Genomic DNA, 72,089 nt, shown 5'->3' with positions numbered 1-72,089 from the left:
GTTGAGCTCAGCGTGATAGTACCGCTGTTTATGGAGGTTGCCCCCAAATAATTTCCTTTTGCCATCACCTTCCTTGGCACACTTAAAGTGCTACCATCCTGAGTGTTAATGACGTTAATGATTTGCTGCACCTTAGCTTACCCCAGGTACTTTGTTAATCGATACCCAGCTGTTGGATTATCCCTTGCAGTTCCCAGTTTGAAACAGGTGTTTAAGATAGCCTGTCTCCAGTTTTCTCAGAAAGCATCCTGGGAAACATCTTGGTATGAAGGCAGCACAAAATATAAAACACTAACTATTCAATATTGCAGAAGGCTCCTAGGGTTACAGTTGTAAGGGAAGGAAATGACCACCTTCCAAGGTAGTGAAAGTGAGGCATTGCTAAAAAGTTCTTTTTGGATCCATCAGAAACTCAGGCTCAATGTATGTTTGTATATCCACGAAGCAAGCTTTTAAAAAATTTTTATATTTATTTATTAGAGGCAGTTATACAGTGAGAAAAAGAAACAGAATGAGAAAGACAGACATTATCTATCCACTGGTTCATGTCCCCAGTGTCTGCAATGGCCAGCACTAGCCCAGGTTGAAGATAGGAATCTGGAGCTTCTTCTGGGTCTCCCATAAGGGTGCCAGGACCCAAGCTCTGGGCCATCCTCTGCTGCTGTCCCAGGCACCAGCAGGGAGCTGGACGGGAAGGAGTGCAGCTTGAACTGGTTCGCCTATAGGATGTCTGCTCTGTGGATGGTAGCTTTACCTGCTATTGCACCATGTTGGCCCACCTCAATACAGTATGCTCATTGTCCCCTCTTACCTCTCATAGTAGATTTACATCACAAAGTAGTTATCTATTATTGTGGTGTATTTTATGTATTTGTTTAGTTTCCTCACCAAAGTGGTAACTCCCAGATCTCTGCTTTTTTCATCTGTATCCTCCATATCTTCCGTCATGTGGGAACTCTGTAGCATATTTTCTTTGTAAATTGTGATTAAAATATGCATAACATCAAATCCATGATTTGAACCATTTTTAAGTTACAGTTCAGTGGTAGTAAACACATTCAGTGTTGTGTAATCATCACCACCATTCATCGCTGGCACTCTTACATCAAATTCAAAGTCTTTGCATTCAACAGTAAGTCCCCATTCCTATCTACCACCAGCTCCTAGCAAACACCATTGTACTCAGGACAACTTCTGTGCATACACAAGGCTAGAAAATCATGCAATCTTTGTCTTTTTAAGTCTGGCTTATTTATTTTAGCTACTCTCATGAAAGATTATGTGCACTTTAGCATGTGTCAGAATTTCATTCATTTTTAAGGCTGAATGATCTTTTGCCTATATATCTATGCTTTTTTATTGATCCCTGAGTCATCAATGGACATCTGGGTATTTCTACATATGGGTTGACATGAAAATGTGAATATTGATGTTCAAGTATCTGTTGAGTCCCTGTTCTCAGTTCTTTTGGATATATAACCAGAAGTGGAATTTCTGAATGATTCAGTAAATCTGTTTTCAATTTGTAAATATTGTATGACCTTTTCACAGTTTATTTATTTGAAGGGGGGGTGGAGGCCGAGAGAGAGAGACAGAGACAGAGAGAGAGAGAGAACTTCCATGCTTCCATGCACTGGTTCACTTCCCAAATAACTTCCAGGAGCGAGGACCTCCATGTGAGCTTTCCATGCAGGTAGTAATTCATACATTATTACACATATCATAAATAGTATATATACATTATATAATAAACATATATTTATATAAAATCAAATATATATATTTAATAGAGATTATAGATAAACTTGTATTATATAATACATGTTTTATATGTAATATAAATATTGTATATATGCATATATAATAAATATATCCATGTCTATCATTTGCTTCCTCCAAGAGTGGGCATTAGAAGGAAGCTAGATCAGAAGTTGGACCAGGACTCAAGCCCAAGTACTCAAATATGGGAGGCAGGTGCCTCAAGCAGTAGTTTGAGCAGCTGTGCCACAACATATGCTTCTATATTTATTTTTTGCGGAACCATGATACTATTTTCCAGCTATTTCACATTCCCACCAGCAATGCATAAAGATTCTAATATCTCCAAATTGCACTTGTAATTTTGTCAGCATTCTTGTGATTTAACACTCATGACAATAAATGATTATTAATATATCTAGTATATGCATTATGCATGACAGGTTTTTTTTGCATACTTTATTCAGTTTTTAATTTGTGAAAGTCTTTAAGTACCATATCATGATCACAAAAGAAGAAATTGAAGTTTGGAGATATTTTATCACTTGTCCAATATTGCAGAGCTAATTTAGGAAAACCTAAACCATGTCTTAACCCTGATTCCTGTTGGTCACAGAATTAAGCAATCTGTTCTACAAGATTGTTACTTGCATGCTCTGTTCACTCTGAGTTATAGAGAAGGGCTGTTCACCATTGAGAAGACTCCTGGAAAGGAGAACTATTGTTCTCCCCTCTTTTCCAAAGTATTAAATAAAATAAATGGCCAAACAAGTAGCAGGGCGCATTTAGATTAAATATTAACTGGATACTTGGTGTGCATAAGACACTGCAAAGGACTGTCAAAGGATGCTTGGACATAATTCAAGTCTTGAAAAAGCTAATGCTTGAATTCCACCCAAGTGCATGTCTGAGGGTAGTTTATCCATCTTTCGAAAGCAAAGGACAGACTGCATGTCTTTATTCAGTTTTTCCCCCCACTTTTCTGATTTTACCCCAGAGTCTACCAAGCAGAACTGCACTGTTTGGAATTCTCATTTGTTGGGGTTTGCAGATGGATGTTACTTCCTCAGTCCCTTCACTCTTGATCTCTAAGGAATGCAGACACCATGCTGCATTCTGTAGCACACCCTGGGAATTGAGCAAGCCTGTGGAGGCAGGTCCTAGGTGACCCAACACAGCAATGGTAAAATCTCTATGCCATTGTTGAATTGCTTTTATTCTTTTTGAATAAGGAGTTTCTGTTTTGGCTTGAGATTAAAGTTTGAGGTGTCAGGGCCCAAACCTTGTGAGTTACCAGTGCTGTTCTGGTGGTAAGGCAAATTGTGGTAACACAGCACTGAAAAGAGAGGCACGCGGTGGGCAACTAAGTGACCTAGACATTTGTTTAGATATGCCACTGATATACTGGACAGTCTTTAGGGTGTCTCACTGACACCAGGCTGTCCCTACCCTTCGCTGCAGAACTGTGACTGTACTCCTTTGGTGGCTCTGGAAGCAAGACCGGGAGTGCTGCCTCAGTTGGCACATATGTCTAATATCCTGTAACTTCTTCACTCACAACACTGGAGAGCTGAAGACGGAACCTTTTTTGAAAAGTCATGTACATTTCCCAGCACGTCAAAGACTCTTTCAGGAGAATGCTGCAATTAAGGGAAAATTCTTCTAGGAAACATTTATGAAATGCTTGCTGAGACATGAAGGCAGTGTGCTATGTAAACAAAAGTGTAATCAAAAAAGTGAGTCATGTATACCTGAAAAAAAATTCAAAATCGAATTATTGAGAAAAAAAGGCACTGCCTCTCACTCATGCTGTCTTTCTTTTTCTTTGGGGTTGTGTTACCAGTGGCCCTAATTTCTTAGCAACATAAATGGCCAATGAACACGTGGGCTTAGTGGGCAGTCGCTGAAGCATGCTGTCAGTACCCCAGCTTTGCCACGAGGCCAGCAGTGTTGACCTGGACTGGTACTCACACTTCCTGCCCGACACAGGACAGTCTGCCGAATCACGCAGCACACAGTGTGGTTCTGGGAAAATTCTCAGTGATGATTTTGTCCAACCCTGTCTTTGTTTAGTTGAGGAAACTCAAGCTACCAGAGATGACTTTTTTTTTTTCTTTAAAAATTTCACGGTTGGACTTTAAAGAAAGCAATGAGCAAACACTGAGAAAGTCAGGAGTCAACGCATCCATTCCAGACCCAAGCAGCAATCATTTCAAAGTAGAGCTGCCCTGGAAATTCCTTGAAGTCCTGCGGAGCTTCCTCCCATGCCACCTCAACTCCAAAGCAGCTGTTGTTTTAGTGAATGTGCAGAGGCAGGTCAACAGAACCTGGCCGGACACTTTGCTGATCCTCATTGCCAGAACTCCCTTGTATCCCCAGGAAACTCCACACTCTTTGAGAAAACACCCTTCACAGATCTACCTTTTTCCATCTTTTTCTGTTGGCAGCCATGCTTAGTGTTGGATCAGCGAAAATCCACACACCTGAATCATTCTTGTTTGTTTCCTGCTTGATTACTCACTCCCAATTTTAATTGCCGGAATGTGAATGTCTGGAAGAAGCACTCAGGGGTGATCCCACAGTCTCCGGAACCCCTCCCCTGGCTGTGGGCAGTGCCCTGCAAGCGTCTGGCCAATTAGACTGCAGGGTTACTCACCCTGCCAGAACTTCCTAGAGAATGTTCAGCACATGCTCATGGAGCCGGGTTAATTTCACAATTTTTCACACCCTATTGTAATATATGGCCCAACTCAAGCAAAGTCCCTGTCCAAGCATGCTTGCATTTTTTAAAAATCAATTGCAAAATTTGGGATCAAAAAATCCAAAGTAGAAATCCACATCTTTTTTTGTTCTATAAGCTTTGATGCATTGATTTAATCTTTAATCACAAAAGGGCATGGTGAATGAGATGTATTGTGGGGTTATGAAAAATAGTATAATTTTTTACACATTAAGAACATCCTACAATGAAACTGTAGTATAAGCGTGAATCAGAAAAATTGTTTTGAAGAATTTCACCAGGTACAGTGGGGATTGCTGGTTTCTGTAATATTGAATTTTTGAGTCTCTCCTGTCAACTGGCTCAGCTCAGCAAGGAAGTAAAACGCCGCTTGTATGACTTTCTGGGTCACTGCTGCTTTGAGATTTTCTGTCTCCATGAAAAATCTAAACCCGACATCATTGGAAGTGGATTCACCAGGACTAGGGGATGATTTTGACACTAATGTTATTATTTGCAGCTCCAGATTTGAAGCTAAAACTCTGAGAAACCAAGAGCTGAGGAAGAAGGCAGGCTCCTCCCAGACACAGGTGGATGACGTCAACACTCGACTTTCTGCCTCTTCAGTGTTTTTCCCTCTGTGACTAAACTGCTCTTTGTTCTGTGTTCCAGAGTCAGAGGCATCCTTGCCACGCGGCACACGGGTTTATAACTGAGGTCAAAGGTTTCAACCAATACTGATTCCTTTAAACTGAAGTCCACCTATGTGCATTGCCAGAAGTTTAGAACTGTGCATTGCTGTCTGCAGCTCCCTCACCCCAGGAGCCTCCGGAGCAGGGATCCAGGAATTTCCAAGGGAATTCTCCTGGCTCTGCTGGTGGCGCCTGTTTCTAAATGCCTGGTGCTGCTTGTTGTCTCTGGGACACCCCAGGGATTTATTTACCCCTCTTTGTTCAAATGGAGATAGTGTTTGCACTGTCACAGGAAGTCCAGGAATAAGAAATCTGGGGTCAGGATTCCTCAGTTGGTGTAAATGGAAAGACCAGAAACCAAAGGTTTGTTACAAACATACTTCCTGTCGAAACAATCTGTTTTGCTGTTGTAACTGAAAAGTTCTTAATGAAGGAGAATGAGTTAAAAGCAAATGGTTATTTGTGTGCTGGTGTGCTCAAACACACACATGCAAAACAGTTCTGGAGATATGGAAGAAGGGAAGGACAGCAAATCTGGGATATTGGTACATGATCTGAGACACAAATCAGTTTTCAATGGCAGAAGAGAGGAACTCACACCCCTCCCTTCTGAAGAAAGGTAATGGGGAAGTTATATGAATTCTATCAGGGTGCCACTCAGCAATCTGCCACCTGGGGGAGTTTAGAAATATGATGTGCATGTGACAATACTGACTGAAAATTATTTCACCTTGGGCCGTCACCATGGTATAAGACTGTCTCTGCCTACAGTGTTGGCATTCCATATGGGTAGTTCCAGCTGCTCCATTTCCAATCCTGCTCCCTGCTAATGGCCTGGGAAAGCAGCAGAGAATGGCCCAAATGTCTGGGCCTTTGCACCCCGTGGGAGACCTGGAAGTAGCTCCTGTCTCCTGACGTTTGCCTGGTCCAGCTCTAGCCATTGCGACCATGTAGTGCGTGAGCCAGCAGATGGACGATCTCTCTGTCTCTGCATCTCTCTCAGTTGTAACTCTGCCTTTCAGATAAAAAATTACAGGATGTCCATTTTTGGAGCCCAGCCCAAATACTGTTAGGAAAGCAGTATCCTAATAGAGTCTGATTCCATAAGGATTTGCAGGATTCTTCAGATAAGCTGTTAACTTTTGAATTTCTTAGTCTAGGAAGGAGCCAACTAGCCTATGGAACAGGTGAAATTGAAACCCATCAGAGAAGGGATGCTAAGACACTCTGATTAGAAGACCTATGAAACTACAAACCACATAAGTGACAATCGCATGTCTCAATTCCTGGGAAGTTCATCATCTGCGGGGGGGGGGGGGGCGGAGTGGCGAAGCAGGTAAGAAAAATAGCAACCTCCGGAGTAGAAACTGAAGTACTGTTTTAAAGCTATGTCTAGGGTGTCAGAACCCTGAAAATGAGTGTCATCCATTCAGTGCGGGTGTTGGGTAATGGGCAGGCAAAGTCACTCTGCCTGGGGTTAAGAGATTCAGCTCAGTACAGCTGATGTATTGTGTCTAGTAGATAATGCTGGTCTTCCAAATGAATCACATTCGTTCTAGAACCAGGCAAAATGGTGTAACTGTTCTCCCAAGGGTTCTGTGAATCCATCTGCATCCTCGATGAACGGAAGAAAGCAGGCAATTGATTGCCGCTCAGACACAGGGCTGTGGTTATAGATATATGGTTCACTCACTGTCTTTGTGCTGAATTAATGTTCTTCCTTACCCACTTTTCTTCAACACTCCAGTTCCTTCAAATCTTCTAAAGGTGGCCCCGACTTCTCTTCATAAAATTCTGTTAACTAACCTCTATCATCCCACTTAAACTATTTTAACTTCATGAGACATTATTTCTGTTGCAATATCGATGCATACATGTTTATACAGAGTAACTTTTCGGGGCAGGTGCCATTGGTTAGGCAGTTAAGCTGCCCGTTAGGATCCATTCATTCCATATGGCTGTTTTATGTACCAGTTGCCTCACTTCCAATCCAGCTCCTTGCTAATTACTTAGGAGAACAGTGGAGGAAGGTTTTTGGGTCCCTGCACCCAAGTAGACGAAGACTCAGAAGTGCCTGGCTTCTGGCTTCTGTCTGACCTAGCCCTGGCCATTGGAGGAGTGCAACAGAAGATGGAAGATCTCTCTGTAACTCCTTTGCTGTATAACTTCCCTTTAAAAAAATAAATCTTTCAACAAATTTGGGGAAGGTATTACATAAAAATATATGTTATATGATATTTCCAGATTTCTCCCATATCTCAAGGAAACAGTTAAAGCTTCAGCAGTGTAAGCTTGAATGTAAATTTAGTAGGCAACATTACTTATGATAATAAAAGAAACACACTCATTTTCCATGATGATACTTGAATTGAGTGAGCTTAAAACTTGAAGATTGGGATCTCTCTGAGACTTTTTTGAGAGCTAAAGGCCCTGAAAACACTCCGATAGGGCAGGTTCTGTTCCAGAATTTCACTTTTTTTTTGGACAGTATTGAACCGTCCTAACCCATGACAACATGAAGATGGATACTGCAATGCTGATGTATCCATGATTCCTGCATTCTGGAGAGGCTGGTAGGAGTCAGGAGCCACAGGCATGACGTCTTTCAGGTGCAGGATGAGACTGTTCCAAGGAGCTTCTGTACGCACACACCATTCTTCAGTGAGTCTCACAGGGTGGGATCATAGATTATGTGGTAAGGGTCACATTCAAGGACTTTTCAGCTCAAGCTTGGACACAGTACAGCTTCATCTGAATTATGATGGAAGTATGGCAGCCAGTTTAGAGATTATTTTGGAATAACATTTTCCAGTTCAAAAACACATGTTTATACTCCAGTTGATAGGATCATGCAGAATTTTTGGTTGGGTTTGTTAGTGTGAGGGATTATACTACAAGTTTTTTTTAAAAAGAAACTTTCTTGAAATTGAATCCATTTTCTGTACAAATGATCCGATAAAAGCATAGAATTTGGTAGTTTTTGGGGATTATGAGTTGTGTAGTTACCGCCACAATTTAATTTTAGAAGGCTTTCATCATTTACAAAAGAAAGCTCTTTAACAAGTAACCATGACTGTCCAGTCTCCCTGCATTTCCCAGCTCTAAGCAACCCTTACTCTAGCTTTTGTTTCTACAGATTTTCCTGTTCTGGACACTTCCTGTGAAGTGGAATCACATAGCCTGTGTTGTCATGCAACTGGCTTCTTTTACTCAGCATAGTTTAAAGGTTTCTGTGTGCGTTAGCCTGTGGTTCCTCCCTCTTAACTGCCAGATAAATTTTCATTATATCTATTTTGCTTATTTATTTATCAGTTGATATGCATTTGGATTACTCCAAATTTGGGGCTGTTATGAATAATGTTGCAATCAACATTTTTTTACTAGTATTTCTGTGCGCATGCTTTCATTTGTCTTGATTAGGTACCTAAGAGTGAGATTGTTGGACCATCTGATAACACTGCAGGTTTAATCTTAAGAATTGAGAAAAAACAGGCCACAGTGAGAATTTTCCCTAAAAAGTTCAGGAGTGGCAGGAAAGGGAGCTGGTGACTGGGAGCCAAAGGGTCCATCCCCAGCCCAACTGCTTTTCTCTTGATCATCTGGATACCAACAGTGTTCACAAAACCTATTTCCTATACAGTCTTCAGAATCCCAAAGTGCGACGTTTGCCTTAGTCGTGCTGTGTCCCGAGTGTGGGAAGCTGATTGCTGTTGTCCAAAGGCTTGTTGCTCAGGACAGAAATAAAGAGAATGCAAAAGTCAGTGGGTGTATTTACAACAAGTGATAGAATTTGTCCCGTGTCATGTGGAGGAGGGCCCCAGAACTATAGCCTGTTACCCCAGCAGAGCTGGTCTCCTTCTGTAACTTCCTTCTCTGCCCCCCGCCCCATGATTTGTGACATACTGGCTAATCCTTCATCCTACACTGGCATGTAGGAAAGGTCTTATTTTGATTGACTCCTTAACTCCAACCATGATAATTGGTTATTTTCCATACCTTTATCTTATGTGCTATCCTGCCCATCTTTTCTTTTTGGTCTATTTAAATTGTGTGCTTACTTAAACTTGATTCTTTACATACTCCCCCCTCCCAAAAAAAGTGGGGGGATTTTCCAGAACTCACCCAATGTCCTCAGTTTTTTTCTTACCTGCCTCAGGGTCTTTATTTCTGCTCATTCATGAAATCCAAAAGCAGGTAAATTTCCTGTTGTAGCTAATTACTTTTAGCAGGACCCAGGAGTACTAAGGGGGATTCCACCATAAGGATTCCGTTGGGTACAGTCAAATCTGTACCTTGTAAATGTGTATTGCACGATATAATGGCTATTAGCCATGAATTTTTAAAAAGTAAACTAACTGAGCCTGGCACAGTGGCCTAGCAGCTGAAGTTCTCACTTTGCACCTGCCAGAATCCCATGTGGGTGCTGGTTCTAATCCTGCGGCCCTGCTTCCCATCTATCTCCCTGCTTGTGGCCTGGGAAAGTAGTTGAGAACAGCCCAAAGCCTTGGGACCCTGCACCTGCCTGGGAGACCCAGAAGAAGTTCCAGGCTCCTGGCTTTGGATCAGCTAAGCACTGGCCATTGCAGCTGCTTGGGAGGGTGAATCAGCTGGCAGAAGCTCTTGCTCTTTATCTCTCCTCCTCTCTGTGTATCTGCCTTTTCAATAAAAATAAATACATATTAAAAAGTTAAATTAATTAGGAGTAGGTATTGTGGTACAGTGGATTAAGCTGCCACTTGGGGTGCCTGCATCCCAGATCAGAATGCCTGTACTTGAGTCTTACCTCTTCTTCTGACCCAGCTTCCTGCTAATACACACTCTGGGAGGCCATGGATGATGCCTAGTACCTGAGTTCTTGCCACCCCTGTGGTAGACCCATATGTTCATGGTTTCAATGTCCGTGCACTTGGGAACATTTGCCTCACGGTAAGAAGACATAGCAGAGAGCTAAAGCCCTTGGCTTGGGGTGGTGGATATTTAGTCCCTACTAGAACCTGGAGACTTTCATCCTGTAACTCTGAGGAAGAGGAGGGTGCTGATGACGAGGTTCCTAACCGAGCTGGTAAACACCCTACATGGCACAGCGGGATGTCCACAGCGAGGCCATCCACCAGTACCCACCCTGCTGAGGTGCAGAAGGCCTGTCCTGGAGACACTATTCTGAAGCTGTAATGTCCAAAGGTGCACAGACTAGGACCAAAGGAATCAACTAGTCAGCTCGTACAATCCCAGTGCCTGGGTCGCACCCCAAAAGGCCTGGGTCGCACCCCAAAAGGCCTGGCTAAGGAAGCAGGAAGTGAAGCCAGAGATCTGTCTTGTTCAAAAGATTTTCAAGTGATTGGAAAACTATTGGGTTAAAGTAGACTGAGTCTCAGTTCTCAATGCAGAGGAAAAGCACCTGGTAACCATTAGCAGTACTCCCAGAACAGGTTAATGACTCCAAGGCCATTACCTCTTCTGTTTAACTTCTCCAATTACCTAGCTCTCAATTAATGGGTCATTAAGCACTTAAGGCTTGCATTAATTTCCCTCCTCTCCTCTTAACTTCTTTCATTCTGCATAAATCTAGTTTGCTAATGATTACATCTTGTTAAATATTGTACACTTTCTGTTTACAAACAGAACAAATGACCTAGAAAATGTCTGGCAGCTGTCTTTGTTCGTAGGTGTTTTTCTGGGAAATAGCTGAGCACACAGGAACAGTGGCCCAGTAGGTGGCACGGTCCATTTGTTTGCTACCAAATAACTTATGTGTGAAAGTGGAGCTCATTCACATGGCTTGAAGCTGCATGCTTTACGATCAACATAATCCTGCTACATTAGGGAACTATTTAAATGAATTTGTTTTAACCTTAATTTATTTTTTCCTATTTTCTGTTACTCTGTAATAAATGACAAAGAAGCCATACACCCTTCTTTCAAGAAACTTAAAGCGTTCTGTAACAGATAAAAAGTAACTTCAAGAAAAAAGTGTGACACATTCTAAAAGGTGATACAGAAATTGCTTTAGTTGGAGAACTGGGCAATTTGTACGGCAGACTCTTCAGTGATTCAGTAACCCATTGCTGGTGCCGACTTTCTGCAGGGGCCACTGTATTAGGCGCTGAGGATACCTGGACACAATCCCTCTACTGATGGAAATCCATTACCCGGAGGTTACTTCACAGATTATTTATTGTGTGCCTACTATGTGTCAGATACAGAGTCCGGAAATTATGAATCAGAGTAATTAAGCATTATGACAGGTGAAGAGCATGGTACAATTCATTTCTGGCTGTTCTTCCTTTCTGTCATCACACTGACTCTTTCTTCAGAACAGACTTTTCTCTGGCCTTATTATAAGGGCAGGATCATAGAGCACTTGCTCACCCTCAGCAGTAATTAATCATGATATGCAATTTAACAGCAGGCATTTCGCGACACGTAGTTCAGTGGACACAGTGTTAATGCTCAGTTCTTCCAGGAATCATCGAAGAATTCTAACTGCAGATTCACTAACAAAAATCCCCAATTTGCTAAGACATGGGGGTAATTTTTTGAACCTGACAGGTACTGACTCTTGTCTGTAATTCTGGTAGCCACGTCAACCATTAAACCTTCAGGAATATGATAACTACATGGTGTTCTTTGTGATATGAAGTGAATGGTCATGACTCTCTTTTGATCAATCTTGAAATTATTTTAAATTTGGCAATCCTTAAAGCATACAGGAAGTTCAGAAAATATAGCTGAGAGCTACTCACCATGATGGCTGAAGGATATGTTGTTTTATCTGTATCTCTTTGTCATTTTCAAACAACAAGTGAAATAAAACAATAGACCTACAGCTAAAGTTCTGTTTTGTAGCCACATGTTCCACTCGTCAGATATCCTTCCTCCCACAGGAAACCAGCATCCCGAAACCGGCGAATCCACGTTCTTCTCACAAAAGTGATGTGACTTGACTTGACCATTCCTTAGACAGTGATGACTGTCATCAGTTCTGGGATAAAGTTCAAAAAGCATCCCCCTCAGTCTTCTGTAATCTGTTATCCTGCTGCTTTCTGGTCGACTCTCTGGGTAAGTCTCCCAACGTTTCCCGGTGTTCAACTGTCCCTGCTGCCTTGGTTTAGAGTATCTTCATGCCTTCTAAGTTCTTCATCCCCCTGGCAAGCTACAGCCTTCCTCAGTAGGGGTGGGGAGCGTCTGTCCCACAGGCCATATGAGGCCTGCAAGATCATCTGTTCTGGCTCTGTCATGACAACCACAAGGTGGAACTCAACATTCAGAAAATCTACAGAGGGCTAGTTTTTACATTGATAATTTTGTATGGCCCACAAGGCTATCTCAAAAATCCAAATGGCCCTTTGCAGAAAAAAGCTTCCTATCCCTGGAGCCTTAATTCAATGTCAGTTCCTTCGGAAAGCCACTTCCAAACTGCAGGCGCCCTGCCTCTGTGCCTTGGCACTTAGGGCTTGTGCTTTATGGCAAGCACCTGCATTTGGTACAGTGGGTAACGCCATGATCTGCAGCACTGGCAGCCCATATAGGTGCCAGCTACTGCAAGTTCTATCCAGCTCCTTGCTAATGGCTTGGGAAAGTAGAAGACGGTCCAAATACTTGGGCCCCTGCCACAAGCTTGGAAGCAGCTCCTGGCTTCGGCCTGTTCCCAACTCCGGCTGTTGTGACCATCTGAGATCTCCTGGGTCTCCCACACGGGTGCAGGGTCCCAAGGCTTTGGGCCATCCTCCACTGCTTTCCCAGGTCACAAATAGGGAGCTGGATAAGAAGCGTGGCTGCTTGGATTAGAACTGGTGCTCACATGAGATCCTGCCTCATACAAGGCAAGGACTTTAGCTGCTAGGCTACTGTATCGGGCCCTGGAGACTTTATGTTTCACATATTTCTCAGATGCTTATTCCTGTGCTTTCAGCTTCTTATTTCTTCACTGCAAATCCATGTGACATTTTATCCAATTTCGATTGACATTTTCTAGAAGATGCTGAGAACCTTCAAGGGAACTGCTCTTCTCATCATCACCAGTGATGCCTGCCAGTCTTAGAATGGGGCCCTGCAGTAAGGACTGTCCTGAACTTAAAGAGACACTACAGCTCTGCTACACGGTGTCAGCATATTATTTTTATTAAAGGAAACCAACGTATTAATTTTATACTCTTCAATTTTTAACTTCTAAAACAATTCCTCCCTACAAAGATAACGATGACTTTTAAGTGAGACTGTACGTCATTTTTTTACGCTTTTGTCTCATTTCTCATCTGCTTACCCATACTCTCTAAATCATAGAACTACCTTTTAATATACACGTGAGAAATGTGTCCTGATCTGTGAGTTAAATCAGTGCACTCCCTATACAGTCACAGGGGTGGCCTGCTCTGTGATTGACTACTGCTGTGCCAACACAGGGATCGAGCTGGATGACAGTTATGGTTATTTCCTAAATATCAAAAAAGATATTTTAGGAAGTTCTATTTGAAAAACAAGTTGAGTAATAAGGATACTTCAATCAAAAACAAGGAAGACTGTGAGATTTAAGATTGGAGCTGGCTGGAAAAGAGCCCTTGTAAGAGTCAGGAACGGACCCAGAGAGAACTTTTGTAGGGCTGGGGAAGCAATTGCTAAGGGACTGGAGGGGAAGGGCCATGGGGGCATCTGTGGACAAAAAAAAAAAAAAAAAAAGGAGGCTGGAGGGTAAGGATGGGTCAGGAAGGCAGGCTGGAGTTCTGGAGAAGGGATGGAGCTGGGGATTTGGGGAAATGTGGTGAAGAACGGAGCTGACTGCCAGGCTGGGGGAGGGCTGTCTGGTGACTCATCTGGGATACGCTGTGTGTAGAGGAAAGGGCGCCAGGGCAGGGGTGGTGGGATCAAGCTTGGCATTGGAGACCCTGGAGGAGCAAGGGGAGGAGAAGAATGTAGGTGTGTGTGGGAAGACAGAATATCCGGTTGTCTGGAAAGGAGGCCCTGCTGAGCCAGGACAGTGTGTAAAACACAGTCAAATGGGAGCAAAAGCTATTTCTGCATGTCCCAGTTTAGAAGCGTCCTGCTGATCATATCTGGTATGTGTGGCATTTGAGAAAACACCAGCAATGGCATTTGTAATGGCCACAGCATTGTCATTTTATGATCTGAATTCCTTTGGCTATACTGTCAAGATGCTTATGTTGTAAACATGCTGTCTGGAATACCCTAATGTTACATCTTAACTGACAAGAATTTTCCTAAGAGAAATTCTGGAGGTCTAGGAAAGGAAAATGCCAAAAGAAAGACAATAAACAATGTGAATGCTTCAGATACCCATTTTTTCAAATTGTCCCTTTAATGTCTTCCATAAATTTATGATGCTGTCAGTTTCCCCACGTCTTAACATTGGATATTGTTTCAAAGGCAAATGGACAGGTTTAATGAACAGCATCTTAAACTAACAGGATGACTCTTACAAGTGCACAGGAATCCAGCAAGATTATCATTGAGCAAGTTCATGCTGCCTCCTGGTGGTACTCAGATAACCAACAAAAGAACTCTAAAGCCCATATAAAAAGCAATTACCTGAACAAGTTATCAATTTATGTAGTGTTTAAAATGCAGAAAGTGGCTAGTAGACACATAGAAAAAATAGATTTAACTTTAGGATACTGGAAGTTCTGGGAACTAGAAGGAAACTATCCCTGTCCATGGGGAGCATGGCAAAGCAGTGGTGTGTGTGTGTGTGTGTGTGTGTGCATGCGCACTGTTGCTGTATGCAAAGTACTTTGTTCCCTAAAGACAAAGGAGGAAAAGGAGTGGGGAAACCTGCAAAAGGCAAAGCCAGTCTCTGTCCTGAGGGAGTTGCTTCTAGGCTGTTTTTTAGAGCTGCAGCCTCTGTGCTGTTGACCTGTTCCTGGATCATCCTGTTTCTGTGTGAGACTGCAGAATGTCACCTGCATAGAAATTCATTTGCTCATCTTATGTTTTACTTCCATTTCAGGAAACTTATAGTGAGTAGGCTTGGTTTTCTGAAGCTTGATGTTGGAGAAACAGACGTCAGGTAACCACGTCAGCGAATATGTGTTTACAGATTATGATCAGTGTTATGATGAGGAAGCAGACTGACCCGGAAGCACTTTTGCTCTCATTGCCCTATTGCTTTCATTTCTCTTAATGACTGACTGGTAAACCGAATACTTCTCTAAGGTTTTGTGTTTGTGTGCGTGTGTTAAAATTAGGGATTATCTGAAGTGAAAAATGGCTTTCTGAGATGCCATCAGAATTCCTTAATCACTGGTAAATTTAACACAAAATAAAGCCTTCATAAAAATGACCAATGCTTTCGGCACTGTGGCATAGCACGCACAGTTGCCCCTTGGGATGCCTGCCCCCCATATCAGACTGTGGGATGGAGGGCTGCTTCCACTTCTGATCGAGCATCCTGCTCCTGTGGAATCTGGGAGACACAGGTGATGGCTCCAGCCACGCATGCTAAAGAATCTGGATGGAGCTCCAGGCTCCTGGCGTCAGCCTGGCCTGCCCCAGCGTTCGGGGGGATTCAGGACGTAAACCTGTGGATAGAAGATTTTCTTTCCCTTTCTTTTTTTCCCCCACTCTCTTTCCCTTTCTTTCTGTCACTGTGCCTTTCAAATAAAAAAAAAATCACTTAAAATGATCAAATACATTATTCCTTCATGTAGCTGTGCCTTACTTTAACATACTCAGAAAATTAATCATTAATTTCAATGTAACTTTTTAAAGCTTTTTTCCATTGAGGTAGAATATACATACAGTAAAGTGCACTTACTTTTGATGTACACATAAATTAACTTTTAGACACTAGAAGCAATTAGATATTTATTTTATAAAGTATTTCTAAAACCATTGAAATCTGCAGTCTAGAAGGAGTAAATCCTTGGACTTCACAACCTCTTCCCCACATTTTTGAATTTGTTATCAAGGTAGGTGAATAAATAAAATTGTCAGACAAATGAAAGAAATGTCTTTTTGAAGTGTTGCTCAATAAAACACAGAATCTCCAATTAAATTTGAATTTCAGAAGTGAATGTTTTATTTTGGGTATGCTTATATTCAAAAATTATTGTTTAGCTAAAATTTAGATTTAACTAACTCCCCATATTTTGTTAATTCAACTCTTGTTCAGCTCACAGAATATGAGAAATTCAGGGAAAGACAGGCCTATGAAGGGAGGCTTCACTGGTGCTGATATTTTCAGCTGCCACCTACTTTTTGGTGTTTAAAGGGGATTTATACTCTAGTGGAATGAAAAGCAATAATTAAGTGTAATGCACACATTTATTTCATAGATGAGAAAAAGCGCTGCAGGGAAAGGAAAGAGAAATGACCCACCATTTGCTTTGGTTTACTTACCTAGTTGGTAGGTAGATCTACAGTAGGAAATGGTAAACATGAACAGAGACTGAATATCAACTCTTAGAGACTTTTATGCCCACCTACCTCTCTGGGAAGTCACTGGGTATTTACAAATGTCCAGTGTTCCAGTCTGTACTGTTCACCCAAAGTGAGGAATTTGCTCTGATGAAGCGACATTTCAGCTGAGGCCAAACGAGTGAACTTGAGTCACATGACATCTATAGGCAAAGGGTCCATCTCCTTCCAGCAGATTTCAAGCAAACTGGAAACTTTTTTCCAAAGTGTTTGGGGAAACAGAAAAAGCAAAATCTGCAGGGATTTTGTGGGTCAGGCCTGATGGTTCAACTGGCTAATACTCTTCATTCAAGTGCTGGGACTCCATATGGGCACCCACTAGTGTCCCAGCTGTTCTGCTTCCCATCCGGCCCACTGTTTATGGCCTGGGAAAGCAGGAGAGGATGGCCCAAAGCCTTGGGCCCCTGCACCCATGTGAGGGACCTGGAAGAAGTTCCTGCTTCAGATTGGCTCAGCTCTGGCCATTGTGGCTATGGGGAAGTAAAGCAGTGGATAAAAGATCTTCTTCTGTGTCTTCTCTTTGTAAATCTGTCTTTCCAAAAAAGATAAATAAATATGTTTTTTAAAAAGGATCTTTGCCTTTTTATGCCCTGAAGGTTAGAATTAAAAAAGGCGTGGAGATTGGAATAGCAGCAAATCACTTTTATGTGGTAGAATGTACTATAACAGGTTCAGTGCCTTAGATAATTAGGGAAAATCTTTAATATTATATAAAATTCCCTTAAAATATGTTGGATTGGAAGAGTTTAAAGCCTTTATGCTTAGGTAATTTTTAGTTAATTTATCAGGAAGATGACACTTAGTTGAAAAAAACTGAAATAAGCCTGTTATATCATGCCATTAAACTTTTAGTCTTACTATTGCAATAGTAAGGCATATTTAGTTAATCATTTTTAATTTTTTAAAGATCTATTTATGTTATTGGAAAGGCAGATTTACAGAGAGAAGAGAAAACAAAGAAATCCAATGATTCACTCCCCAAATGGCAGTAAAGGCTGGAGCTGAGCTGAAATGAGGCAGGATCCTGGAGCTTCTTGTGGGTCTCCCACATGCATGCCAAGTCCCTAGAACTCATGCATTCCTCTGCTGACTTCCCAGGCCACAATGGGGAAGCCGGACGGGAAATGGAGCAGCTGGGCCACAAACTGGTTCTTGGGTCTTGGAGGAAATAATCACAATGGGAAGAGGACAGTGAGTATGGTGAGTAATTCGCCTCTAATCAGAAATCTAGGAAATATAGGCTGATATTTGACTTACTCAATTGTTAGTGCTTCATTCAACTGAGGACAATAAAAACATAAAAATTTACAAAATATTACATTAAAAATAAAATATAGTAATATAATTATATAACTAAGATATAATTTATACAAGTATATAAATATAAAATATAAAATTATCTTTTAAAAATAAGATTTATTTATTTTTATTGGAAAGTCAGACATACAGAGAGGAGGAGAGACAGAGAAGAAGATCTTCTGTCTGATGATTCACTCCCCAAGTGGCTGTAACGGCTGGTGCTGTGCTGATCCAAAGTCAGGAGCCTCTTCCTGGTCTCCCACGTGGGTGCAGGGTCCCAAGGCTTTTTGCTGTCCTGGACTGCTTCCCCAGGCCACAAGCAGGGAGCTGGATGGGAAACAGGCTGCTGGGATTAGAACTGGCGCCCATATGGGATTCTGGTGCATTCAAGGAAAGGACTTTAGCTGCTAGGCCACACACTGGGCCCAACTACTACTATTATCTTAACAATAAATATGTTCTTAGGGACTAACAACCAAAAATGCTTGTAGATTAGTGTGTGTATGTTGTGTGTGTGTGAGTGTGTATATGAGCATATGTGGTAGAAATGAAATGAAAATTTCACAAGGGATCATTTAAGCAGAAGCTATAGATATTAATTTTAATTGTTCAATTAAATATTAAGACTGATAGAGTAACAACAAAGAAAGAGTATCAGAATTAAAACTGTGTTCAATTAAATAAACATTAACAATGATAGGGTGAAAACCAAAAAATAGCATAAGAGGAAAAATTTCTCAAGTGGAAAAGAAGAGAGGGAATACAAGGAATACAAGGAGGGAAGAAAAAATTCAGTCATGACAGAAGAGCAACAACGAAGGACGGAAAAACCAACCTAAAAAACAAGATGGCGGAAATAAATCACAAAGTATGAGCAAAAATAATCAACACCAATGGACCAAAACTAAGTAAATATTTGTGAGACTGGGAACAGCATGATAGCCTAGTGGCTAAATCCTCGCCTTGCATGTGCTGGGATCCCATATGGACACCGGTTCAGGTCCTGGCTGTTTAATTTCCCGTTCAACTCCCTGCCTGAGGCCTGGGAAAGCAGTCGAGGACGGCCCTAAGCGTTGGGACCCTGCATTTGTGTGGGAGACCTAGAAGAAGCTCCTGGCTCCTACCTTCAGATCGTCGCAGCTCTGTCATTGCAGCCATGTGGGGAGTGAATCATTGGACGGAAGATCTTTCTCTCTGTCTCTCCTTATCTCTGTAAATCTTCTTTTCCAATACAAATAAATAAATCTTAAAAAGAAAGAAGAGTAGAGAAACACCATTGCATCACAGTTTGTTTACAAGATGTTCATGAGGTCACAGAAGGCTAATAGAAAAAGAAATGCCAAAGCACAGGAAACAAATGGAGTGGTTAAATCAGCATCTGGTAAAACTCTTTAATCCTTAAAATTTCTGGACATGAAGCTTATTACAAATTGATAACATGATAAAATCATCAGAAATAAATATTAAACCTTTATATATATTAGAAAAGAGACTCCAACTGCAGGAACACAAAAATTGGCAAGTTTACAAGATGTTGGAGAAATAATTTCTGAAACATGTAGGGCTGGTAACAACATCAATAATGAACACAGCTTATAGAAAAGGCCTAATGAAATATATTTGAAAAGTGAAGAGGTATGAATCCATGAAGCCAGTGTTATAAAACTTTAAGAAACCGTGTCATAAAACAGACTGCTATGCAATTAATAAAAGCTAGCTATAAGCAAATATCAAGGCTGACAGCACACCCACATATGCTTAGATGGCAAGACAAAATACATTTGACCCACAGATCACAAAACACTTCTCAAAAGAAATTCTAAACTGAATGATAAAAAATTCTGCCATAAAAACTTCAGGAATACACTTAAAACAATGCTTAAATGCAAAATAACAATATTTTCACGGTAAGAAAAGGCCAAAAAATAGAGATCATAAATGTCCCAACTCAAGAGGATGAAAAAATAATAAACTCGATGCAACAAAAATATGGACAGCATACAGGTAAGGAAAAAATATAGGAACTGGATAGCAACAGTTGAAAAAGTAGCTTAGATCAGTAAGACCTGTCAAGGGAAAAGATGCAAAACAGAATAAATGATGAAAGGTCACATATATGGATTTTAAAATCACCTGATTGTTAAAACGACACATTGAAAAAGCTGAGAACCTAGGAAAAAAGAATAAAATGAAAATTAAAACCCCAAATGAGAACACTCAAGCAGTGAGAAAAACTAGCTAACACCTACATCCGGTTGCCATGTGGGTGCAGCTTCTAGTTTTTCAATAGCCAGTTAATTCCTGTTATGTACATCACAATAGCCTGCGGTACACAGAATTACACAGAGGTTACTGAATTTTCAAAATGATTCTTTTCTCTTTTAAATTTTTAGTATAAAAAAAGGTACATGAGTGAGAACTGAAAAGAACACCCCCCCACTCTCCATGTAAGATTTAAACCGCAGGCGCCCTGCTCAATTATCCTACTATTTTATGGCTTATTTCTGCAGATAAGCACTTTTTCTTAGATAACCCTGATACACTTAGTGGGATGGAGAGATTATCTCCACAAACTCCTATCATTTAATGCAAGACACACTTTAAGAAGCTCCGATGAAGTGCAGTAACACATGTCGTTACCAACACCTGCTTAACGGTCGTCCAGCAGGTGTTCCTGCCATCCCCCATAGTTTCACTGGGCGGTTAGAACTTCCTTCCAGGATGGACATAAAGTGGCTCTCTGTGTGCCTCCATCTCCTGGTCAGCCAGAAAACTAGGGTGACCCTGTCCCAATGTATCTTACCCCAATGCCAGGCTACACAGTGTGCCCCGCCCTGCCCAGGGGCTCCCCATGCACTGTGTCTGGCGGGTAGCTCAAAGGCAGGGTTCCCTTTAAGCAGCCCCCCACCCCGGGAGCTCAAGCAGGTACTGCCTTTGCGTGCCCCACACTCCGGACCACCCCACACGTGTTCCGGAAGTGGAACAGCCAGGGGGCGGAGCCCTGAGCAAACGCTCCTCGCCGCAGGTCCCGTGCCCATCACGCGGCCTCCCGTGCCGCGCATGCGCCCTGGCATGTGGGGGGCTAGGACGGCCACGCGCAGACGGCCACGCCGCCATCTTGTTCAGGGCTTCGATAAGGCGGCTCTGGGTGGTCCAGGTGAGTCCGGCCCTAGGCCTTGTGGCTGTGCTCCAGGCCGTATTGCTTCTCGGGTGTCGTCCTTCCTACCTGTGCCTGGGGTAGCTCTGGCTGCGGTGAGCCCTGGTCCTCGGGGTCAGGTCAGTGCGCCCGGCTCCCCGCCTCCTCCGGGTGTCCCGGGTGTGCCTCCGTAATGGCGGCGGCCGGTGGTGCTGGACTGGGAGGCCACTAGGCCCTGGCCCCACGAGCCTGAAGCCCGGCAGTCTGTGGCGTGCGCTTCTGAAGTTTATTTCTGCTGTGTCACTTAATTGTGCCACTGCAGTTTCGCATGCTTAGTATCTGTGAATGTATGTATTGTCAAATGTACACTCGTTGGGATTAAGTGCGATAGGTTAGTAAATCTCCCTGTTTCTAGTTCCGCCATTCTGATTTGTTTGCTTAATATGTGCACCCTTCACTCCAACTTTATGGAGCCAGTTGTTCTCGAACAGATGAAGAAAGCCATTTTAGATTTTCGTGCGCTTGGCTCCCCATACCCAACTTCAATGGATTTCTAAATCATGTTCCTCAGAGCCAATACTAATAGGTTCCCTTTACTCCTTCTTTGTTGGTGATATCAAATAGTACAAGCGATGCTCTGTAACTTATTCTGCTATCCCACGATTAAATATTTTTTGAGTCATGTGACTTACCGTGTTTCTAATGTATAATTGAGGTTTAAGTTGCACATATTCATACTGTGTAATTTGGTGACGCTTGGCGACCGCAAAGTTACCTGTTATGCTTTGGGTCCTGTGATATCCCTTCATTCCCTATCATGTGACTCACGATCCATTTTCTGAAACTGTGCGTTCCTTTGCACTTCCTGGAGTTTTCTCAGCGTGGAGATTCTGTGTATATATGCCTGTTCTCTTTTACTCAGTATTATTTTAAGAATTATCCTTGTTGAGCCCGGTACTGTAGCCTAGTGGCTAAAGTCATTGCTGGGATCCCGTATGGGCGCCGGTTCCTGTTCTGGCAGATCCTCTTCCCATCCTGCTCCCTGCCTGTGGCCTGGGAAAGCAGTCAAGGATGGCCCAAAACGTAGGGGCCCTGTGCCTGTATGGGAGACCCAGAAGAGGCTCCCGGCTCCTGGCTTCGGTCAGCTCAGCGTCAGCCGTTGCAGCCACTTGAGGGGTGAACCAGTATATGGAATATCTTTCTCTCTATAATTCCTCTCTTTATATCTGCCTTTCCAATGAAAAATAGAAGTTGTTTTTTTTTTAATTATTTGTGTTGTGGTTACTGGTATTCCTTTTAATTGTTGTTCAGTGCTCTATAGCTGTTGCATGCTTTCATTGCTAATTGCATGGAGTAGTAGTCCATGGGTTTCCAGTTTTTGGCTTGCCTGTATGACTAAAGCTGTTAGGAACAGTATCATGCAAGCTTATGCAAGGATATGTATTTTCTCTTTGGAAAATACCTAGCAGGAATGGATTACTGGGTCATGTTAAAATTGTATTTGTGTATTTAACTTTTTAAAAAAAATTGTTATTCATTTGTAAAGCAGAGTGTGGGAGATCTTCTAATTCACTGGTGCATTCCTCAGATGTGCCCGAAAGCCCGTGGTTGGACACAGTCCAGAGCCAGGAATTCCCTCAGGGTCTCCCACATAGGTGGCAAAAACACAAATACTGGGCCCACCATCTGATGCTGTGTATTTTTTTGTTTGTTTGTTTTTAGAAAAGTACGGCGGTGTTTTCTCTGTGGGCAAACCATTTCGCAGTTCCTACCCAGTGTTTTCCATAATTCCACCAGTGCTTCTAACCTCCCTTTCTTGGTAGTTTTTCCAGTGTTTTCTGGATGTGAATGAATCAGTGTCTGTAATGACAATGGGGTTGGACATCCTTTATCTCCACCCACATCCCATCCATGTAGCTTTGCTAAATCTTTTGCCATTTTTATGTTGAAATATCTTGTTGAATTTCAGAAATTTTTAATCGATCTTAGAGATGGGTTTAGATTAGCAGTGTCTTAGCTAATACTTTTCGCTGCTCTGTGACCTCCTTTTTGCTTTTTAACAAAGTCATTGGAAGAGCAGAGGTTCTTTGTTGATATTTGATGTACTGATTTTTTTTTGTTTTGGCAGTGAAATTTTTTGAAAAGTCTGTCAAAAATAACTCAAATTTTTTCTTATCTACTAGAAGTTTAACATAGTTAAGTTCTTATATGTAATATAGTTCTTAGTTCTAAGATCCATTTTGAATTTATCGTGGGAAGTCATTTACTTTGTCTTTGGCTTTTTGTGTTAACCAGCTGTAACAGCATCAGTTGCTAAGTTTATGGGCTCCTTGATTGGAAAGTACTTGACATTTTGCTGATCATAATATATATGGATTCTCTAACCTGTTCCAAATGAGTTGTTTCCAGAAAAATACCATTACTTGAGTAGTGTGACTGAGAATGTAAAAAATTACATTGTCTTAAAATAAGGCGGTGTGAATCTTCTTCATTCTTTTTCAGTTTGTTCATTTATTTAGACTTTCCATTCATTGACATTTAAAAAAAATTTCTTTGAATGGCAGAGTGATAAGGAGAGCCATGTTCTGTCTGCTGGTCTTCAGTCTCATGACCTGGAAAATGAAAAGCTTGTAAGATTGGTTAAACTAATATATTGAAAATCTAAGAACTGAAAACATTGTATCTATGGAGCTGTTAGTGGAAGGAGTCATAATTTTACCTGCTTCAAAGTTTTTTAGCTAAATCTAATACTTGTGATTGTAACATACTGTGGTTTCAGATCTATATTGTTCAGTGTTGTGGCTGACAACTGCACATAGCTATTGAAGACTTGAAAATATGGCATTGATCAAGCCATAGGCAGAACTACAGATGTAGAAAGGACATTATTTGATGTCTTAAGAATGGAACTCAACAAACACAAATTCAGATAGTTCCAAGTCAGTGTTCCAGAGAAGACAAGAATGGCAAGAGCTAATGTAAGTGAACAATGTTTTATTGTAAAACAGTAAAAATTCTTCTATGAGGAAACTCATTGAGAACAGTGTCTATGTAACAGTGACAGCAGAACTGACAGAAGATTAAAACATGTATACACTTAGGAAGATTGTCCCCAAATCAGAATTTGATCATCTCTTGATGTGCGTCTTGAAACCTGGGCGCAGTGCAGTTATGTATTGCAAATGCCTACAGTCAAAGGAGGGGTATTTAGTTCTCTTGCCTTGGCAGTAACCTGAATGGCCTCTAAGTCCTGCTTCCTTTAGTGACCCCTGACTGCATTTCGAAAAACTCTCACGATGTTACTTTCATTTTGCTTTTTCCTTTTTTTTGTCCCACGGTGGTTTGCCTAAATTAAGAGTTACTGAGAGTTTAAAGTACCATAATTTGAAGACTTGATATTAATGTCAAATATTAATGATTTTATCATTGAGGAGATATATTTCTTTTTTTAAAATTTTACTTATTATTATTATTATCATTTTATGATGCAGTTCCATAGGCTCCTGGGATTTCCCTTGTTCCCTCCCCAATCGCCCCCACCCCAAGTTCCCCTATATCATTACTAAAGTATAGTTCTTCATACATAGTCCTATGTCCATCAGTGTGGGCATGGACAATGACAGAGTCCAGCATCCTGTTGTCAAGATATAGTAAACAGTTTGGTTGGGCGTCCGTCTCTCTCTGGAAGTAGAGATGCATATTGCATTGTATCCTCACATCTGGCTCTGATAATCGCCATTACACAGTCACGATACATCCCCGTAAATGAAAAACCACAAAACAAAATCAACAAGAAGAAAAATAGAAATTTACAATGCCATGAAGTTAAATAGCATGCTACTAGATATGATAGTCTCTATTACACAATTACCATACATCCCCTTTAATGAAAAACCACGAAACAAAATCATCAACAGGTAGGGAAAAAAAAAAGAAATTAGCAACACCATGAAGTTAAATAACGTGCTACTGAATGACTAGTGTGTTGCTGAAGAATTGCTAAAATGACAGAACCAAATTACCACCCATTCATATTAACCCTGAATGTAAATGGCTTAAATTTATCAAATGTCATAGATTAATAGACTGGATTAAAAAGCAAAACTCATATATTTGTTGCTTACAAGAGACACATTTCACCAACAAAGATCAGCGGAAAATATATTTCATGGATTTTGATATTTTTATTTTATCTCTTCAAAATACTTACTTGTGATTAAATTCTTCAGTGACTCATAGATCATACAGTAGCATCATTTTCTTCAAGAAGGTTCTTGATTTTCATTTCTTCAGAGAAGATATATTTCAATATATTGTGCTAACAAAGATTTCCCAAAGGAATCTCAGTTTTAAATTCTTTTTAAGAAAGATTTATTTATTTTTATTGGAAAGTCAGATCTACAGGAGAAGGAGAGACAGAGAGAAAGATCTTCCATCCACTGATACACTCCCCAAGTGGCTGCAACGGTGGCATTGTTGATCTGAAGCCAGGAGCCAGGAGCTTCTTCCAGGTCTCCCACATGGGTACAGCTTTCAAGGCTTTGGGCATTCTCTGCTTGTTTCCCAGGCCACAATTGGAGAGCTGGAAGGGAAGTGGAGTTGCTGGAATGCAAACTGGTGTCCATATGCGATCTTGGCTCATGCAAAGTGAGGACTTTAGCCACTAGGCTACCACACCAGGTCCTCATTTTAAAATTCTTAATGTTTTTGTTAGAGATACTAGCCATCAGGGAAGTACAGGAACCACAGTGAAGCTTTACTCAGGTTAATTAGGATGGCTGTCATCCGAAAATCCTAAAGCAAAAATGCTGGTGAGGATGTAGAGAAACAGTTATCCAAATTCACTGTTGGTGACAATGTGAAATAGTACAACCAGAAACAAGACAGTTTGGAGGTTCGTTAGAAATATGATAATAGATCTATCATATGACCAACCCATCCCTCTTCTGGAAATTCACCCAAAGGAAATGAAATCAGAATATGAGAGATTTATTTGTATACCCATAGTTATTGTAACTCAGTTCAGAATAGCTGTCTGTCCATCAAAGCATGACTGAATAAACAAAGTGTGGTGTATATATTTTAATGGAATATTGCTCAGCCATAGAAAGAATGAAAACGTGTTTTTAGCAACAAAATAGATGCAGCTAGAAGTGTTATGCTTAGTGAAAAAAGCCAGGCCTCAGAACACAATCATGTGTTTTCCCTGATCTGTAGTAACTAGTAGTGTACAAAAAAAGGAATGTATGTGAGTGAGCTTGACAGTTTGAGATTGGATTATTGTTTACATTCTCTGTTTATACTCTTGAGGAGTAGTAGGTCCCTTTTTCTATCTGCTTTTTGTTAAACTACCCAGTGGAGTGTTAAGGCTGTGATTGTGAAGTAAATAGAAACTATGACATTGCAAAAATTAAAACAGAACAAGGAAGTAGGGCGTTGGATGGAGGGATGGTCAGGTGGGAAGTACCACTATGCTTCTAAATCTGTATTGTGAAATACGTGAGATTTGTTCACTTTATGTAAATAAAATAAGCTTAAAATAAAGTACATTTACAAAGATAGCTCAGTTCTATTTTTGTTGTTTTTTGTGCTCTGGATTTGCTGGATAGCCATGGAACACAACACCCAATGGGTGAGAACATGACGTTTTTATAAATATTTATTTTTTGATTTATTTACTTACTTAATTTCATAGATTTGTGACTTGCAATTTATTTTTTTAAAAATAAAAATATTAAAATATATTTAGAGGCAGTGAATGATGTTAATTAGTATATGATTCACTAATTTATATTTTTATATTGTTGTGGTTCTCCCATATTACTGTTTGAATTTATATCAAGTCATGTGTAATTGTGGAAGCAGGTACGATATGTTCTGTGTCTGAATCTGATTTTTTTCAGTATAGCACTGTCCAGCCCAATAGTAAGGTAAATTATACAATGAAACCACTGTAGGTTTGTATTTAGTAGAATGGCTTAATTACTGTCTATGAGTAATATGAGTGGAGTTTCTGTAACATCAATTAGTTCCTTTATGCATGTTTTCTTTTTACATTTTATAATAGTTTAATCAGAATTTCTGCTACAAATAAAAATGCCTTGAAAACATTCTAAATAATTTTTGCAGATTTAAAAATCTAAAGAAGCAGCAGCATTTTCTCACATTTTACTCAGTTGAGTCTCAAGATCGAATTTCCTGAAGTTGGAATTCTGTATACTTTGAGTAGGTACTATGTTTGGTATTGTAATGTTTAGCAAATGTGATGCTTAGCAGCTATGGATCTTTAACATCTTGATTTAAAGTATGTCTTTAACATTGATATAGTGGTTCATTGTATTCATAATTAGTTTGATTTTAAGTTCCTTATTTTTTTCTGAATTTTTCCTGAATTGTTTCAGCCAACATTGACTAGATTCATAAAGATGTGGGAATCACCTCTTTATCTTATTGAGGAAGCAGGGGAGAAGCAGCTGAAGAGGTTGATTGACAGACATATGAATAGCTCTTCAGTGTACCTGATTAAGAATTTTTTTTTCTGTAGTGGAGCCCTTTGGGGCAAATTATCACATGGGATTTAATTAAAATGGTCCTTTTTTGGTGCTGATTCTTAGGGGTACAAGAATGTGTTGATTCTCTATAATTCTTTGCAATAGATATTTTGTTCTTGCTCCTTCAGTTTTCCTGTTCATCTACATAAACCATTGATCATCATTATTAATTTGGATTTTTTTCCCTGAACTCCAATAGTATCTTCTTCAGGCAGGATGGATATAGTGGTAGCTATGTCTACTGTGGAGGTTTCATTTGTCTCTTGGGTGGGGGATGCTGCAGTGGGTTGGAGTGCAATGCCTCAGCAGTCTATTTCTGGGTATTGCTGGCATAAGGTGAGGGCTGTGTGTAAACCAGACTGTTTTTCTCACTTTGGTGTGAAATTCCCCATGAGGGCATTTGTATTGGTTGAGCAATGATAACAGTGTGGAAGAGCAGGCTTCTGATAGTTTGAATAATTTCTTCCTACAAATCCTGTGCCTTTGGGATTTCTTGGTTTATATTGTATATACTACCTACATTTAATGGAGGATTTTCTTATTTATTTGTGTATTTTTAGTTGAAAATTTGAGCAACAGAGAGATGGGGGAAACAAACTGAGAAAGCTTCCGTCTGTTGGATCACTCCCCATTTAAATGGTTTTGACAACCGGACGTGAACATGTCAAAGCTGGGAACCAGGAGCTTCTTTGGGTCTCCCACACGGCTACAAGGGCCCAATGTCTTGGGCTCCCCTCTGCTGTTTTCTCAGGCCATCAGCAGGCGTGAGCAGCTGGGCCACAATTGGTGCCCATATGGCATGCCAGAAGTGTAAGTGGAGGATCAGCTGCCATACCATCGTGCCCACTCCCTTGTATTTCATTTATTTAATGAAGGAGCTGGCTACATCTGCTTTTTATTCTCAAAATAAGGTTCCATTGGTTGGAAAATTTGTTCATTTTTTCCTTTCCAGTTAACTCAGATGAATGATTGTATGCCAATCTTAAGGGTAATGCCAAGAAAATGTTCTTGATATTCAGTGTAAGATAACTAGTCTTTTCTTGCTACAAGGAATTATTGCTCAGGATGTAAGCTAAAGTCTGAAAATTAGGTGGAAGCCGGTGACTTTAAATAAAGAAGACTTAGGAAGGCGCTTCAGTACTGAGGACTTTTATAGTGAAAGTATTGAGTGTATTTCCCATTGATTGTTTCCTACAAGATCAAGTTGTCATAGCTGGGAATGAATCCCTCTTGCTCCCACCATGCTGATTACCACACAGATTAATTACTTAGGAGAAAGTAAAATCCACAGTTGCTTACTCAGGTATACCTAAATCATATATCTCTCTTTTTGCATGTTTCCAGAGTCCTGTTTTAGTTTGTGAACTTGTGTCTTAAGTGCTAGAAAGGACTTCTATTTGTTGTTGTTTCATCTCTTTCTTGAGGTAATGCTTAGACGTTACTAAGATTTTATGTCACAGTCTCACGTGTCTTAACCTTTCTATTCTTCCCTTCAAAGTTTTGGTGTGTTCTCTTAAAAATTTCTTCTTTTTATTTAGTTCCCTTTCCCATTGTTGTTTTGAAATTTTTATTTGTGTGTAGTTCTTCATCTCGGTTGTTGCATCTTGACTAACTCCTGCAGGAGTGAATAATTTTTTTTGATCTTTCTAGGAACAGAAATAAATTTTTTGGAAAATGGCTATTTGCTGTTCTTTCTAGTGCCTTTATTTGTGGAGGGAGCATGCCTTTAGCCTCCTCTTTTTCTTTTTAAATGTTTAGTTTTTCTTTATTCTTACAGAAACTCATTCTTGTCAACTGTTAACTCAGAGTCAGGGGAAAGTTGAACTGTGTTCCATCACAGTGAATATGGGTTCTTGTCTTAAATTGGGGACTCTAATGCTTCTTGAATATTATCTACCTGTTTTTAGATTTCCCTACATTTGGAGACTAGCCATGGTTAGGGACTTGTCCCTTATGCTCAATACTTTTGTTTCCTTTTCCTTGTGTGTGTGTGAGAGAGACCAGTCAGGCCTTGATGTATTTTACCTGAATTAGCATGCTTACATGCTTAACTGCGCTGAGTGGTCTCCAAACCTCAGTATATTGGGCTCACTGAAGAAAAATCGAGACAGAATGGATGTAACAGCAGGTTTGTTAACTGTGAGCACTTCGTTTTCCTCAGGCGAGTGTTTGAGTTCAGTGCCTCCAAAATCTATTTCTGGATGTTACTGGTGTAGTGATAACTATGTGTAACCAGGCACAAATAGTTGTTCCCTTTGGTATGAAACTTTCCACGAGATCCTTTGTGTTGCTCAAAACAGGGATACTGGTTTGGAAGAGTTGATTTGATAATTTTTGTAATTCATTCCTGCCGTGTTTTTGTGCTTCGGAGCTCTGTTGGCTTGTGCCGTGTGTCCTACCTACATTTAATGAAGGACTTCTGCTCGCATGCAGTGATGCTGAGAAGATCCAAACGCTGCAAACTGAAAGCAGGGAATTCAAACAGCATGGATTGTTAGAAGTAATAGGAGAAGCCGGTTTTGTCATGGGAGAAAGAGGAGTTCCCAATGGGCCTTTTTTGCTCCCTTTATTGACACAGCATCTATTCAGTATCAAATATGACTTTGTTCAAATTTCTGGAAAATAGAGGGTGAGATCTGTTTTCTAGTGATACTGCATATTCACTGTACCATTTTAGAAATTTTTCTTTAGTTATTTTGGTGGAAAGTTTTACAAAAGATAGAGGCAGTGAGCAGATTTTGCTGATCTCACTATCTTTCCAATGTGGGATTTTTTATCATCTTGTTTAATTAGATGTAAGTAGAGGTATGTAGCTATTTTTAAAAGGCTTACATTTGCATATCAGATTCACATAAAGATGGATAAATTTGCAACTATCTGTCCAGAAGCTAATTAATACATATTTTCTTTTTAGAACATGTAGAAAATGGAGTCTACATCTCTATTACCAACAGCTTTAGATATGGATTTGACGATATCACATATTGAATGTCTTCCCAAGGAAGTTCTGGTGAAATTTCAAGGCAGAAATAATGGTGAATGTGAGTTTGACTACCACATATTGCAGAGGGAAATACAACATATTCCAAAAGTAAAAAATAATGTGGCTGTTCATGAACTTTGTCTTGTGGAAGAAAGAGTATCTGGAGAATGGCAAAGAGGAAGGGTTGTAGAAAAGAAAAATGAACTCTACACAGTGTTCCTCATAGATCGTGGGGAAGAACTTAGAGTAGATAGTACACAGATTTCTTCAGGCTATGACAATTTATTTGAGTTACCACCACGAGTAGTAATTGGTATTTTTGCCAACATACTACCAGTCGGGGAAAAATGGTCTCCTAAGGCTTTGAATTATTTCAAGTCATTAGTAGGATTGCAAGTAAAAGGCTCTGTTCAAGCTGTGTTGCCTTTGCAAATGATTCTTCTTGAAGTGCCAAAAATTATATCCCAGACTCTTGAATTACAGTTTGGAAGATTTATTGATGAAGATTCATTTCGTCTTGTTGTAGAAATGTTAAAAGAATTCCCTCAACAAATGCCAGATTTGTTACAACACAAAAGGCCTGAATTGTCATTAAGTAATAATGATACTTCACTTGATATTCAACATGTTCTGGATAACTTGCAGCCATCTTTGTCTGTAGGAAGTACTGAAAGTGTAAAGATATCATCTGCATTAAGCCCAAGCAAATTTTATTGTCAATTAATTAAATGGATACCAGAGCTGGAAAATTTGGCAGTTTGTATGACTTTGCATTATGATGTTATTAGTCAAGAAACTGTTCCTACTAGTGACAATTTTGGATTACTTTGTGTTGCGCGAAGGAGAAACGGACAGTGGCATAGGGGGATTCTTCAGCAGCTCTTGCCCAATAACAAAACAAAAATTTGGTTTATGGATTATGGCAGTAGTGAAGCGATCCCTTCAATCCATGTAAAGAAACTTAAGCAGGATTTTATTTTAGTACCATTATTTTCATTTCCCTGTTCTCTGACATGTCTACATAGTTCAGATAGAGATGCAAGAAAATTTCAACTGAATGTGTTTAAACAAGCCCTATTGGGGCAGGCAGTATATGCACACATTGATAGATTTGATAAAGATGAACATTTGTACTATGTGACATTGCAAACTCAAGAGTCCACAATGAATTCTCATTGTCTGTTGAAGACTGGCATGCAAGCGCCTTGTCCAGTGTCAGATGCTAAAACCTCTAAAAATTTGCAGAAGACAAGTGTGTCTGATGTAGACAGCTTTGTGGTTGCGAGTCATATTGGAAATTGTGAACAACTGATTGACTGTCTAAATCACAAAGATATTCTTAAAGTAAACTTTTCTATTAAAACTGTGGAAATGGAGATCGAGGCTACCTACATAGCTTTTGTAGTATATGTATTAAACCCATCCAATTTCTGGGTACGCACTAATGACCATCAGAATAAATTTCAATATATAATGAAAAACATAAACAAATTTTATGATTTATGTGAAAATGATGAACTAATTCTAAGGAATCCTAAGCCTGGATTATTTTGTTGTGCTAGATACAGCAAGGACAAGCATTTTTACAGGGCTGTCATCACTGAAGTTAGCGGTTATAAGATTAATGTTTATTTTTTAGATTATGGAAATACTGATTCAATACCATTTTTTGATGTGAAAATTTTGCTTCCAGAATTTTGTGAGTTGCCTGCGTTAGCCATGTGCTGTTCACTTGCACATGTATTTCCTATTGAGGATTTATGGGTAAAAGCAGCAATTGATTATTTTAAAAAGATTGTTTTGAACAAAGCTGTTTTGCTTCAAGTTATAGCAAAAAAGGATGCTAAGTATACTGTAAAGATTCAGAGTATTGAAGCCTCAGAAAATGTTGATGTTGTTTCTCTTATGTTACACGCTGGCTATGCAGAATATTGGGAAGTATCACCAGAATGTTTTCCAAAATCTGTAAGGGAGCATCCAATGGTAAAATCTAAAAGCGGTGCTAATATTAGAAAAGTTGTATCTACTCCTCTTAATGTGCCTGCATCTAAAGTATACCATTCAAATAACCTAGAGAAAAGTAACTTGTCTTTGTTAAAGTACTCGACTGTTAATTTATCAGATTTAAAAACTCCTTTATCCATATTTCTTGGGCCTGAGTCAATATGGCCTTATAAAGAATATATGTTTAAACCAGGAACAATTCTGAAAGTTAAATGTTCTTATTACTGTGGTCCAGATGACTTTTCATGCCAGCTACAGTGTAAATTAGAAGACCTAAAATTGCTAATGGAACAAATTCAGAATTATTACAGCATCCATTCTGATCCTTATGAAATTGGACAGATTCCTTGTGTTGCTAAGTATTCCAAAGATGGAAAGTGGTATCGATGTGCTGTTTTGACACAGGTATCAAAAAGACATGTTTACATAAGATTTGTTGACTATGGTTACCAAGAAAGAGTTTTAATTAAAGACCTTTGTGCTATCAACCCACAATTCCTTATTTTAGAAAGCCAAGCCATCAGATGTTGTCTTAACCATTTAGTTGAACCTATTAGTTGTAAATTATTCCTTTGGACAAAAACAGCATCCAAAGACTTGGAAAATTTTATTTTTTCATCCAGAGGATTATTGACTTGTATCATCTATGCATTAGTTTTTATACATCCAAACTGTTTGTGTAATTTAGTAGATTTACAATCCTCATTTACTAGTGCAAAAGAATTTCTTGTGAATCGTGGTTTTGCACAGTATAGCACATTATCAAAGCCGCTTCCACCATCTATTAGTCTTTACAGTTACTATTATTCTTCCTTTAATTTGAAGATTGGAAGTATAGAAGAAATATACATATCTCATGTATTTAGTCCCCAAAAATTTTATTGTCAACTTAGCAGAAATAATGCATATCTAGAGATGTTAGAAACAAAAATCACTGAGGTTGTTAACCTCAAGAATTATCCAAAATATGACTCTAGTAAAATGAGACTGTGTTTATGCAAGTATGTAGACGATGGTTTTTCGTATAGAGCCTTAGCAATACCAACAAATTCGTCATCTGGCTTTTTAGTTCATTTTGTGGATTTTGGAAATAAGCAATTAGTAGAAGAAAATATGTTGAGGGCCATTTCAGATCAGTTTCCAGAGTTGCTGTTTACACCTATGCAAGCTATTGAATGCTTTCTGTCAGATCTTAGAGATGTAGATATTCCAGCAGAAATCAGTGGCTGGTTTGAAGAAAACTTCTTGGGGAAACCTTTAAAGGCAGTCATATTGTCTAGGGAGACAGATGGACAGCTTGGCATAGAATTGTATGATGGAAGCCAACAGATAAATCAAAGAATTAAAAGATGGCTTTATACGTACAGAAAAAAGCATTCAGCCCAAACATCTTGTATGGAGAAGGGTCATAAAATAAGTGGGAATAAGATACTTGCTGCTGCTTTGAAAGACAAGATAGAAAGCAACTATTACCATCATATAATGGGTAGAACTAGTATTGTAACATACTCCAATAACCAAATACATCACTTAATGCAGCCCCAAAATGTGTATGCTACACTTTTGAAACCACCAGTTTGTTATAAAATTGAAACTGTGTCAAAAAACAAAATGAAGAAATCTTTGAATGATGGACTTAAAAATAAAGATATAAAAATAGTCCCTGCACCTGCACAGATGTTTGAGGAAAGTGAAGTAGGAGAAAAAGCAGTAAAGGTTCTGTCACCATCTTTCGTGCGAGAGTTGAATCAAGCAGCATCACAGAACTCATGCAGCCTTGTTAGACCACAGATCAAATATCTTCCTCAACCTCACATTTACTTGAACTCCAAAGTTAGAGGATATGTTTCTCATATCAACAGCCCAGCAAGTTTCCATATTCAGCTTGTTGAGAGTGAAAATGTGATCTTGAGACTTGCAGATGCTCTAAATGAAAGACAAGCAAATAGGGTGAATAAGAGAAAATCAATTAAGCCGTTGGTGGGAGACCTTGTGGTTGCAGAGTACCCTGGTGACAGTGCTCTTTACAGAGCAGTTATTAAGAAAATTTTGCCAGGTAATTATTTTGAAGTAGAATTTGTCGATTATGGTAATACTTCAATGGTACACATTTCTAAAATTTATGAACTGAAGAGAGAATTCTTAGCTATCCCTCAGCTAGGAATCCATTCTTTTCTTAGTGGAGTAAAATGGAATGAGCCTGATGAAATTTGGGACAGCAAAACTGTGAATTATTTTGCCTCAAGAGTAAGTAACAAAATTGTATCTTGTGAATTTTTGAAAAAGTGTGAGCATAAATGGGAAGTTAATATAAATTGTGATGGAAAGTGCATCATCAGTGAATTACTGAAATGGACAGCATGTTCAAAACTACAGAAGGCAGTGTTGCATAAACCTCCAATTGTCTCTCAGAATGTGAACCCTGGGGATACTCATGAAATGAACAAAGGAAGATCAAATGAATATGAATGTTCCGTGACCCTCCAACCATCCTGCCAACAGCTGGTTAAAATTCCTTTTGAAGAGTTAAAACCTGGACAGCTTGAAAGAGCTGAAATACTTTATATTTCAAAAAGTGGAAGATTTTATGTGAAACTATCCAAAAATAAAAAAATATTTTCAGATTTAACTGTGTTAATTACAAAAGAAGAGAAGAAAAGCTCTTTTTTATCAGTAGAACATATTGAAAAAGGCTTGGAATGCTTAGCAAAATCTAAGAAGTCCCTGAAATGGTACCGATCAAAAGTAGAAGCAAAGTATGTTGATGAGAAAGTGCTGGTTTTCTTGGTAGATATGGGTAGGTATGAAATAGTGCCTTTCTGTACTACCAAGGTGCTCAGTGATGAGCTCAGAAATATTCCAAGGCAAGCTGTTCCCTGTAAATGGGTTTGGTTTAAAAATTCCAAGAATGTATCATTTGAGTCTATTGTATTTTTATTCGCTCATTTGGAAATAAACATTCTTTTCCTGAAATATTCAGACTGTGCTTGGGAAGTAGACATTTTGATAGATGGTATGTTACTTTTGGAATATTTAAATTTGAGTACTATTCAGGCTGAAGAAAACAAATGTCGGCCTTCAGGAATTACTTTCAACACAGAATCTCAAAATCCTGTGTCATCATGTGCAGTAAGATCGTTTACTTGGGCACAACTCCAAAATGGTAGACAGTATTCTGGTATTGCCACTGCTGTTTCTGATCCAACAAACTTCTGTGTTCAATTAGAAGATTTTTTTGACACAATGAAATGTCTCTTTATGTTGCTTTCTGATCTACCAGAAACTTTACAAACTGTGCCTCAAGAGCACATAGTTCCTGGTTCTACTTGTTTGTTCAAATATGAATTGGAAGATCAGTGGATGAGAGTAGAGATTTCTGATATCTCTGATAGGTCTTTGCATCTTATGTTGGTGGACTGTGGGCTTTCTGTTCATATACCTTATTCAGACACAGTCAATCTGAAAGTTGTTCCTGAGAAACTTTTGAATTTACCAAGGCTCAGTTATCCATGTATCTTAAATGGCATCTTACCTGCTAAAAGTGGATACTGGAATGATGAAGCCAAAAGGTTTTTTCAAGATTTCCTAAGTAAACCAGGACTAGTTTTTCAGTTTAGGGAATGTGGTTTTCAGAAGAAACTGGAAGTAGATGTCACTCATGAGGAGAACGATTTGGCACATTTATTAGTTGCATCTGGTCTTGCAGTATATTCTAAAGATTTGGTGAATATTGAAGGAATTTCTGCTCCTGCATCTACAAACATCCACTATATATTTCAGAGTGAGGCTGTTTGCCCTTTGCTAGATCAAAAGCAATGTGTAACTGGGAAACAAAATCTGAAAAAACAGAAACCTGCCAAGAGGAAAGGCGTGTATAATAATCTCTTAAGAAAGAGCAAGGTTAGTAAAAGATTACATTCTCGAAATTTTGCTGTAAGAAAAAAAGTTGGGAGCAAAAGCCATAATCCCTCGAGTCTCATCCCGTTTGGTGCATGTGCAGCTGCCTCATGTTTGGTACTGTCGGATGGCTTCAAGAATAGCTCCAGTTACTTAGAAAACATTTTTGCAAAACTGCCAGCTGAAGGAATATGGAAAAATAGTAGCACAATGGACTTGAAAGCAGTGGTGAAAGTGTTTGGTGTTGAGGAAAACATTACACCAAAAGAACATTAAGAGGTAAGTGGCTATTTTTATATTTAAGTGTCGATTTTTCTCTGTAACTAACTATTTTTGATTTTTTGTGAAGTGAAATTATCTAAATTGAAAATATCTTTTTTTTTACTATCCTCTTTACTACATTTATTTATTTTTTTAAATTTTATTATTTATTATTTTTACTTCATTAATTACATTGTTAAATTGAAAATATCTTAAAGCTTAGTAGTAAAAGTAAACAATCTAAACTGAAAAATCACATGGATTGTAAAATGTTGTTTTGTTGTCCTTTTCAGAATACAGTGAAAGGGGCAGGTTTTTTTTATTATTAATTACATTGCATTATGTGACACATTTTTATAGGTACTGGGATTCCCCCCACCCCACCCCAAACCCTCCCCCCATGGTGGATTCCTCCACCTTGTTGCATTACCACAGTTCAAGTTGAGTTGAGATTCTTTCATTGCAAGCATATACCAAGCAGAGTCAAGCATCTTATTGTCCAGATAAGTTCAACGATTTCTTGGGGAAACCATCTCTGGTCTGAAGGTAGAGCCAGCAGGGTATCATCCCAATCAATCAAAAGCCTATTGAACTTGTCTGGGCAATAAGATGCTGGACTCTATGCTTGGTATATGCCTGCAATGAAAGAATCTCAACTCAACTTGAACTGTGGTAATGCAACAGGGTGGAGGAATCCACCACGGTGGGAGGGTTGGGGAGGGGTGGGGGGAATCCCAGTACCTATAAAACTGTGTCACATAATGCAGTGTAATTAATACTAATAAAAAAGCCCCAACATAATATCAGCAACAATTTGTAACATTATGGAATTAATTGACATGGTATTGAGTAACCAGTATGTTAAAAAAAAAATGCAAGTTCTGAACCACATCCTGTGACTTCTTCATTGACATTTCAATTTTAGTTTATGTACTACCGGGTTCTATACACCTTAAAATGGCTATAGATTACTATTCAGCTATCTCGTGTCTATTTTCATTATAGTATTTAGGATTTTATAGCGTTGAAGCATAATTTTGCTGAACCTGCCTTTTCTTCGGATAGTCTAGACTGGCTTGTAACTCTAATAAGACATATGTCAACAGTTTAGGTGCAGAACAGTTTTAGGAGGAGTGTGCTGAGAAATCTTCAATACCCCAGTGAGGAGTAACTAATCTTTGTGTCCCACCTAGTAAGGTATAAGTGAATCCACGCTGACCGTTTCCTGTCTGATTCTAAGCTTTCTTTGTTGTTCTCTGTCTATTCTAGATTTTTTGTTTGTTTGTTTGTTTTGAGGGGTTTCTGGAGGGATCCTGATGGTCATTGCCAGAGAGGGTGGGAACCCAAAGTTGGAACCAAGCGAGGACCAGGGAAAGCTCCCCTCCCTAGTCCTAAAGGAAGTTTACTGTTCTTCTGTTTCTGCGAACTGCTCAGGGCTCTTGGCTGTTGTTCTGATGCCCTTGGATCCTGTGAGGAAGGATTTGGACTTCTTCCATCCCATGTGGTAGATCCAGATGGGGGAGTGGATGACTTCAGAGTTCTTGGCCTCCAAAGGCACTCCATTTCCCCATGGTCTCCTTGGCAGTTGGGATGTAGTCCTTGGTGCAGGTACTGATAGTCCATGGTGAGGATCTGGGAGTCTTCAGGGTTGGGATACAAGCCTCCCCCTGTCCCCCTGTTCCGCTCTGGGGTCCCCCCCTGCTCTGTGCATATGACCTCCTGTTAAGAGGTTGTCAGGATCGCTCTTGATTCCCCCTGTATGTCTTTGTAGTTCAACTATTGTCTAATGCTGATTTGAGTCTGTTGTCTGTGAGTTACCAGTTATGATCCTGGTAGGTTATATTTCACATCTTCCTCACACATTCTAGGGAGATGGAAGATTTCTCTGCTTTCCCGCCCCATTATGGAATAACATAGGATATTAAAAGTATATTAGGTTTTACAGTTCTTTGATGTAGATCATAAGCAGTCTGACTCACATTGATTGTTGGTTCATTGGTTACTTCACAACTTCTCATTGCATGTGAGACAGGCTGTTTGAGGTTGAGATAATATTACATTTTACAGGTATTATTTTTCATATTGACATCATTTCATCTTAAATTAAGGCAAACATGTAATATGTAACCTTTTGGGATTGGCTCATTTCCCTTAGCATTATGGTTTCCAGTTGGGCCCATTTGGCCACAAAAAACTGCATTTCGTTTTTTAAAAAAGCTGAGGGAGTAGTCCATGGAGTAAATGAACCATAGCTTTCTTATCCAGTCTTCTGCTGATGGGCATTTCAGTTGCTTCCATGTTTTTGCAATTACTGATTGTGCTGCTATGAACATAGGGGTGCATGTTGGTTTCTCGTGTAACAGGTGTTTTGGATATATTCCTAGGAGTGCTATTGCTGGATCATATGGTATGCAGATTTTGAGTTGTTTGAGTGTTCTCCATACTGATTTCCATAGAGGCTGTACCAAACTGCAGCCCCACCAGCAGTGGAGTAGGGTTCCCTTTTCCCCGCATCCTCGCCAGCAAGTGTTGTTGGTGTTTTTTGTATGTGGGCCAATCTTACTGGCGTTAGGTGGTACCTCATTGATGTCTTAATTTGGATTTCGAAAGGGGCAGGTTTTAACCACACACACACGAGCACGTTTTATAAGTAGCCTCAGAAGTTTCCTCAAGATTTTGAGGCCAATAGATCTCAGATTAATAAGTGAGCTTTCTCCCCTCATTTAGAAGATCTGCTTTTATTTCATAGTACATGTTTCATATAAAACATATCTCTATGCATTTTGTGCTTTTCACATATTATAAAACCAAATAAATTTATAGAATAAGCTGTGTATATTTTCTTGAAAACCTACAGAATGTCAAGATTATTCTAAAAGACTATTGCATTTTTAATATTTTATGCACTGTGGTATTGTTTGATTTTGCTTGTGTAAATTATATGTATTTTTGCTGTAAATTATATGTATTATTGTATAGTTGCTGAGGATTTTTTAGACTATAAAATATCTCTTCTTAATTTTTGTTCTGATTTTATACATAATACATTATTCCATAATTCACGTTCTGCATTTATCATAAGCATTGTAGCAGACTTACACTTTAGTGAATGAATGTCCTGAATTCATGTTTAAGTGTTTCATAGGAAGTTGAACCCTTTAAATTTGGACCCCTTAACAACTTTCACTTATTTTATTATTATGTGGTAGTTACGGGAGTAATAGCAGTAGCTTTCAGGTTTTGAGTGCTTACTATGTTCCAGGTTCTGCACTAAGATTTTGTTTTTATAGGATTTATTTTTTTATTGCAAAGTCAGATATACAGAGAGGAGGAGAGACAGAGAAGAAGATCTTATGTCCAATGATTCACTGCCACAACGGTTGGAGTTGAGCCGATCCGAAGCCAGGATCCTGGAGCCTCCTCTGGGTCTCCCACATAGGTACAGGGTCCCAAGGCTTTGGGCCGTCCTCGACTGCTTTCCCAGGCCACAAGCAGGGAGCTGGATGGGAAGTGGAGTGGTTGAGATTAGAACTGGTGCCCATATGGGAACCCGGGGCATTCAAGGCGAGGACTTTAGCTGCTAGGCTTAGCATCGGGCCCTAAGATTTTTACATGTATTACTTAATGCTTTCCAAACTCTAAGAAGCAGGTTCGTACTAAAGTTTACATGGAGTCTAATAACTAGTACCACACTGTGCCTGAATTCTAAGTCACATTGGAGGGAGAAGGATAAAGATAATGTGTCATATTTTTTAAAAATAAAGCAAAAATATTTTAAAAATTAAAAAAATGTTTATCTGTGGGAAAATGGGTTTACTAGTACTAACTAGGAATTATGTAGACTTATGTTAAACACAGGAGAGTCTTTACTTACCTATGTAAACTGGTAGCTTGAGTTCTAGTCAAAAGAAACAAAGATGCCAGTCTAACACAGTTTTCTCACTCCAAATGATGCTATTTGATGCCCCCTGCACCTGGAAGCATGAGTGAGGAAGAAAGAAAGTCGAGAATGTTGTGTTTGGAGGGTACTCACACCATGAAGAATGGGAAAAAGCATGCTTTAAAAAAAAATCCTGTTTTGGATATAGCTCAGGAAAGTATCTTGCTCATGGATAAAAGGTTCTTACGGAGTTGAGATCTTAAACTCAGGGGTCTCCCAGTCATTATGCTTATTACCTTTTGAAAAGTAGTTGGATTCCTATAGAAAAAAATTTTTCATGAACTTTTGATCACCAAATCAGATATTTTAGATCTCATAGTTTTTTTTTTGAATTGTTCCTCTATCTGTGTATCTATTTCCTTTCTGTTTTCTTTTCATGTAAAATTCTCTAATCCATGTTTAGTCCCAGATTTCATCTCCTAGTGCTTGTAGCACATAATGAATCACTAAATGAATAAAGTGAAAGTAGCTGTTACAAAAGCAATTACAGAACCAGTTTATTTTTAAAAAGGGTTGCAATTCCATTTAAAGAAAAATTGGAGTTTTGATGAGACATTAAGAATGTGATTTCATAGATTATATTTGTGTAGTTCTAGTTAAGCAAAGTTTTAAAAGAAAAATAAGAGAACAAAAAATAATTTCATTTCCTTTGCAGTCTGAGCTCCTACCACGTTGATTGGGTAGTAGTGGTCCTTGGTTTACTACCACTCATGTGTACTGGCTTTCAGAGTCTAGGGAGAGTTGAGTTTAGCTATTCCTTTATGATGATGACATCAGTACTTGAGATACTTCAGCTTAGTTGAAATGTATAAGGAAAGGTTTTTTTTTTTTTTAATACGGTGATTCCCGGCCTGAGTTTTGCATTGGCATTGACAAAGGAAGGGGCAGATAGTTTGTTTTGTGCATAAGATGCCCATGAACCATGTTAGAGCACTTGGATGCTATACCTGGACTCTATGTGATGCTTCAAGTAATTGGGATTTCTGCTATCTTTATGGATTGAGTGCCCAGTTTTGTCAGCTGGGGAGTGACCCGGCCAGTAGGGGAGCATTTTTAATGTCTGTCTATTTCTCCTTCTCTGATTCACAGATAATTTAAAAGATTCTGATGCCTGGATATCTTTTTTAGATATTCTATTTTAATTTTTAAAATTTAAAAATAATTTATTATTTGAGAGATAGAAAGCAAGTAACTGTCAGCTGGTTTGTTCTTCAGATGCTGAGCTAAGGATGAAGAGTAGGCAGTGCAGGTCTCCCTGCGGTTGGCAGGAACCCAGTCATTTGAGCCACTGTCACTTGGGGTTTGTGTTTAGCAGGAAACTGGAGTCAGGAGTCCAAAAAGATATTGAACCTGAGGACTTTGCTGTGGGAAACACATCTTCTAACTCTCTCACCAGGATATTGAGGACTTTTTCAGCCAAGTTTGAGAGCCCTTGATCGAGATGCTGTCGTGGATGGTTTTCTGAGTTACTTTATGAGAGAAAAATAATTTAGGGCTTGACACAGTAGCTAAGTGACTGAAGTCCTCCTCTTGCAAGCGCTGGGGTCACCTGTGGGTACTGGTTCTAATCCTGGCAGCCTTGCTCTCATCCAACTCCCTGCTTGTGGCCTGGGAAAGCAGTCAGGGACAGTCCAAAGCCTTGGGACCCTGCACCCATGTGGGAGACCTGGAAGAGGCTCCAGGATCCTGGCTTCGGATCTGTGCAGCTCCGGTTGTTGCCACTTGAGGAGTAAATCAACAGATGGAAGAATTTTCTCTCTGTCTCTTCTCCTCTCTGTATATCTAAATTTCCAATAAAAATAAAATAAATCTTAAAAAAATAATTTATCTAGACTTCATGTGTGAAAGTTCTTAGAACCTCTTCTGTATTTGGAGTATAGATTATAATTGAAGTTGGTCATTGTACTTCTGAGCTGTAATTCATTCAGAATAAGTATAATAGTAAAAATAACTTTGTGTTAGAAATGGCCTACATGTATAATATATTTATTTTGTCCACATAACTTCTAATTATAGAAGCTGTTAAGCCTTATGTTGAGCAAATACAGTTTAATAATATATCCGTATTGAAACATATAAGCTAGTTTGAAGATTATTTTCTTTAAAACTTAAAGCTAGTTTTTTTAAAAATTGGCTGTTTGCTTGCCTACATGCTTGTTCTTGCCATGAAATCCTTAATAAATAATTACAAATAGCCATTAAATAGGACATAATTATTTGGTTATTTTGTAAAAAAAAGTAAAAGTTTTTTTAGGTAACATGTGCAGTTTACCTAATTGAAGGCTTAATGATCCACTAAATAAAGAGTTCAAGAAGCAAAAACAAGAATGCAAGAATGACCATAGTTCAGGAGGAACACAGGCATGGCCACAAACATTCATCAGATGAAAAGATGATATCACACATGTACAGTAAGCTATTAAGTCACAGATCATCAAAGCTATAATAGTACATAACTACTAACCATTTGCCTGACAAAGATTTAAAACGAAGTTTGATAAAACACTATTTTTGAAGCAAGATAGGTATTGCATGTTTTTGTTGTTACATCGCTTGCCAGACAAGTCTAGGGTACATTGAGGAGTCTGTATCAACCAGGCTTGGTGATAACAGGGCTCAATAGAAATTAGCAAATGTCAAGTCCATATGGAAATCCAGTCTGAATCAAAATCCCGAGAGGAACAAATGGTTATTACCCGGAACTCCGTCCGTTAAACTGAAGACCTGTGTCCCAGCTTTCCCAGCAATATGAGGTTCCTAGGAGTCATGCAGCGAACAGTGTGGATACACTTAAAAACTGCAGACATTCACCTTTGCTGGGCTTCTCTGTCCACATTCCATTACTGCTAGGCCTCACCTCTCCTGGAACTCTTGAAAGTAGACAAATTAGTAGGACAAAGGCGTCTTAGCATTAACATCTTTACTGTTCCACCTAAGCGGTGAACAGAGGGTGAGGAATACAGACACACAGGGGCCATCTCAGGGGCTACCTGTCCTTGGAGTCTGTCCGCAGGAAGCCAGCGAGCAAGCAGGGGAGGCCAAGAGTTGAGAGTGCCAGAGTGCCAGAAGCACATGGTCAATAGAGTGAGCCCCTCCCTCTGATGGGCTATTATGGGGGCTTACAAAGGGAGTGGCTACGCAACAGTGCAGTACCACCCCCCCCCACCCCCCGTCTCAGGTTCCAGGTGAGGATCAGTGAGTGTCACAGGTGGACAGGAGGGAGCACAAAGGTGTAGGGGCAGAGTTGCTTCCAAGCTTGTGATCCTGAACTAGCTGCCTACCCCACAGCACCACGTGTAAGGGATACCATGTGAAATTGACTGTCTGGTTTATCTCCTTTAAACTGGCATCCTCCAATTGCAGTCATTTTGATGCAGTTGATAGGATTCCATACCTTATAAATAAATAAAATTCCGTGGTTTCTTCTTTCATTCATCTGTTGATGGGCACTTTGTTTAATTCCATATTTGGCTGTTGTGAACAATGCTGCCTAAACATGGTGATGCAGGTATCTGTCAATGTATTCATGTCTTTTGGGTATATACCCAGTAGTGGGTTTGCTGGGTTAGATTACATGGCAAATTTATTTATTTATTTTATTTATTTATTTTTTTTTTAAAGATTTTATTATTATTGGAAAGCCGGATATACAGAGAGGAGGAGAGACAGAGAGGAAGATCTTCCATCCGATGTTTCACTCCCCAAGTGAGCCGCAACGGCCGGTGCGCGCCGATCCGATGCCGGGAACCAGGAACCTCTCCCGGGTCTCCCACGCGGGTGCAGTGTCCCAAAGCACTGGGCCGTCCTCGACTGCTTTCCCAGGCCACAAGCAGGGAGCTGGATGGGAAGTGGAGCTGCCGGGATCAGAACCGGCGCCCATATGGGATCCCGGGGCGTTCAAGGCGAGGACTTTAGCCGCTAGGCCACGCCGCCGGGCCCGCAAATTTATTTTTAATTTTAAAGATGCTGTTTCCCACAGTGACTGGAACCATCTGTATCACCACCAGCAGTGTGACAGGGTTTTCTTTTCTCCACAGCCTTGCCAGCACTTGCTAGTCTTTGTCTTTGGGTGAGGAATTCGTTGTTACTGTTTGCTTGCATTGCCCTGACGGTTAGTGATGTTGAGTGTTTTCTCATGTATTTATTGCCTTTTTTTTTTTTTTTTGGTAGTGAGGCAGTTTTTGGTGGAGGTAAATGCATAATCACCTGAAGTTTGTTTAACTGGCGATACTTAAATTTTTTTTTAGTTTTTATTTATTTATTTTAAAATCAGAGATGAGACAGATGAACCCATTGTTCACTCTACAGTGGCTGCAGTAGCCAGGGCTGGGCCACCAAAAATAGGAGCTGGGAGATTCTTCCAGATCCCTCATGGTGGTCCAGGAGTCCAGGGACTTGGTCCTTGTTCTGCTGTTTTTCCAGGCACAGTAACAGAGTGTGGAGCAGCCAGGACTCGAAATCGCACCCATATGGAATGTGCACATTGCAGACGTGCTGTGCCCCAGTTCCAGCCCTGGGGGTACTTTCAGAGTAGGTCTATAATGGCATTCCAATTTTAGAGAAAGGTTTGGTTTGACATTTTAGACAAGGTATCTGATAATCCAAAGATATGAAGGGAAGTGGATAGTAGACCTGGAAAATGTCAGGTTAAGCCTTGAGAGTAGGACCACTGACAGACTTGGGTTTCCTTCCTGTGGATGGTAGTCAGAAATACGGGCATTGTTGTCAACTACCTGATTTTCAATACCTGCTGCATCCCTTATTGTAAAACTGCAGGCAAATTTGGTCACTTCTCTACATCTCAGTTTCCTCATCTGTGAAATGGAGAATATGGTAGTGACCTTCACTGTCTAGTTGGTAGTATTAACTGAGGTAAACATGACAGATGGAAACAACCTGCATGAAGAAATTTCATTAGTTCCTGGTGTGTAGCAAATATTCACTAACTTAGAAAATCATGGTGATCAAGGACTTCTGTTTTGAAGGTTTTATGAAATATGAAATTAATATAGTTTCTCCTGCTATGTAAGAAGCTGAAATATTTAGAACAAGACACACATAAAACTTATGTGGTTTTACTCATGGTAAAATTTTTATTCTGAACATAGAATTTATGATGAAGTGACAATTGTGATTCTAGAAAAAAGTTACATGTGTTTTTCAACTCTGATTATATATTGCTAAATGATTAAGAAAGCTATTTTTAGTTGTTTCCTATAGTTATAAAACTGAATGTGTAACTAGTTTATGCCTTATTTTGTTTTTTCCTAATACATATATTTATACTGTGACTTTTAAGAATTGTTAAGGAAAAAGAGACCATATCAAGAGTAGGGATTATAAAATAAGTCTTCAGTAACTTTCAGTGAAACTTGTAATTCTTTGAAAACTATATTAAGTATATTCATTATTTTGTGTATTTTTCAGTAGAGTGAGATGAAACCTCAGATTTTTAAATGTATGCTTTTGATAACACTTGATACCTAAGATATCCTGGAATTGCTAGCAAATTTAAGTACTTAAATAACAGCTTATCAACATTAAAGGAGTCTAGATTGTTCACCTGACCTCATTAGGAAATGCAAATGATAGGGACATTTTGTGACATGTGATCTTTTGATTTTTAAGGAGATTATATAAGAAGTGTGATTGACTAATAATGCAGTGTTTGATACAGTGTCTTTACATTTTCCTTTTTTTGAATATATATTTTATTGATTACATTGGATTATGTGACACAGTTTTATAGGCACTGGGATTCCCCCCATCCCTCCCCAAACCCTCCCCCCATGGTGGAGTCCTCCACCTTGTTGCATTACCACAGTTCAAATTCAGTTGAGATTCTCTCATTGCAAGCGTGTACCAAGCATAAAGTCCAGCATCTTATTGTCCAGATAAGTTCAACGATTTCTTGGGGAAACCAGCTCTGGTCTGAAGGTAGAGCCAGCAGAGTATCATCCCAATCAATTAAAAGCCCCGACATTGCATCAGTAGCAATTTATAACGTTATGGGATTAGTTGACATGGTATTGATTAACCAATATGTTAAAAGAGAAAAAAAAAAAAGAATGCAAGTTCTGAACCACATCCTGTGACTTCTACATTGACATTTCAGTTATTAGTTTGTATACAACTGGGTTCTATACACCTTAAAATGGCTATAGATTACTATTCAGCTGTCTCATGTCTACTTTAATATTTAGCAGTTCATAGCGTTGAAGCATGATTGTCTTTACATTTTCAAAAGCAATAGATGGTACATTACTATGCCTCTGATATTTTACAGGATCCTTTGTTAAGTCAAATATTTTTTTCAGTTCTGTATTGTAGAGTTGTCTTTGTAATTGTGGCCGACAAATATTCAATTATTGCTATATAACTGTTATCTCTGGAAAATATAGGTGCTTGTAAAGCCAATGGCTAGTAATATGAAAGATATTTCAAGCAGTCTGTTTCTTTAGCTTGTGAAAGCAGCATTTTTGTTAAATTTTATTGTACATGTCTTTTTAGATTGATTTTATTTCTTTGGTCTTTATTAATTGTGGATATTTGTGATAGTAAAGAACACTATAATGTAGTGAAGTGAGAAATCAATATTTTTTCACAGCATTGTCATTTGAATTGGAATCTGTCTTGCAAGTGAACATTAATTAGACAAGTTTAGGGCTAGACAAAATCATAAAAATGCACAAATGCACTTTTAAGTGTCAGCATAAGTCGTTGTGTGTATGTGGTTGGAAAATAATTTCTAAGAAGTAGTTTTTTATTAATGTATGTGAAATTAATTGTGTCCTGAAAATTAAAATATTTATGGCAAGGTTTTTGTGTTTTATGTAATGGGTTAATCTCTAGTTTGTTCAAATTTTATGGAATTTACCATTTACTCTTTTTTTGAGAGATGTAGAAAAATTTTTAATGGTTTTGCCTACTAACCCACTCCAGAATCTTTAAGGAAAAATATGCTAATCACTTTCCATGATCACCTTGTGTTTTCAAGTTCTGGTATATAGAAATGCGTGACTTTGGTTGATATATTTAAAGATGCTTTTAAAAGTCTTCTCAGGGCTTTTCTTACTATCAGTCCCATTCCCTGACACACTAGTTTCTTGTCTAAGAAATCTTTTAAAAAAATTTTTCCTTCTATATTATTTAAAATTTTATGATATATTTCCATAGGCTTTGGGATTTCCCTTACTCTCCCCAAATTCCCTACCCCCAACTTAAATAGTAAAATGATGGACTTATGACTGCTTATAAAGAACTATGCTGTTGTAATAATATGAAAGAAATAAGTTGGGGGGAGGGAAGAAACACTCTTCAAGATCCAGAGAGTTTGGAAGAGACTGATGAGGAAAGAAACAAAAGCATTCAACAAATGTCCACTCTGACTACTGCTATTTGACATAGTATTGAAAGTTCTTGCCAGAGCTATTAGGAAAGGAAAGCAAATTAAAGCAAGCCCAATCAGGAATGAGGAATTGAAATTATCCTTATTTGCAGATGACATGATTCTCTACTTAGGAGAACCAAAAGACTCAGTCAAGAGACTACTGGAACTCTTATATAAGAAACTTGGCAGGATACAGAGTTAATGAACACAAATCAGTGGTGCTAGTATACACAAATTATTTCATGGCTGAGAAAAATATTGTAAGTACAGTCCCTTTTGAAATAGTGGAGAGGAATCTTAAATACCTAGGAATTACTGTACCCAAATATGTGGAAAACCTCTATGATGAAATCTATAAAACATTTTTTTAAAAAAGAAATAGGAGAAGACGTTAAAAGATGGAGAAAATTACCTTATTCCTGGTTTGGCATGATCAGCATCAAAATGTCCATATTACCAAAAGTACTATGCAAATGAAATGTGTTCCTAATCAAAATCCCAACAACATTCTTCTCATAAATATAAGATGAAAAAGTTCATTTGGAAACACAAGAGACCATGAATAGCCAAAGCTATCCTGAAGAATAAAAATCAAGCTGGAGGAAATCACAATTACAGACCTCAAGACATACTGCAGAGCAGTGGTCATCAAAACAGTCTGGTACTGGTACAGAAACAGAGAAGTTGATCAATGGAATACAACAGAAACACCAGAACGAATCCCACACTCATACAGCCAACTAATTCGACAAGAAAACTGAAAACAATCCAGAGACAACACCTGGTCTCTTAAAAAATACTGTTGGGTCAATTGGATAACAGCCTGCAGAGGAAACAAGACCCCCACCTGTCACCTCATACAAAAGTTAAATGGATCAAGGACCTATATCTGCACCCAGATATCATCAAACTATTAGAGGAAAACATAGTAAACACTTTTCAAAATATAAAAATTGGGGAAGACTTCTTGAAAAAGACACCAAAGGCACAGGTTGTCAAAGCCAAAATTAACACATGGGACTGCATCAAACTAACAAGTTTTTATACAGCAAAGGAAACAGTCAACAAAGTGAAGAAGCAACCAACAGATTGGGAGAAAATCTTGTCTCAATACACAACTGACAGGAGCCTGATACCCAGGATTTACAAAGAGCTTCAGAAACTCAATGACAGCAAAACAAGCAATCCCGTGAAGGCATGAGAGAAGGAATTCAAATGGCTAACTTAGCAGACATGAAAAGATACTTAGTCTCCCTAACCATCAGGGAGATACAAATGGAAACTACATTGAGGTTCCACCTAACTCCAGTGGGACTGGCCTACATTCAGAACTCAACTAACAACACCTGCTGGTGTGGATGTGGGGAGAAAGGTACCCTGCTTCACTATTGGTGGGAGTACAATCACTATGGAATCAGTATGGGGAGTGCTTAGAGAACTCCAAATAAACCTGCCTGTGACTACTTCATTGACGTTTCAATTTTGGTATGTACACAACCAGCTGTTATATACCTTAAAATGGTTATAGGGTAATGTTTCGGCTGTCTCATGTCTATTTTCATTTTTGTATTTAGCAGTTTATAGTATTGAAGCATGATTTTTACTGAACTGGCAAATTTTAGGATAGTCCAAACAGGCTTATAACTAACAAGGCATATGTTGACAATTGAGGCACAGAACAGTTTTAGGAGGGGTGTATAGAGAAATCTTCAATACCTTAGTGAGGGGTAACTAAGCTTTGTGTCCTGCCTGGTAAGGTGTGTGTGTCTAAGCTGACTGTTTCTTGCCTGTTTTGAGCTTCCCTTATTGGTCTCTATCTGATCTGGTTTTTTGGGGGGTGGGAGGGGCTCTGGAGCGACCCTAATGGTCACTGCAAGAGAGGGTGGGGACCCGAAGATGGAACTAAGTAAGAACCAGAAAAAGCTCCTCTCCCGAGTCCCGAAGAAAGTTTACTGTTCTGTTTCTGAGGACCGCTCAGGGCTCCTGGTTGTGGTTCCGATGACATTAGATCCTGTGAGGAAGGATCTGGGTTTCTTCCATTTCATGTGGGAGATCCAGTAGGGAATGGATGACCTCAGAGTTCTTGGCCTCCAAAGCCACTCCCATTCCCCGTGGTCTCTTTGGCAGTTGGGATATAGTCCTTGGTGCTCGTACTGATAGTCCGTGGTGAGGATCCGGAAGTCTCCAGGGTTGGGTTACCAGCCGCCTCCTGTTTTCAGTGATATCTTAACAAGCCTTAGGCCAAATGCCTTCATTGCTGGATCTTCATTTACTGATTTAATTTCCTAAGGATTTATATCCAAGTTAGGATTGCTAGATGACAGATCGCTTCTAATTATTTTTTTTCTGAATCTACTTACTGCTTTGTGCTAACATCAATTTATATTACTACTGGCAGTATACAGGAATTTCTTTCCTCTATATTCTTGCCAGAATCAAATTTTTTCTTAATAAGTTGTATACTTTTCATTAACCATCTTTGATCTTTGCCCAAAATAGATTTTTTTGCTTCTTTGATACTTAGTTTCTGATCCTTTTGAAAATACGATTTTCTTTTTTTAAAAAAAAGATTATTTATTTTGAAAAGTTAGAATTTTCTGTATGCTGACCATTTCTCCAAATGCTTGCAATGACTAGAGCTGGGCTGGTCTGAAGCCAGGAGCCAGGAGCTTCTTCTGGGTCTTTTACGTGAATGTAGGAACCCAAGGACTTGGCCATCTTCCACCACTTTCTAAGGTGCATTAACAGGGCATTGGATCAGAAGCGAAGCAGTGGCAATTCCAGCTGGTGCCCACATGGGATGCTGGAGCTGCTGCTGCTGGCTTTACGTGCTATACCATAATCCTGACCCTGATGATTTTTAATGTTTTTGAGTAGCAAGTTCTTTATGGATAAAAATGTAACTTGTTTGTGTGTATTGAGTTTGTATCTTGAAATGTTACTGAATTTGTTTATTCATTCTCATACCTTTTTTTTTTAGTTTTCAATGTTTTCTACATATGTTACCATGTCATCTACAAATAGATATAGTTTTCTATCTCTACTTAGGTTTTTTTTTCTTTTTGTCAATCTTTTTTTGTTTTTGTCTTTCTTTGTCTAGGGATTCCTGCACTATGTTAGAGAAGATATATGCAAGTTTCCATCTCATATCAGGTCTTGGAGGGAGAACTTTTGGCTCCCTACTCTGTCACCATTATATTTCTCTGTGGTCTGTATTTTATTCAGGTTAATCTCACTGTACAACCATTTTGTTGAGAGTTTTAATTCTGAATGAATGATGAACTTTGTCAGATACTTTTGTGGTATCTATATGGATGGTTATGTGGATTTTTTTTTGTATTTTAATGTTCTGAGTGTATTTATTGATTTCTCTCTGTGTGTTGAACCATCTTTGCCTCCTGGGGTAAATGCTGCTTTATTATAGTGGATGATCCTATTCATGTGTTTTTGAATTTAGATTTTTTTTTTACTGAGGATTTTTGCTTCTGCATTCATTGGGTACATTGAGCAACACTTTACTTTGATGGTATCGTTGGTTTTTACAGTGAGGCTAAGTGAGGCTTCAGATTGAGTTCAATTTGAACTCCAGTTTAAGGCATTTGAGAAGGATTAATATTTTTACTAGTGTTATAGAATACATATTTTCCTGTACTTATTTTATTGTGTTTTTGGTTACTTTTTCAATCTTCTAATTATTTGTTGAGGTTTTTAGCTTCTTCTGTGTTTGCTTTGGTAGGTCATATGTTCTAGGAATTTACCCCTTTTTCCCCTTTGGTTACCTACATTGTGGTCATGTATTTTCTCGTATTAATATCTTATGATTCTTAACATTTCTTTATTTGTGTTTCCTTTTTAATAGTTTTGACTATTTTTTCTTTAGATAAAAACAATTAATTTTGTGTATCTTTTCAAAAAGCACACACTTTGCTTCATCTCTGTTTACTGGTCTGTGTTTCATTTCTGTTCTGACCTTTACTATTTCATCTGCTACAGTGTTTTTGTTTGTCCCAAAACAGTTGTTCCTTTTATAATTCTTTGAGTTGTGAAATTAAGTTGTGTATGTGAGAATATGAGAATTTTTAAAATGTGTCTTTCAATATGGATTGTCCTTTTAGAACTTAACTTTTACTGGCTCTCTTAATGTTTTATTTGTCTTGTATGATAAATAACTTCTTCTAGGTCTGATAATGATGTTATTGCAAACTCTTAGCTCTTAGCCAGTATTCTCTTTAGTGCTCTTTGTTTTGGGGCAGGTGCTCAAACATTGTTTTTGTCAGGAAATATTGCTTGCACCTTCTGAATGCCTTGTTACTGACGCCACTTCCTGATTAATTAATTTTTTTGGTCAGTGGTGCCCAGATATTTCAGTGGGGAACAAAATAACAATAAATGTTACTGAGATAAATTGGATATATAAAATGATGCAAGTGAATTCTGAATCTGACACTAGTGAGAGACCAGAATGTAAGTGCTAAAACTGTTAGAGATAATGTTGGTTTAGGTCTTTGTGAAGTTGAATTATGCAGCATGCTTTTAAACATGACCAGAATCACAAGTTACAAATTGGAGTTTTGAAAGCTCAAAATTTTTTTATCTCAGAGTACAACCATCATGAAAATGAAAAGATTGACCATGAAAGGGGACAAAATATTTGCAAATTATATACAACTAAATGATCATTGCTTACTGTTCTACAATTTATAATGAGTATCATCATGAAATAATTCTTAGATCACAGATTTTGAGTAGACATTTCTATAAAATATGCACATTAAACTTGTGACAAAATATCTGCCATCGTTAGGAACTGCTGAAATGCAAATCACAACTAGAGTGAAACACCACTCTTTTTCAACGAAATGACGACTGTAATTAGGAACCCATGGTATTGCAAAATTATGAAGTAACTTTGGAATATAGTTTGGCAGTTTCACAAAATCTTAAGGTAAATTTGTGATATGAACCAATGATTATATTCTTGGGTATACTCTAGAGCAGTTGCAAGTTATATAATTTTTCAAAAAGTGCACATAATATTTTTTTAAAGATTTATTGATTTTATTACAGCCAGATATACAGAGAGGAGGAGAGACAGAGAGGAAGATCTTCCGTCCAATGATTCACTCCCCAAGTGAGCCGCAACGGGCCGATGTGTGCCGATCCGAAGCCGGGAACCTGGAACCTCTTCCAGGTCTCCCACGCAGGTGCAGGATTCCAATGCATTGGGCCGTCCTCAACTGCTTTCCCAGGCCACAAGCAGGGAGCTGGATGGGAAGTGGAGCTGGCGGGATTAGAACCGGCGCCCAATGGGATCCCAGGGCTTTCAAGGCTAGGACTTTAGCCACTAGGCCACGCTGCCGAGCCCTGTGCACATAATTTTATGGTAACATTTTTCATAATAACACACAAACAGAATCAACACAAATGTCAACTAACTGAAAACTCGATAACAAAATCAGAGTATTCATGCAGCGAGTTGTTGAATAATAGAATGGAATAAAATATTGATAAAGTTTGTGTAACAATGCATACATTTCTGAAAGATGCTAGGAATTATTCACAAAAGTCACCTTTTGTTTGATTTCATTTGTTTGAGATGTGCAGATCAGCCAAATCCACAGAGACAGAAAAATTAGGTATGTGGTTGCCGAAGTGTGGAAGGAAGTGGAAAGGAAAAGTGACAACTAGCACAGCTAGTGACAACTAGTGCAACAACTAGTGACAACTAGGTTACGAGCTTCCTCTTTGCAACAGTATAAGTGTTCTCAGATCGGAGGGTTGTGCTTATTTTTCATCTTTGTGCAAATTTTAAAAGCAATTGATTTATACACTTTTAAAAGTTGAATTTTATGACAGGTAAATGATATAAACAACCTATTAAAATATATAATACAACTTTTAATAAGATTACACTTTAGACATTTAAAAGAAGAAAGGAGGAATGTAATATATAAAGTGCTGGGATTTAAAAATTAAAGGTAAAAAAGTCTGAAATCTGAAAGTTTTTTTTTTTTTTAATGCAGTCTGGGAAAGGGAATGTAGCTTACTTTGTCAGTATCCTTAACAGAACATTGCATGCATAATAATGTCAACACACTTTAAAAATACTATTTAAAAGTGTAAAGCATAAGAGTCACATAAATTGGCAGCCTTTTTCAGCTTGCACAGCCATGGACCACTACAAGGGTCAGCAGTGGAGCCTTGTCCATTTTTTTTAGAAACCTTTTGCTGTCACCTCAGAGATTTAGCACCATTTATTTCAAAGGGAATGCTGTATTGACTGTTAGCAGTTTCTTTTTAAAAAACAAGTTCCCACTTAATTTAATTATGAAGAAAAATGGTTTTTCTTTGTAATGCCAATTACAGGATTAGAGCATGCTTTTATATTTGGCTCAATTTTGCACATTTAAAAATATGCATCCATTTTTTGCATTAGTTTCTGTGGAAAATTAGTTTTACACCTTAGGTGGATATAAAAATCTGGATTCTTGAAACTCTTAAATGCTGGTGTAGTACTTGCATGTAACCTATACACATCTTCTGTGTGCACTTTGTCCTATATTCTGAGATTTTATGTCAATGGATTCAAGAAACTGTGGATCAGAAAGTCTCAGGATGATTGCTTCTGTACCACATGTTTATGTTGTTTTCTAAACAATGCAGTGTAAATGACTGTAGCATTTACATTCTATTAGGTATTTATAAGTAGTTTAGAGGTTCTTTGGGGGTGTATGGGAGAATGTAAGTAGTTTTTATGCAAGTAGTGTACATTTTACATGGATTACTTTAACATCCTTGGATTTTGGTAGCCAGAGAGTCCTGGAACCATACCCAGAGACAACTTTCATGTAATTCTGATGTGGGCTGTGTACTCTTTTTGGAGTTGCTTAATAATTCAGGACACAAATCTTGTGCTGTTCTCTCAGATTGTGTTTCTCAGAATATATTGTTTTGGCTGAGATCTTTCATCCAACTAAATTCATTAGAGACCAGTGAAAGGGGAGTTGGAAAGATGAGTATGGAGAACTAAACCAACACATACTATACACATACACACACACAAACTCACACTATATGTATGTATACTATATATACATACTATATACATATATGTGCATATGTATTATATACATACTATTGAGGTCACTTGAGCATGCAGTAGGAGCTCAGTTTCTTAGAAGCTGATAGAATGGCAGAATTGCCAGTGTAAATGTAAATGAGTCAGCGGTTTCTGTGGTTACTAGAGAAAGTCCCAGATGGAAGGTAGACAGACACACTCTTTCATGCTTGAGGTGCAATTCCATTAAACAATAGGGAGCTGGGGTTTTAGGATACTGTGGCTTAGGTGAAATTGGAGTTAGGCTGAGGATATTTGGCAGCATACTGGTGCAAATGACTTCAACTACTCATTCATGTACTCACCTCTGCCATGCCACCTAGTAAAAGTGTTCTGTCTTGGAGTTTTAAAGTGGATTAGTGATTGCAATTCCCATGGAAAGATATAGAAGGATTGGTAAACCTCTCCATTGTTCTGTTCCAGTGCGATCCTTTATATTTCTTACCTCTTATCTTTTGCACTCAGCTTGATTTTCTGGTCTTAGTTGCTTGCGGCTAGTGTGTTGAAACCATTCTTTCTGAACAATCAATCCCTTATGTTTCTGCCTGTTTACTATTTTCTGTCAAGTTAGGAGAATCAAAGGACTGTTAGTGAATGCCATGAATTCTGGCATAGTCCTCCCTGTCCTCATCATTTATAGTAGCAGCCATATTACCAGTTTTTCTTGGATGGATACCCTCTGCCAACATTGTAACTAGTTGTTTGCTGTTTAGACAAAAATGTAAGTACCAGTCATAGCTTCAGGGTTGAGGGAAATCTTACATCATTTGTGAAAACCTCATATCCTTGACAGCCAAGAAACACTTTGTTTGCTCTTGTAGACTCACGGTTGCAGGGGTGGAAAGGAAATTGTGATAGTGGGTCTCTGGCGAAATGGTGGGAAAAGTCAGTCCCACTTACTATTGTTTGGTTTAGGCCTTGTGCACTGTAGCAGTTGAGTTTGGCAGAGGATTTTAAATACATGATGAATAGAGTGCTATTGTTTTATTGGAGGTTGTGTTGAATCTGTAATTGGTCATTCTGCTTTTGTGTTAAATGGGTAATTCGTGTTATATACATGGGCCGGCCCTATGGCTCAATTGACTAACCCTCTGCCTGCAAACACCAGTATCCCATATGGGCACCAGTTTGTGTCCTGGCTGCTGCACTTGCCATCCAGCTCCCTGCTTATGGCCTGAGAAAGCAGCAGAGGATGACCCAAAGCTTTGGCATCCTGCACTCACATGGGAGACCTGTAAGAAGCTCCTGGCTTCTGGCTTTAGATGGGGGCATCTCTGGCCCATGGTCAGTTGGAGAGTGAACAAGCAGATGGAAGAATTTGTTTCTGTTTCTCTTTCTCTCTGTGAATCTGACATTCCAATAAAAATAAATAAAATCTTTTTTTATTGGAAAGGCATATTTACAGAGAGAAGGAAAGACAGAAAAATCTTCCTTCCTCTGGTCCAAGTGTCCACAACAGCCAGAGCTGAGTCAATCCAAAGCCAGAAGCCGGGAGCTTCCTCTGGGTCTCCTGTGTGGGTGCAGGGTCCCAAGGCTTTGTTCCATTTCCTACTGCTTTCCCAGGTCATAAGCAGGGAACTGGGGGTTGAGGGGCAGTGGAGCAGCCAGGATATGAACAGGCTTCCATATGGGATTCCAGTGCATGCAAGGTGAGGACTGTAGCCACCAGGCTATCACTCCAGGCCAAAAAGAGTAAATCTTTAAAAAAAATATGTATATTATGATCAATAGATCCCATGATTATGTACTTACTGTCCTTCCTTTAGTGTAATACTATTCATAGAGCAACAACTCAGATCACAAGAATTAGTATTGCGGTGATCTGAGTTGATCTATATGATACCTCATCAAGACAGTTGTGAGTTCTGTATAGTAGAGGGAGTGAAAGATGTGGAAAAACAAGTTAACTCACATCCCAAGTAGGTATGAGTTTGTTAGTTATTGTTCTTTGCAACAGGCAGTGAATGTCTGCTTATCTCTTTCATAATTGAGCTCTTCTGCTGACGAGTTATCTGCGCATGATTTAAAGAGAAATAACTAACCTACAGCCCACAAGAATAATAGCTATCCCTGCTGTTGTTAAAGCCATTCACGGGCCTGGTGAGACTGAGGAGCTGTGGGGAGACCCTTGGTGAGAATTCTCTGTTCCTAATCACTCATTGTTCTTCGGAGGTGGATTCTTAGGATGAGTATTAGCACGAAGATGCACAAACTAGCCATTATGATTGGTCCAACCAAAGGCTTCTCCAGAATTTTTATCTCCAGTTTTCCAGGCTTCTTATTCTAAGCCCTGATTAAGCAGCCTAGGCAGTTACTCCTGTATGGACATCTATGTTATCTATATGAGGTTTCTTCCACTTTCATTTAAAAATGCTGTGAGCTCTGTGCACAGGGAAAGTTCTCAGTAAGGTTATTCAGGGATGCCCATGAATAAAGCTGTTGTGTGGCTGTATTTGTGCTGGTTTACAATGATGTGTTAAATTGACCAATTTATGGGCTGGGATTGAATTTCTTTATCCCTCTGTTAGTTATTTCTAGAAAATTCTCCAATATAGACAGATAATGTGACTTTTGAATGTCAGTCAACTAAACCTTGGATCCTTGAGATAAATTCCACTTAGGTATTTCATATGTTTGCTGGATTTTGTACCAATATTTTGTTAAGGAATTTTCTATCTACATTTATAGAGAGTAGGGATTTGTGTATTTCTTCTTTTGTGATGTCTTTGTCTTGATTGGGTTTAGGGAAACAGATCTGTATTATTTGTTCCTTGAAAATTTAGTAGAACTCAGAAGTAAAACATGGATGTTTTCTTGTGAGATGATTGTTAACTACAAATTCATTTTTTGTTTCAGTTATATCATTAGTTTTGCTTTTTAAAAAGGCAGTTTATTTGCATAATTCCATAATTTCATACATTTCATCCAAATTACTTAATTTCTTGGCAAAAATTTTCCATAACATTATCAGTTTCATAACAGTCTCTGATTTCTGTAGTATAGATAAGTGATGCTTCCTTGTCATTATTTTGATGAATTTCCTTGTTTATCAAACTTTCTCATTTTTCAACTTCTAAAAATTGTGGCAGGATCAGAAGTGGAGCAGCATGACTCAAACTGCTGATTATATAGTGGCTTGGCCTGTTGCTCTACAACACAGTCATTGTCTTTCTGCTTTGATTGTAAGGTGTCCCAGTGTGAGTTTATTTGGTAGGAATTTGCTCATGTCTTTCCTCAGATTTGGAAAGTTTTAATCATTATTCCTTCCAATGATCTCTCTGACCCTTTATCTCAGTCTTCTCTGGGATTTCCAGAAAGTGTGTGTGTGTGTGTGTGTGTGTGTGTGTTGATCCCTTAGAATGTTAGCTTCAGTGTTGTTTTCTGTTTCTCAGACTTGATAATTTTATTTGTGAAATCACCTTTATGTTCATTTGTTCATTCTGTTACCTCAAAAGTGTTTTCAAATTTCCTCAGGCAATTTTTCATGTCATTGATTGCACTTTGAAGTTTCAGATTGTTTGGGTGTCTTCTGCTTTTTTGTTATTATTTTCCTTTTGTTAATACATGATTTTCTGAAAGCCTGTACATCTTATTTTGATTTTTAAGCATCTTTACAAGAGTTGTTTTAAAGTCTTTTCCACAATCTTGTCATTCTCAGGGTGATTTCTGTTGCTTTTATTTATGTCTCACATAGATTATGCTTTTCTTGGCTTTAGTCTTTTGTGATCTTTTTAAATGGAACTGGAATTGTATGTTTTACATTTGCTGACTTGGGAATTGAATTGTCTCCCTTGACTAGGATTTATTTACATTTTACTTTTTTAAGTAAGAACATTTTTATTAAGATAAAATTATTTTCAAAATGAATCACACAGCAAGCCCAAGTGTATGCGCAATATAGGAAGTATATCTGTTCTAAGGTTTGAGAGCTAAATATTCACTAGGGAAATAGAATCACAGAAAAAAACAGCGTGGCTGTATTAAGAGTGTATAGCATGGAAATGAAGAACAGTATCATAAAATGAGCACAGAACTCTGTTACATAAGGCATATAATTCTGTGAAGACAACACCTACAAATAGCAGCGTATCACTTATGACAAACTGTCATCCACATTTTTGCTATAATCATCTCTGTTTTTGTACCTATGTATGTGTATATGTAGATACATTTATTTATATATGTAAAATATTTCACACATCAGAGAAACCATTGTATTTATCTTTCTGTGTCTACACTATTTTACTTAATATAATCATCCCCAAATCCATATATTTTGTTACAAAGTTCAGAATTTCTTTCTTTGTGTATGTGTGAGAAGTTGATAGCTTTGCTACCTTGTGAATTGGGCTGCAATAAATATAGGAGTGGTGATAGCTCTTTCATATTTTGACTTCTTTCCCTTTGGCTATATTCCCAGAATTGGGATATTTAAATTTTTTGAGAGGTCTTCATAATATTTTCCATAGTAACTGTATTTTTTTGCATTCCCATCAAAATCCATTAGAATTCTCCTTTTGTCTATTAGCTTTCCAACATTTAATACTCTTTTTTGGCAGTAGTTATTCTAACTGGAATGAGATTGTACTTCATTGTAGTTTGTAAACTGAGCATGTTTTCATGTGTTTACTTGCCGTCTGCATTCCTTCTTTTACTTTTATTGCTGTTGTTGCTGTTGTGGGCTGCCTACATACAGGTTCATCCCTTAGCCTGGTAAATACCGTTAAGATCTTAGTAATTATTCTAAGCCTGCACCTTTCCTGGGTATGTATTGTGGTCTTTCAATCTCCTATATTTAAAATTGATCTAAAATGTCCTTGTCCTTCAATTTTTTGCTTTCCAAATAAAGAAGAAAAATGAGATAATTTGGGGCAAAGGGAGTCTCTAGCTCTTAAAACATTGTAGAAATCACAGGGATCAAACTTGTGCAGGGACCGCAGTAATGGTGGTTCAGGTGCTTGCCCCTGTGTCTGCACTGTCATCGGAAGCAGCAGTCATCCAAGCACACATCTTTGATACTTAAGTAAACATGGGTACATATCGTAATAGCCCTGGCTATCTTTTCAAGTTTTAAATTTTTGTGTGGTTGTAAATAAAAATTGCTAGTAAATAATTTAACTCTTAAGAAGGTCTAGTTTAAGAGCAGATACATTGAGAACAGCACCATAGTTCTACAGACTAATCTTCCACCTGCAAGCATGTTCCACCCCATGTTCCTGCTGCTCTACTTCCCATCCAGCTCCATGCTTATGTCCTGGGAAGGCAGTAGAGGATGGCCCAAGTTCTTGGAATGCTATACCCACGTGAGAAATGCAGAAGGGGCTCCTGCTTCAAATCATTTCAGTTCAAGCTATTGTGGCCATTTAGGGAGTGAACCAGCAGATAAAACATCTTTCTCTCTGCTCTTTGTATACCTGTATTTCCAATAAAAACATCTTTAAAAACAGATGTATCTCAGTTTCTTAAACTTTTTATTTGAAAAGCAGAGTTATGGAGAGAGAAGGAACAATAGATAATCCATCTGCTGGTTCACTCCCCAAATGGCCCCGTAAGCTGAAACTGGGCCAGTCCGAGCCAGCAGCCTGGAGTTTCTACCAGGTTTTCCATGTGGGTGCAGAGGCCCAAGGACTTGGACCATCTGTTGCTGTTTTCCAAAGGACATTATCAGGGAGCTGAATTAGAAGTGGAGCAGTTGGTACTCAAGCCAGTGCCCATGTGGGATAGCTGGTAGCACAAGTGAAGCCTTAGCCTGTGCCAAAGCACTGGCGCCTAGCTGAGCTTTTTACTTTTGAAATACTTTAACTGTAGTTCTCAATTTTATGGTTTAACCTTTTTTGGGTTTCCAGTGGAATACTCAGGTGGCTTTCCAGGATATTTCTGCTGGATCTAAATGACAAAATCTTGCAGGTACTCAGTTGCTTCTAGAATTTTTCCCATTTATTAGCCTCTTAAAATTGCCACCTAACCAGAATCTTTCCCTGTCTACTCACGTCTCAGGCATGGATGTGATGCAGCTCAGTTCCCTTGCATGTCTTTGGCTTTCACTGTCTGTGGCTGTTCTTACTGTGACATCCACATCCCAGCTTCCATAACAGCCATGAACTCTCATCTCTACACTTCCTGCTTTGTGATCTGATGTTTCTAGAGAGAGGGCATGAATGTAGCTATCCTCTCATGTTCTCTATTCGTCAGGGATTATAACTGTTACAGGATGCTTCCCACTTCTTACATATAGTTTATTTATTAGGCTTTTATCCAGTTGTTTGAAAGATGGCTTTGTCTAATACTAGCTGTTGTCATAGTTAGCTTTGTATTAAGTTCTTTCACTGTCTACGGCCATACCACCCTGAACGCGTCCGATCTCATCTGATCTCGGAAGTTGTTTCACTGTGCAAGGAAATTCATGGTGATAATACGGGCAATTAGTTTGATTCTGAGCGTATTCTTGTATGAGTCTTGTCTGAGGTCTGTCTCTCTAGCACTAGCTGAATCAAGTGTACCGGACTGTATAACACCTGTTTGCCTGTTAGTTTTGGTTGCAAGTAGAGCTTCAAATGACAGTGTGACAGTTCCAACTTTCAGTTTGATAGTTTTTCTTGGGTTCTGTGGTCAAAATGGTCTTCCTTTGAGAATCAGTAATGTTAAAGCGACACAACTCAGAAATGTAAGAATTGAGAGCATGCCTTGTTTTTTTTTTTTTCCAGAAACAGAATTCTCCTTAACTGCTAACAGCATCTACCAAAGTTGAGATATGTCCCACAACCATCCATTGAGCCATGTAGTGTATCTTGTTAAACTGTCTCTAAGTCATACTTGAGATTTTTGTGCGTCAATCACAGATTTTTGGAATCCTATCAGAGCAAGTATACAAGGAGGGAGGGAAGACACGCAGCTGCAGCCTGCAGGGTATGTGCGACAGTGACCCTGTAGACAGCGTTTCCCTTGATGGAATGCTGCTGTGCTTGCCCAACTGTGGCTTCATGAATCACACAGTCACTTTATAATGAGTGGCTCAGGTTGTGCAGTGACTTCCTAGTGCACAGTCAAATGGTTTGGGCATTTTCCTTCTTCGGTACACAAACTTCTTGATAAATAAGTACTTGTCTTTAAACTTCTTTGAGGAAGGCCTCTCCTTTGAAATGGATCCAGTGTCACTTCCATTTAGGGTATTCTTGGTTTGTCAGCTCATTCAATTTTTGAGTAGGTGAAGGACAGTGACTGTTGTTGTGACTAAGTCACATTTTCATGCACTAAAGTTGGAGGATTGTGTCTTAGGCAGATCAAATAAAATATGAACGGACTGCCATCTGTCAGTTTTAGGTATATTGCGATGTGATGTGCCACCGCTACAGATTTGTGTGGGTTAAGCCGTTTTAATTGTTGCTCTCTCCTTCCTGTTACAGTGGTCACATATATCCAGTAGTCGTGAGTGGTTAAATGCCGTCTGCTGGCTTCTGCCACTTTGGGATCCCATCATCTATAATGGCTATCATGAGCCCATTTCAGCGGCACCGTTTTTCACTATCACTGATGGCGCACAGGTAGTAGTGACTGCGGAGCTTTTACTGATATATTTCTCCAATCACTGGTGAAAGCAGTGCTGTCTGGGTGCTCCTGGGGGACATAAAAATTGGGTGAGCAGGCCATGTGTAATAAATACACTTGAAGTTCTATCTCTCCAGGGCTTTGAATGCTTCTCCTGTATATAAAGGTTTTCAAACTTTGACATGTGTCAGATTCTCTGAAGGAGATTCTGTGAAAGGATGTTAAAACAAACTTGGGGCCTGCTGCCAGGGATTCTGATTCAGTCATCTTGAATAAGTCTGAGAATTTCACTTTTTAATAATCCCTGCACAATGCCAATAGTGTTGGTCTGAGAACCAGCTCTGAATTTCATTATTCTTTATAATATCATGAAAATTGTGGACATCTTGGCTTCACAGTAGTATGTCATTATGTACCTATTTTACTCAGTCATTTGAGCAAGCTGTTAGAACCATTCTTTCGATACACTCTGTAACTATTATACAGAATAAGTGAAAATGCAAGCAAAATATTTGCAGTCCTTTTTTTTAATAAAAGAAATCTACCTTTTTTATTAATTGCATTGCATCATGTGACACATTTTTATAGGCACTGGGATTCCCCCCACCCTTCCCTCCCCAAACCCTCCCCCCACAGTGGATTCCTCCACTTTGTTGCATTACCACAGTTCAAGTTCAGTTGAGATTCTTTCATTGCAAGCATATACCAAGCATAAAGTCCAGCATCTTATTGTCCTGGTAAGTTCAATGGTTTCTTGGTGAGACCATCTCTGGTCTGAAGGTAGAGCCGGCAGAGTATCATCCCAATCAATTAAAAGCCCCAAGATAATATTTACAACAATTTACAGCATTATGGTATTGACATGGTATTGATTAACTAATATGTTAATAGGAAAATGCAGGTTCTCAACCACATCCTGTAACTTCTTCATAGACATTTCAATTTGGTTTATATTCAACTGGGTTCTGTATACCTTAAAATGGCCATAGATTACAATTCAGCTGTCTCGTGTCTATTTTCATTTTAGTATTTAGCTGTTTATAGTGTTGAAGCATGATTTTGCTGAACTTAGTTGTTTTTTTGGGTGGTCTGAACTGGCTTATAGCTCGGACAAGACGTGTCAACAGTTTAGGTGCAGAACAGTTTTAGGAGGGGTGTGCCGAGAAATCCCCAATACCCCAATGAGGAGTAACTAATCTTTGTGTCCCACCTAGTGAGGTATGAGTAAATCCATGCTGGCCATTTCCTGTCTGATTCTAAGATTTCCTTGTTATCTATCTATTCTAGGTTTTTTTTGTTTGTATGTATGTTTGTTTGTTTGTTTGTTTTGAGGGGTTTCTGGAGCGATCTGATGGTCATTGCCAGAGAGGGTGGGGATCCAGAGCTGGAACTAGGCAAGGACCAGAGAAAGCTCCCCTCCCTGGTCCCGAAGGAGTTTTATTATTCTGTTTCTGCGGACCGCTCAATGCTCCTGGTTGTCGTTCCAATGATGCTGGTTCCTGCAGGGCAGAGTTTGGACTTCTTCTGTCCCCTGTGGAAGCTCCAGATGGGGGTGGGTGACCTCAGAGTTCTTGGTCTCCAAAGGCACTCCATTTCCCCGTGGTCTCCTTGGCAGTTGGGATGTAGTCCTCGGTGCCCATACTGATAGTCCGTGGAGAGGATCTGGGAGTCTTCAGGGTTGGGATACGAGCCTTCTCCTGTCCCCCTGTTCCGCTCTGGAGTACACCCCTGCTCCATGCACACGACCTCCTGTTAAGAGGCTGTCAGGATCAACCCGATTCCCCTCTTATGCCTTTCCTTTAAAAAGAATAAAGGATATATAAAGTAGCCTGATAAAGAAGGTGCAGGTAAGCATAGAATGGAGAGACTTTTCTCTCACTGAGCTGGGACATAGTTTAGATTGTGAGCCATAAAAATACAAGTGAAATTGATCCCTTCAACTCAAGAAATGCCACATTCTGATTTGAGGAAGGGTCTTTTTATATCCTGATGGTTGCTTTTCACACTTTTGTGTCTTATTTAAATTGTACAAGCATATTTTCCCCTTAAGTTTTGTTTTTCTCTCTGTACTTTTGATTTTCTTCTCTTTGGTGTTAGAAACTTTCCTGCAGAGGCCTTTTAGTCTTTCATATTGATATTTGAAGTGATTATAAAGATGATTGGAACTTGTCCATTTCTACGTTGAAGGATGATTTGTCAGGGACAGAGCATTCATGAGGTTGAGCTTCTCTCTGCCTACTTGGCTTCTCATGCTAATAACCCTTTCGTTTACTGCTTGCTGGGTAAAAATTGCGCTCAATCAGGAAATGTGCTGAAATTCGTGGTTCAGTGTATGTAAAGTCACTCCCCACTACTCAGTGCCATGGATGGTCTTACTCTCAGCTGTGCTTGTCATCACTGAATTAGAAGCCTTCCATGTTCTTTGGGTAGTTTATCTAGGAAGTTAGATCTCAAACTCTTGGTCACAGTGGGGACTCCCCAGAGCTTTTATTTATGTGTGTTAATCTAACAGAAGATACTGTGTTACAAAATTAAATCAAGTACTTAAAATTCTTATTTATTGTAAAATAACAATAATCTGGCTAAATTATCACATGCTTCAAACAGAAAGTAATTATGGGCCTGGCACAGTAGCCTAGTGGCTAATATCCTCACTTTGCCTGCGCTGGGGTCCCATGTGGGTACCAGTTTGTGTTCCAGCTGCTCCATTTCCATCCAGCTCCCTGCTTGTGGCCTGGATAAGTGGTAGAGGACAGCTCAAAGCCTTGGGACCCTGCACCTGTGTGGGAGACCCTAAGGAGGTTGCTGGTTCCTTGCTTCGGATCAGCTCAGCTCTGGCTGTTGAGGACACTTGGGAAGTGAGCCAGTGGATGGAAGATCTTTGACTCTCCTTCTCTCTGTAAATCTGACTTCCCAGTAAACATGAATGTATCTTTTTAAAAAAATAATTACATAACAAAGATGATGGCTCCACAGGGGTGGGTACCTAATGCCTGTGTTTTGCCCGGCCCAGCTCCAGCTATTGCAGGAATTTTGAGAAGTGATGGTAAATCTCTGTGTGACTCTGAAAAAAAATGGAAAGGTTTGTAATATGCTTTGACCAGGCTTGCAGCTGGCAAGGGTGAGGTTATCGTGATAACTATTTCGAAGAAACTTGTCCCTAAGAGAGCTTTACCTAATTGTGTAGACTCTAAATTAGTTTATGGGAAGCCTTCCAAACTTTCTCAGGAAATTATTTACTTTCCTGACATAAGTGGTAACAGAAGATCATTAAGTCCCCAGAGTTATAATGCCATAAAAGAGGCTGAAATTATTATATATATGCAAATGGGGTGAGTGAAGGCTGATTTTGGAAAACAAAACCAAAAGCTTAGAGAAACAGAACCAAGTGCCAAAGAGAAAAATTTCCAAAGAGTAAGACTAAAAACTGGCAGTGTGTTGCTCTGGGCCAGTGACTTCTGTGTACCTTCCATGCATGCTCCTTTTTGAAATGAGACTGTCTATGGATTTTATTCTGTGTCCCCGAATTACATGTTGGTTGTATGTGGGCTAACTTGCACTTTCTTTCATAGGTCTTCAGATCAAGAGTAGTTACACTTGAGGAACCACTTCTGGGGACTCTGATCTGTACCTGGGCCTTATTTAGATGATTGGATCCAAGACTTTGAGCTGATGTCATGACACAGTGACACTTTGGACATCTTAAGGAAGCGTTTAGTATATTCCGCATATTGGAATGATATGAGCTGTGACCAGAGGACTGACTGTTAACTTGTGTTTTCCAGTGATTGTCTTGACGCTATTCCCATGCCACATGTTTTGATTCACTGTGATGTGATCGCTCCCCATCAAATGGTGTAGTGTAATTATCCTTTTCTTGGAACTAGAAGGACTTGTGGCTGTGGTGTCTGGTGGAAGTGATGGCATGTAACATTACAAGGTGGGCTGCAAAAAGGTGCACTTGCTTCTGGAACTCTGTTCTGTTGCTTGAGAAATATAGAATTCTAATGCAGGCTATATAAAAGCCAAGTTTGATGCTTAGCTATAAAGTCTTGTTTTAGCTGAGTCATCCTTTCGGGCTATGCATGCGTAGCATGTAGAGACAAGCCACGGTTGTGGTGAGCTGTCCAAATCCTCAAGTTCCAGGGTATGTTAACTTCAGTAAATAGTTATCTTGTATGTATTGAACCTTGAAGTAGTTAACTGGAACAACTGGGTAACAGGAAACCATATTATAGTAATTATAATAAGATTTGTTAAATGTTGGATAAGTAAGAATAAAAAAGACAGTATGTTAAAATGCAAAGTAAGCTTCAGTGAGAAAGGTTGTACTGCTAATTTTAGCTGTGTGGTGACTTGCTTATTTATTTGTTTCTGAAAACCTAAGGTGGCTTTGTCTGAGTTCTAAATGTACCAGTACATGTATGTTTGAACTGGCTTGTAGCATTTCATTTGATTTGAGATTTGTTCTCTTATTTGATTAAAAATTCAGTATACCTGGTGATTCTTGTAATTTGCTCTGCATTTTATACATCGTAGAAATTAAATATCAGTTAACTTAATATACTTTTCATGTTTTAGAGTACATATTTATGAGCTTTAAGAAATGTTAAAATGCTATAATCTTAGTAAGCAGGGAATATGTACTTCAAACCATAGTCTGTGTTTTAAAGAATTATTCCTCTCCTCGTGACTTACAGTATACCAGGAGGCAAATGTTACAGGTGAGAGAACACATGTCCCAACAGTTAAGAGAACTGTTGCTGAAATTTTGGGGAGGTTTTACTGACATCTAGTGGCTTTCAGTCATATACGGTGAAAGTTTCTTTCCATTTTGTTTCATTTTGTCTTTCCAAGACTTTTATGTTTTTAAGTGTTTTAAATATAAATTTCAGAAATCTAAGGAAAGATTCCTGAAGTGCCTGATGGTATACATGCACATTTTATGTAATTTAATGTAAAAAATGAATTTGATAATGCATGCATTTTAAAACGTGGCTTTATCTTCTACTCTTTCTTTTCTTAGATTCTCTTTGCTCTTTTTCTCTTGTAATTTCCCCATCACTGCCCTGAGAAAACTCATATTAATATCTTAAATGTTCTCCATATGCATGAACATAAGATACACACTTTTATTAAATGTTTTTGAAAATAAAATAAAATATGATTTCTACAATTACTTTTATAGCATATTTTACGGAAATGTAACATAAATAATATAGCTACATTTATTGCTTGAAATATATACCTGCCCTTTAAAACTGTGAGTGTTTTTACATTGTCTCAGTGATGTCTTCATTGGTGATCATTCCTTTTTTTTTTTTTCACTGCTTTGAATGTAGCCACAGTATCCATCCATAGATACACATCCTTGGGCAACTTTAGATTTTTGTAACTGATGAGATCCAACCCCTTGTTTCTCATCCAGCTTGTAACTATTTTTGTGGCAAAAGCTTCCGGTGTGGCTTTACCCCTCTCTATGTAAATAATTCTGTCTGTTGTCTTGGTGACTTTGGGTTTTCAGGAGTATTTACAAAAGTCTGCCTCATAACTTGGTTGTATTCTAGGTTCCCCATCTCCTCCTGGAACATCATTTTGGAAGAATTTCACTATTTGCATTTTGCATTGGTCTTAATTCATCTGGAAATTAATTATTGAAAGTATTAAGAATTGCAGTCACACCCTGTGCAGTGCAGGTAATGAGGTAGCAGCACAGAGGGGACACCCTGGGATTGCCAACCAGCGACTCAGAACAGTTCCTCTGACTCCTCACATGATGCTCCTCACAATCCCCATTGTGACTTCTGTGACAGTTGTATCTGCTCTGCTCTTCATTTTTTTTTAAATTTTCTGAACTGTATTCCTAAGCACAGTTCAATTTTTGGTTATCTTTGGCCTTAAAATAAACACATTTAAAAATACTAACACACTTTTTGCGTGAGTTTTCTCTGCATTGTGGAAAGCAGGAGATTGTTCATTCTCTTGCTGTGAGGTGTTCTGTCCTGTGAGTAAGTGCTCTCCATCTCTGTTTTCCTGTTGGGGTATTTGGGTTGTTTCAATTGCTGTTGGATACATTCTCATGCATGATTTTAATGCTTCTATGCAGTTCAGTGCATAACTCAGAAATTACTGGCACATGGGGCATGTATGTTTGTAGCTTGAGTAGGTAAATCATTATTTTCAGTTTTCCAAAGTGCTTTTACAGGTTTATCCTCCTAGTAGTGATGTAAGAGTTCTAGTATATCTTTACCAACTTTTGCTGTTTTCATTTTTGTCTTAGTTATTCTGATCAATAGGTGCTTAGGTGACACTTAGGCTTTGCTTTGCAATTCTTGAATAACAAAGTTGCAAAACTTTTTATGCATTATTGGTCACCTAATTATCTTGTGAATTACTCTTTCTTGACCATTTTCCCTATGACATGCACTTTTTATTTTATTTTTTTGGGATTCTTTATTATGAATCCAGGCCCTTGCCACAAATATTTTCGCTTTTTCTATTCTATTTTTGGTAGTACTTTATTAGTTTCTTGTTACCACTAATGGAAAATTTTGATTTTATTAGTTCAGTTCATACATTCTTGTCCATCGTGCTCAGTGATCTTTGTGCTCTGTTGAAGCAATTCAGTGTGTGCTCCAGGTGCATGAGAACAGTTTTCACTCTACGATTCATTTATTATCAATTTTTGTAACATCAGTTGTTGAAAAGAGGCATCTCTGATATAATCTCTTTTTCTTTTCTAATTAATGTTATTTATTATGTAAGGGGAATAAATCTCACATATTCCATGGTACAGGTTTAGCAGCATAGCAACACTTCCCATTGGGCTTCCTCCCTTACCTTCCTCATCTTTCCCCCTAATTTTACAATGGCATATTTTCATTTTGCTTCTCAGTCATATGCTAAACACTACAGTAGGTAAAAATAGGAATCCTTAGATGGAAACAAAACAAAGCAAAAATAAGCTGTTCCTCAGGAGTATAGATGAGTCATGTAAACAGTTAAGTAATTCCAGGACATTACTCTGGCTCGTGACACATTTTTTTTTGTGTGTGTATTAGTTATCACAGATCAGGAAAATATGATACTTGTCTTTTGGGAGCTGGCGTACTTCACCTAGCATGATAGTTTCCAGTTGTATCCATTAAAGATTTCAAAAAGATTTCATTCTTTTCATAGCTAATATTCTATAATGAATATAAACCACATTTTCTTTATTTACTCATCAGTTGATGGATATCTATGCTGATTTTATATCTTAGCTGTTGTGAATTGAGTAAAGATCATTGGGTAAAGATCATTCTTTCATGCTGATTTCATTTCCTTTGGTTAAATTACTAATAGTAGGGTGTTGGGTCACCTGGAAAATCTGTGGGAAAGTTTGTAGACTTTTCGTTTTTAGACAACGTTATTTAGTAAATCAATAACATATTGTCTTAATTACTATGGATTTATACTGTTTTATTATTTATAATTGCTTTGATCTTTGCTTTTGCAGTGCTGTAAACATTTAAAATTAGTTTTCTCATTAAAATAGATTTTGGCTCTTGTAATAATTGAATCTATATTTATATTTGAACTTCATTTAATCTATAGACTTTTAGAGAATTTCAGGATATTCAATCTCTTAGGTGATGAATTTGATGTATGCTTAAATTTATGTAGGACATGTAAGATTACTTTTAAATATACTTTATAGGGGTGAACATTGTGACACAGAAGGTTAAGCTGCTGCCTGTACATGCATCCTGTACAGAATACCTTGCCTCCAAAATTTTTTTAAATTTTATGATACAGTTCCATAGGCTCTGGGATTTCCCACTCCCCTTCCCAAGTCCCCTCTCAGTCACTACTGATTTCCCTCTAGTATTAAAATGCATAGTCCTTCATTAACAGTCATCACTGTTGAAGTGTTTTTTGACAGTGCAGGCCATGACAGTGTCAGAGTCCAGCTTCCTACTGTCAGAACATGTTGAGCTCTTTCACTGGGAGTTCAGCTTTGGACTGGATGCAGAGAGAAATACTGCACGATGTCTCCACATCCAGACCTTTCAGTCTCCACTATACTTCTGTTATATATCCCCTTAAATACAGGGCCAGAATACAACAGTCCACAACAGGGTGAGTAACAGAAAATTTACATCAACATGAAGTTAAGCAACATGCTACAGAATGACCAAGGCATCTCTAAAGTGATGAAAAAGAAAGTTAAAACATTCTTGTAAAAATTGGTGCTATTGAATGACCCGTGTGCTGCTAAAGAAATGACAAGAAAAACAAGAACATCAGAGCCCATGAGATATAGCAGAAACAGTGTTGAGAGGGACATTTGCAGTATCAGGTTCTTACAAGCACAATGTCTCTTATGGATGACCTATTAATGAATCACAAGGACTTACTGAAAAAGACACAAATAATTAGAAAGTACAAACAAAATTCACAGTAAAAGTAATTGGATTCGAAACAAAAAAACTGCAAATTGAAATAAGAAAGCCATTCCCTAAGATGATGATCAGTAAAGCCCCTCCACCATGTTAATAATGAGCCTCACGAGAGAACAGTCACTTTACAAATCAGGGAAGAAGCAGAATCATGCCACTGTTGGTATACGCAATAGTAGGGATTGTAATTTTTGTTGTCTTGGTATATTTAGAAATTTCATTGTGAGTTTACCTCCATTCCTCGATTTTTCATGATACCTGATACTCTGGTCTCCATTACATCCTTTGTTTATGGGGTTACCCATGTGTGTATTTTTCCCTTTTTTTGGTACGTTTTTTTTCCTTTTTTGATGAAAGTTGTTTTATATTAGAGCGAAAGTGTGAAATCTGTCCTTTGGGAATTGGAGCATTTCACTTATAATGGTCTCCAGGTAGGCCCATTTGGATGCAAATGATAGAATTTCATTCTTTTTAATAGTTGAGTAGTACTCCAAAGAGTAGATATACCACAGTTTCTTTATCCAGTCTTCTTCCAGTAGGCATCTAGGTTGTTTCCATGTTTTTGCAATTGTTGTTTGTGCTGCAGTGAATACAGGGGTGCAAGTTGCTTTCTCATGTATCAGATTCCTTGGATATATTCCCAGGAGTAGGTTTGCTGGGTCAAATGGTGGGTGAATTTTCAGTTGCTGGAGTAGTCTTCATACTGACTTCCATGGTGCTTGCTGGTCAGCTTGCAATCCCACCAGCAGTGGAGTAGAATTCCTTTTGCCCCACATCCTCACCAGTAGGTATTGTTGGTAGTTTTCTGTATGTGGGCCATCCTCACTGGAGTTAAGTGGAATATTGGTGTTGTTTTTATTTGAATTTCCCGTATTGCTAGGGAGCTTGAGTATTGTTTCATGTGTCTGTCAGCCATTTACATTTGA

At 38.8% G+C, this 72,089-nt stretch overlaps 1 protein-coding gene and 1 long non-coding RNA gene across 2 annotated transcripts in view; both read left to right on the top strand.

Annotated features, from left to right (window-relative positions):
- The window catches only part of LOC131480957 (uncharacterized), a 13,371-nt gene extending 6,955 nt beyond the window's left edge, over positions 1–6,416 (top strand). Inside the window, exons 2-3 of the long non-coding RNA XR_009245916.1 lie at positions 4,998–5,067; positions 6,330–6,416. This is a non-coding gene — a long non-coding RNA (uncharacterized LOC131480957). The remainder of the gene's footprint in view (positions 1–4,997; positions 5,068–6,329) is intronic.
- A 25,436-nt stretch (positions 6,417–31,852) lies between these two features.
- TDRD15 (tudor domain containing 15) lies at positions 31,853–67,223 on the top strand. The gene is made up of 2 exons (XM_012926243.3): positions 31,853–36,748; positions 66,295–67,223. Exon 1 carries the CDS (start codon positions 31,940–31,942, stop codon positions 36,743–36,745), a length of 4,806 nt encoding a protein of 1,601 aa, XP_012781697.2. The 5' UTR covers positions 31,853–31,939; the 3' UTR covers positions 36,746–36,748; positions 66,295–67,223.
- Positions 67,224–72,089: the final 4,866 nt, after the last annotated feature.

The sequence above is a fragment of the Ochotona princeps genome, chromosome 8 (assembly GCF_030435755.1).
Source record: "Ochotona princeps isolate mOchPri1 chromosome 8, mOchPri1.hap1, whole genome shotgun sequence".
Classification (NCBI taxonomy): domain Eukaryota; kingdom Metazoa; phylum Chordata; class Mammalia; order Lagomorpha; family Ochotonidae; genus Ochotona; species Ochotona princeps.
Note: the sequence above shows the minus strand (reverse complement) of the source record. Positions and strands in the feature narration are given on the sequence as shown.

What these genes read in the sequence shown, in the direction of transcription:
- TDRD15 (XM_012926243.3), top strand. Translation starts at nt 31,940, where the DNA reads ATGGAGATCGAGGCTACCTACATAGCTTTTGTAGTATATGTATTAAAC.